The 69,210-nt window shown below is 50.7% G+C and overlaps 3 protein-coding genes, 2 long non-coding RNA genes and 1 other non-coding gene across 10 annotated transcripts in view; 2 read left to right on the top strand and 4 right to left on the bottom strand.

Annotated features, from left to right (window-relative positions):
- RRP7A (ribosomal RNA processing 7 homolog A) overlaps positions 1-3,549 on the bottom strand; it is a 7,704-nt gene extending 4,155 nt beyond the window's left edge. Inside the window, exons 1-3 of the mRNA XM_039863282.1 lie at positions 3,418-3,549; positions 1,732-1,874; positions 422-547 (exon numbers count right to left, since the gene is read on the bottom strand). Coding sequence (XP_039719216.1) covers positions 422-547; positions 1,732-1,874; positions 3,418-3,490 — 342 coding nt within the window. The 5' untranslated portion in view covers positions 3,491-3,549. The remainder of the gene's footprint in view (positions 1-421; positions 548-1,731; positions 1,875-3,417) is intronic.
- An 8,704-nt stretch (positions 3,550-12,253) lies between these two features.
- POLDIP3 (DNA polymerase delta interacting protein 3) lies at positions 12,254-35,272 on the bottom strand. The gene is made up of 9 exons (XM_039863279.1): positions 35,115-35,272; positions 24,621-25,011; positions 23,795-23,881; positions 22,792-22,887; positions 20,776-20,955; positions 20,163-20,240; positions 17,947-18,076; positions 15,518-15,584; positions 12,254-14,519 (listed from the first exon to the last, which is right to left on the bottom strand). Exons 1-9 carry the CDS (start codon positions 35,171-35,173, stop codon positions 14,342-14,344), a joined length of 1,266 nt encoding a protein of 421 aa, XP_039719213.1. The 5' UTR covers positions 35,174-35,272; the 3' UTR covers positions 12,254-14,341.
- On the bottom strand, positions 30,060-33,412 carry LOC120602925 (uncharacterized). Its single transcript, XR_005652911.1, has 2 exons — positions 31,647-33,412; positions 30,060-30,377 (listed from the first exon to the last, which is right to left on the bottom strand). It is a non-coding gene; the product is annotated as an uncharacterized LOC120602925 (long non-coding RNA).
- A 106-nt stretch (positions 35,273-35,378) lies between the features above and the next one.
- Positions 35,379-46,974, top strand: LOC120602926 (uncharacterized). Of its 4 annotated transcripts, none has more exons than XR_005652914.1 (3): positions 35,379-37,054; positions 38,303-46,288; positions 46,565-46,974. It is a non-coding gene; the product is annotated as an uncharacterized LOC120602926 (long non-coding RNA). The 4 variants fall into 4 exon arrangements; XR_005652912.1 differs by having other exon boundaries at positions 38,303-45,283; positions 45,724-46,972; XR_005652915.1 differs by having other exon boundaries at positions 38,303-44,533; positions 45,724-46,969.
- Positions 35,550-35,699, top strand: LOC120603035 (U12 minor spliceosomal RNA). Its single transcript, XR_005652942.1, has one exon. It is a non-coding gene; the product is annotated as a U12 minor spliceosomal RNA (small nuclear RNA).
- Positions 39,118-62,433, bottom strand: CYB5R3 (cytochrome b5 reductase 3). Of its 2 annotated transcripts, none has more exons than XM_039863280.1 (9): positions 62,304-62,433; positions 53,877-54,008; positions 51,170-51,242; positions 50,768-50,874; positions 48,733-48,862; positions 48,145-48,228; positions 47,852-47,937; positions 44,585-44,690; positions 39,118-40,292 (listed from the first exon to the last, which is right to left on the bottom strand). In XM_039863280.1, the coding sequence occupies exons 1-9, from the start codon at positions 62,322-62,324 to the stop codon at positions 40,117-40,119; spliced, it is 915 nt and encodes a 304-aa protein (XP_039719214.1). In that variant the 5' UTR covers positions 62,325-62,433; the 3' UTR covers positions 39,118-40,116. The 2 variants fall into 2 exon arrangements, with proteins under 2 accessions (XP_039719214.1, XP_039719215.1); XM_039863281.1 differs by having other exon boundaries at positions 39,118-40,289; positions 44,591-44,690.
- Between the last annotated feature and the right edge of the window lie 6,777 nt (positions 62,434-69,210).

The following is a 69,210-nucleotide window of genomic DNA, read 5'->3' as shown; positions in this document are numbered from 1 at the left end:
CGGTGACAGCGTACTCACCCTAGGCCAGGAGTGGATGGACACATGGAATGCACACTATTTCAAACTCCACTATACCAGGAGGAGGTGTGGCCACAGGGGACAGGGGGACATGACACTGGGGCCACTGAGGCTGAGGGAAGCAGACTGGGAACTCAGGAGGCCCCCAGGGCAGCAGGCAGAGAGACCTCGCCCAGGATAATGGAAAGAGCCAGCAGGAAGCCAAAGAATGTGGTAAGCCCAGGAGTGGAGGCTCTGATCACCGGACACCCTCCTGGACCCCACACAGCCAGGACTGGCCTAGGGCCCCAGGGAAGGCTCTCCCGCTGCCACCTTACACCACCTTCCCCTCAGACACTGGGGACACGGCCCTAGCCCCACCCCACGCCCCCGTTCCAGCAGACCCCAGTACTGAGAGCCTCACCGGAACGGGCCTGAGGTGAAAAAACTTCGACTTTGGCTCCTTTGGGCTCTCGGTGAGGTCCGGCTTCTCCTGTAACTCCACTGACTGCACAGGGCCGCAGGGGGACAGGAGGCGGGACAGGCACTCCTGAGGAGGCCGAGGAAGCAGTGTGAGAAGCGTTCCCAGAATCTCCCTCCACCCCCGGAGGTCTGGGAGCCCCGGTCTGTGCCCAACCTGGGGCACACAGGGTGTCGCCTGGGAAAGCCACACCCAGCTCAACATCGAGGTCAGAATCCTGCCTTCCCAGGTGAGACAACAGACTTGTTAACTTTCATGTTAAAAACTGTGGGTAAAAAGCCACACCTCTACTGGCCAGGGGACTTGGGAAGGGATGGAGTACGAGGCATAAGCTTTCTGGCTTTGTGGCAGGTCACTGCTGGAAGTGTATGCCCAGGATATGCCTGGTGTTCTCACCAATCTAAAAGGGATTTCTCACTCTGAAAGGCATTTGCTAAAAGACCAGTCTTTTCCTATCTCTGAGTTAAAGATCCCGAAAGTAAGATTAGGCTCTAAACTTCCTTTTTAAATTATTACAAGCATAGCTGGGGATATCTGTGGTGTTATCTGATTTTTAAATCTATGCTGTTAGGATCAGGAGGATGGTTTGCCTTGGTGGGATGAGGGGCACAAGGAGATATCTGGGGGATGCTGCTTCTCGATGTGGGTGGTCACATGGGTATGTTTGGTTTGTGAAACACTACGAACTGAACACGTCTGACCCAGGGCCTTCTGCGTACATACACTATTCTTCAGTAAGGGTTAAAAATGACACCCTCGCTTCTTAATGGTTCCTTCTCTAACTGTAATCTTTTAGAAATTGATATATTTTTGGAAAAAAAATCATCTAAAGTCCAGCAATTTCCTTAGTTTCTCTTCTGTATATTTACATAATACTAAATTTCACAGTTTTTTGAAAAAAAGCTGACATGTCTGGAGTATAGATTTAGAAGTAATTTTAGTTTCTTATACTTTTCCTAATTTTTACTTTGAACATGCATCACTTTTATAATCAGAGAAAGACAACATGCAATTCAAACAATTCTGGGTAATAATAAAAAGCTTTGGGTTCCCGAGAATGACAGTTTTAAAAACATTTCTTTAAAAAGCCAATTTCCTGTCATGAGAGGGAGCCAGCCTTCTGGATATCTACCTTGGGGCTTCAGTTAGCTGCTTCCATCTCACCATTAAGGACTTGGTGGGGGCCAGCGAGAGCCCAGCTCAGCCTAGAGTCCCACCGGAGCCTACAGTATCCCTCTCAGATACCAACTCACCGTTGTGCAGTATGGGGGCACATTGAGGACAAAGAGAGTCCGCTTCTGAGGCCAGGAAGAGTTGGTGCCTTCTCGAACTCTGTGCTCTCTCATATAGAGGTAATGAGAAGCCTGCTGCTTTTCAGAGAACTTGATCGGAACGGCTGGAAGGAAAATGGGGCAGGGAGGGACGACATGGAAGTCAGGTTCAGGCTGCCCCTTTCTAGTCCCATATCCCTCTCCACCCAGCTACCCATCATTCATTGAGCCCTTCCCCTGCCAAGGCCTGTGCAGGGTGCCATGCGGTCTCTGACAGTGAATGAACAAAAACTGTGCCAGGGAGGAGCCTCCACGCTGGTGGGGGAGACAAATCATAACCGGGCAATTATTATGGGTGGGGAGCGAAACAAGAGGAAAGTTCAAACCCTGCTGCTCTGGGCATAAACATCAAGATCCTCACCATGGCTGGAGGCCCTGCCGCCCTGACCACCCCTGTGGCTTCTTCACACACCATCCGCGCCCCCATGATGCAGCACACCACCCACTCTGGCCTTCTCTCTCTTCCTCCAGTCAGCCAGGGCCTCCCACATGCTGTTCCCTTTACCTAAACATCACCCCTCTTCCTTCCACCTGTTCTTTAAGTTTTAGCTTCAGGTTTTAACTTCACTTCCTCAGGAGAGTCATATGCCAGGTTAGATCCACCTGCTCTGTGCCTTCATCATTTCTGTCATGGTCTTAAGTCTATACTTGTGTGATTATCTGGATAATCGCTCATATTCCCATAAATTTTCATCTTCATAAAACCAGGGACTGTTTTGCGTTTTTCTCACCAACTTTTCAGGGCACCGTGGGACTAGAGCTGCAGTTCCCGCATTCAGGAAGCTCACATGGTAATGGAGGAAAACAATGAACAAGCAGGTAGTAACAAGGCTGCATCAAGCAGGAGAGAAACAGACAGGGAGAAGTAGTGGGGGGTGGAGGGCAAAAAGCGAACCAGCCCAATGGCTTCTGAGGAAGTAACGTTAAAGCTAAGACCCAAATGACACAAAGCTGTGCAACCGTCATGGCGCAGCTGTTGCAGGGACTGAGGAAGAGGGCACAGCAAGTGCAAAACCCCTGAAGGTGTGAAAAGCTTGTTGCTTCAGAGGAATAAAAAGACAGACCTTTAAGTCAGCGCCAGCCAGAACGTGTGGGGCCATGCAGAGCAACGGTAGGAAGTTTAGATTTTGTTTTAGGTGCTACCATTAGCCACCGGAGGGAGTTCAGTGGGTACCGGGCTATAGGTGGGCGTGTGAAGCAAGAACTGATTTAAATCTGACTTTAGAAAGAACATCTGGCACCTGGGTGGAGAATAGAAGGCCGGGGTAAGAAGAGAAGCAGAACCAATTAGAAAAGCACGTTAATTGCCCAGGTGAGAACTGCTGCAGGCGGAACTAAGGAACTGCAAAGAAGCGATCAGTAGATGTGCTCACCTAGGGAAAGGCGGTGGGGAGCGGGGGATGGTGAAGACGGACAAGGGGGAGAGTGGGCAGAGGCGGGTTCACCCGAGGGAGACCAAAGTGGGCTCGTCCCGGGAGAGCGCAGCCAAAGGAGAGTGCCGCGTGGGTCTTGGGAGGCCCGGGGCCTCGCGACCTTCCGGGGCCACCACCGACCCCCGAGCCGCCCCGCGGCGAACCCTGGCCGTGCCGGGCCCCGCCAGCCCCTCACCTGAGTAGCCCGGCGGGCTCGGAATGCCCTCCTGAGAGTCCCGCGCCGCACGCTTCCTCCTGCGCGCCACCATCTTGCCGAATGGAAAGCCGCGGGGGCCGCTGGGAGTTGTAGTTGGGAGCCGGGAGTGGCGCGTTTCCATGACGACGGCGCCGCGTGGCGGCCCCGCCCTCTGAGTTACGGGCCCGCCTCTCCGGCCCGAGTAACCCCAGGGCCCAAGCTTCGTTGACCCGTACTAAAGTCTGCGCCTGAACTTGCGAGTTAATGTCGGCGTGGACGGTGCCGTTCACGGGTGTGAACTCTACTCTTCATTCCACAAATAACAGTGAATGCTCCAGGCACTGTCCTAAGCCTAGAGACACAGAGGTGAAATAAAATCGAGCCTGCCTGGAGTTTACATTCTAACGAGGGAAAGAAACAATGAACACGCAAAGAAGCAAAATATAAAACATACGCATTGGTGCTAAAGAGAAAAATTGAGGAGGGAGAGTGTGGTGAGGGGAGGCGTTGCAATATTAAATAGGTGAAGGGTTCATTTAAGTGACATTTGAATAAATACTTGAAGGAGGCGAGGGAGCAAGGCTTTCAGGTGTCTGGGAGAAGAGTATTCCGGGCTGAGGGGAAGGCGGGAGCAAAGGCCTTGAGGCTGGAGCCTCCCTGGTGTGGTAGAGAAATAAGTAGCAATGAGACCAGCGTGGCAGGAACACAGTGACCAGAGGAAAAATCTGAGGGGCCAGAGGCCTGACGGATCCCTTAGGATCCGGTACTACCCGAAGCACTTTGATACTCTGCCTGCGTGTGACGGGGGCCACTGTGGGATTTTGAGCAGAAAGGAGTGATGTGTAAACAGTCACCTTGGCTGTTACATTGCAGTTAGACTGCAGGAGGGCAAGGACAGCTCTAAGATCGTTTAAGACACCACCGCGCTAATCTAAAGGAAAGATGACGACTTAGTCACCAGGGAAATGGCAGTGGAAGTGATGAGAGGCGGTCCGCTGTTTTGAAGAATGCCTGTAGAATTTGCTGACACGTTGGATATGCAGGGTGAGAGAAAAAGAAATCCAGGATTATTGCTTTCTGGTTTCTGAGCAGGTAGAGGGACGGTGTCATTTGCAACGCTCCCCCTTCCCTACTGTGCCCGGTTGTAGTGCAGAAGAGCTGAGTCTTAGAATTGCGATGACACAGCACAGGTGTTACCATCATGCGTTCCGGCCAGCTGTTGCTGTGGAATTGCCCCAGAACTCAACTGCTTAAAACAATCACCATTTTATTATATCTCAGGATTTTGTGTTAGGAGTTTGAGCAGGGCTTGGCTAGGTGATTCCTTTGCTCCGCATGGTATTGCTCAAGATCACTCGGGTGGTATTCGGCTGGGCTGGACTGATGGGTCCAAGTCAATTTCATTCACAAGGCTGGCACCTTAGCGGGATGGCAGGAAGACTAGGCTCATGTTGGACCGTCAGCTAGAGCACCTACCCATGGCTTTCTCACTGTGTATTCTCAGTAGTCAGTCTTCTTACGTGGTGGCTCAAGGCCCCCACAGAGTCTCCAGGGGCAGAAAGTGAGGAAACTACCAATCTTTCAAAGTCTGGGCCCAGAAGCTGGGTGAATCATAGCTGGTCAAAGCAGTAACAGGGGCCACTCAGATTCAGAAGGGACACAGACCCACATCTTGAAGGGAAGAATATCAAATAATTTGTAGCCATCCTTAATTCACCACTCCACCCCCACTTACTATCAGCTCCTGGGTCTCTGTTGCCATCTGGCTGGTGAGTCTTCTGATTCCAGAATCAAATTTTGAGGATGTCTTAAGGCCCTTCTGGTACCAACTGTTTTAGAGTGGGTTCCCCCAGAAACAGACCTTGGGACAAGGATTCAGGCACAAGTAGTTTATTTGGTACGTAATCCCAAGAGACACTAGTAAGGGAATTTGATGCATGGACCTAAGTTCCAATACTCCGCCCCATGTAGGCTGATAGCCATGTCGCTTGTCCTCATTTCAGTCTTTGAAATCCAGTATTTAGGTCCTTGTGATCAACAAATACCTTTAGGGTAGCTATAGCTTCATGGCTAGCTTAACATTCCAGTATCTAGATTCTTCATTTTTGTATCTGGAGACATTCTTAATTTTCGTGGGTGCACAGCTATGAAAGGAAGGTGGTTGGTTATGTGAGAAGTTACTAGGTGTTTTGTAGGGTTAGGGTTTCCCACATTACTTACTAAGTTCTGCTTATTGTTGGAGGCAAAGGTCCTATAATTTCACCTTGAAATGGTCTCTGTAGGAGATTTTTCCCAAAGCTGTCTGCCAACAATTCCTCCCAATCGTGTGCATCCATGCCACTCCTTTCGTCGAGGTGTAATCTATGTGCTCTCTTGACCACGCCAGTCTGGTGACTTGCTGTGACCAACAGAATGTGATACAAATCATATACTGGGGTTTTCTAGCTCAGGACTTAAGCCTACAGCTTACAGCCTCTTGGGATCCAGCCATGTAAAGAAGCTTGACCTAGAGCTGTAAATGAAGCACCACATGGGGCGAGAGAGGCTGCCAGCTGAGGTGGTGGTGACGTGAGTTAAGTCGCAGCAGCTGTTCTAATTCCAGCTGACTCAATGAAATGAAGCTGCACGAGTGACCCCTGCAAACACCACGTGGAGGAGAGATGACCTATCTCTGCTCAGCCCTAACCAAAACAGTGCGGAAATCAATTATTCTTGTTTTAAGCCACTAAATTTTTTATATCAACTTTACTGAGATATAATTCGCATACCATAAAATTCTGTTGTAGCATATTTACTAGGTTTTGCCACAATCACTATTTAATTCTAGAAATTTTTCAGTATCCTAAAAAGAAACCCCATACCAGCAATCTCTCTACATCCCCCTCCTTCCACCCCCGGACCCTGGTAGCCACTACTAGTCCAACTTCCTGTCTCTGTGGATTTGCCTATTCCGGACATTTCACACATATGGAATCATGCAATATGTGGTCTTTTGTGACTGGCTTCCTTCGCTTAGCATCGTTTTTTCAAGGTTCATCCATGTTTTAGCTTGTATCAGTACTTCGTTCCTTTTTTTTATAGTGCAGTAAAAATAGAAATTTACCATTTTAACTATTTTGAAGTGTGCAATTCAGTGGCATTAAGTACATTCACATTTTTGTGAAAATGTCTCCATTGTCCACCTCCAGATTTTCATGTTTCCCCTCCCTCCAGCCCCTCGTAACCACTATCCTACTGTCTCTATGAATTTGATACTAGGTACCTCATATAAATGGAATCATACAGTATTTGTCCTTTTGTGTCTTTTTTCATTTAGTTATGTTTTCAAGGTTAATCTATGTTGTACCGTGTATCAGAATTTCTTTTCTAAGGCTGAATAATGTTCCATTGCATGTGTGAACAAAAATGGGGCTGTGAAGCACACCTGACAAGCTCAGGGACCGAAAGTAACCTCAAAGGGTGACCTGATCATAAATTCTGAATTGGGCAGGTCATGGTGTGTAGTCACGCCCAGGCCTATAACTTCCTTAGTAAAAGGTTTATCTTTATCTTAAGCAAGCCTTGTCCATGTTCTTTTGCTTCTAGGTTAACATCCCTTTGAAATGCCAGAGTGAGCCTCTTTTCCAGGCTCCATGATCTTGTTGCCAGAATACTATCCGCATTTACTGTGAATATTCTATTTTTCATCTAGTCACAGAGACTGCCCTGCCTTGCTTTTTCTCACTCCTTAATCTACGACCAAATGGGTTTCATGTAATTTTCCTTTTGTTCCTTCCTTTGATTTCAAATGCATAAAAAGAACTGCCAACTGCCATTCTCTGGAGCATTTTCTCAATCTGTCGAGAGCTTGCTTCTGGGCATGTCCTGTTTGGCTCAAAGGAACTTCAATGAACATAAAATTTTCTATAGGTTTCAATGCACTTACGTTGACACATGTATAGATCACGTAGTATTTATCCATTCAACTGTCAATGGACATTTGGATTGTTTGTACTGTGGACCGTTATGAGTAAAGTTATGAACACTTGTGTACAAGTTTTATGTGGGCACGTTTTAACTTCTCTTAGGTATACAGGAGTGAAATTTCTTGGTAACCCTGTTTTAACTTTCTTGAGAAACTGCCAAACTGTTTTCGCAAGTGGCTGCACCATTTTACAACCCCACCAGAAAGGTATGAGGGTTCTAACTTCTCCGCGTCCTCACCAATACTTGTTATTGTCTGTCTCTTTGATTATAACCATCCTAGTGGATGTGGTCTTTTGTGATTTCGATTTATATTTCCCTAATGACTAATGATATTGAACATCTTTTTTTTGCTATCATTGGCCATTTATGTATCTATTTTTTTTCTTTTTGAGAGGTATCTTCTCAAATCTTTTGTCCATTTTTAGAATGTCTTTTTATTGTTGAGTTGTAAGAGTTCTTTCTCTCTTCTTGGATACAATTCTCTCATCGGATATATGATTCGCAAATATTTTCTTCCATTCTGTGGATTTTCACCTTGTTAAAGGTGTCCTTTAAAAGCACAGATGCTTTTGATTTTGATGAAGTTCAATGATTTTTTTTCTGGATATCTGGTTGTCTTTGAGTCATTTATTGAAATGACTGTTCTTTTCTCCACTGAGTTATCTTGGCACCCTCGTTAAAAATTTACAAGCTACATGAGGCTTTATTTCTGGATTCTCCATTCTGTTCCATTGATCTATTTTTTTTTATCCTTATGCTAGTAACACATTGTCTTGATTACTGGAGCTTTGTAGTTAAGGTCTGACATTGGGAAATGTGAGTCCTTCAATTCTCTTCAAGACTGTTTCGGCTACTCAAGGTCTCTTTAGTTTTTTTCAATGTTTCGTAGTTTATAGAATATAAGTTTTACACTTGTTAAACTTATGCCTAAGTATTTTCTTTCTGACTATGCTAAGTGGAATTTATTTTGCTCTGATTCTTAGATTGTTCATTGTGAGTGTATCAGTCGATCTTGTACCCTGCAACCTTGCTGTTTATTGGTTCTAGTAGTCTTTTAGAGGATTCCTTAGCATTTTCTACATTTGAGACCATGTCGTCTACAAATGGAGATAATTTACTTCTTTCTTTCCAAGCTGAATTCTTTCCCTTTCACCCAAATTGCCCTGGCTAGAACCTCCAGCACAATGTTTAACAGAAGTGGTGAAAGGGACATCCTCGTCTCTGATCTTAGGGGGAAAGCTTTCAAGCTTCAAGCCAGGCATTACTGATTCTGCTACGACCAAAGAACACACTGCATGATTTCAATTCTTTTACATTTGTTGAGATCTGTTTTATGGCTGGGATATGGTCTATCTTGATGTATGTTCCATGGGCACTGGAAAAGAATGTGTATTCTTTTGTTGGGTGGAATAGTCCGTTGATTTGATCCTGTTGGTTGACGGCGTTAAGTTCTTCTACATCCTTGCTGGTTTTCTGTCTAGTTCTCCAATTGTTAAGAGAGAGGTGCTGGAGTCTCCCAGTGTTAAGTGTAGATTTGCTACTCTTTCCATTTGACTAGCTTTTGTGTCATGTTTTGCAGCTCTGTTGTTTGGTAAATACATACTTAGGATTATGTCTTCTTGGTGGATTGAGCCTTTCTTCATTATGTAATGTCCTTCTCTGCTCTTAAGTCTAATATATCTGATATTAATTATACACACTTTTCAAAAATAAGGTTTGCATATTTACAATTTTCCATACTTATACTTTCAACCTGCTCATACTAATATATTTGAGATGAGTTTCTTATAGATGGCATGTAGTTACATCATATTTCTTCATCCATTTTGCCAATTTGTCTTTCAATTGATATATTTAGACCACTTACATTTAATTAGTGTTACGTTAGGGCTTAAATCTCCCATTATATTTTTTGTTTTCTATTGTTTGCTTTCTTCTTCTGCCTTCTGGTAGGTTATTTGAACTTTTTTTTTTTTAGAATTTCATTTTGATTTATCTATAGTTTTCTTGGGTTCCTTTCTTATCATTTTAGTGGTTGCTCTAAGATTATATTATATATACATAAGTTACCATAATATACCGCTGTCCATATTTTACCAGTTTGAGTGAAATGGAGCAAACTTTCCTCTTTATACCACTTTGCTCTCTCCCATTTATAAAGTAATTGTTTTAAATAGTTCCTTCATATACACTAAGAACCAGATCAATGTTATACCATTTGCTTCAACCATCAACCATAATTTAGAGAACTCAAGGAAAGTATTTTTTTTACCCATAGTTTTACTATTTCCATTGTTCTTCCTTCTTTTCTGGTTTTCGAAGTTCCCTTTTTAATTTTTTCCTTTATGTTTAGAGAATTTCTTTAGCTACTCTTTCAGGGTAGGTCTGCTGGCAACAAATTCTCCAGTTTTCCTTCATCTTAAAAAGCCTAAATTCTCCCTAATTCCCGAAGGATATTTTCTGCTGGATATAGAACTTGTAGTTGACAGTTTTCCTTCGCTACTTAAAAAATGTGCCATTCCTTCTGGCTTCATGGTTTGTGATGAGAAATCTGCTGTCATTCATGTTTTTTCTTATGGATAAGGAATCATTTCTCTTTTACTTTCAAGATTTGTCTTAAGTTTTCAGAAGTCTGGCTATGATGAGTCCTGGTGTGACCTTCTTTAGGTTTAACTGGTTTGGGGTCCACTGAGCTTCTTGAATCTGCAGGTTTTTCTCTCTTGCCATTTCTGGGGAGTTTACAGCCATTATTTCTTCAATTACTTTTTCAGCTCCACCCTTTCTTCTCTCTCTCTGAGGCTCTCATCTGATGTTATGGGTCCCTGAAGTACTTTTATTTTTTTAAATTTATTTCCTCTGTTGTTCAGATTGGTAATTTCTATAGTTTTATCTTCAAGTTCACTGATTCTTTTCTTTCTCCTTCATTTTTTAAATTTTATTTTTCAACTCCAAATGGGTCTTTTTATTTTCCATTTCTTTGCTGGAACTTTGTTTTCACTTGAAGTGTGTTCATAATTGCTTGACATTTTTATAATGGCTGCTTTTAAATCCTCATCAGATAATTCTAACATCTTTGTCATTTCAGTGTTCTTGACAATTGTCTTTTCTCTTTCAAGGTGAGATTCTCCTGAACTTTGGTATGAGTGATTTTCAATTCAAACATGTACATCTCGGGTATTATGTTGTGAAAACTCTGGATCTTATTTAAACATTGTTACATAGCATGTCTCCTGATGGGGACTGAAAGGCGCTGCTTCATTACTGCCAGGTGTGGGTAAAAGTTCAGGTTCCTTATGACGTCTGCTGACACCCAAGGGGTGAGTGTCTCCTAGTTACTGCTGGGTGGGAGTGAGTTCCATCGTCTCGCTTCACGTCTGCTGGCAACACCCTGCTTGGGAGGTACCCGGGTGCCTCATCTCTCCCCCTCAGGTGGCCTCCACTGATATGTACTGAAAATCTCAGCTCCCTACCTGGCATTCTCTGACACCATCCAGCAGGGATTTTGGGGTACCCTCAATATAGCCTAGTAAGGCTGGAAGTCTAGGCTCTCAACTTGGTCTTTGCTGGTAACGTTGGGGCTGTTTTTCAGTCTGCTAAGCTATTCTTTTTCTGGTCCTTGTTTTTTGTTTGTTTGTTTATTTTTGGTCTGCTTCTCCAGCACCCAGTTTGGGATATGTGAAGCCAAAAGAAAACTCAGGGAACTTAGCACCAGTCACTCCTTGGGTCCCGAGGTCCCCAGACAGACTGCCTTCTCTCCACTTTCCAGTCTTGTTTGTTTTATATAAAATATCCAGAGTTGTATTTCATGGAAAGAATAGGGGTACTTCCATTCCCTCTTCCCAGAAGTGGTCCCCTTTTAATATCATAATAAAACTGTATGAGAATGTCAAATGGTGCAGCTGCTGTAGAAATGGAAACAGTGAGTCCTCAAAAATTTCAAAATAAAATTACCATATGATCCAGCAACCCCACTTCTGGGTACATGCCCCAGAGTATTGGATGCAGGGTCTGAAAGGGATAGTTGTACGACTATGTCCACAGCAGCATTATTCACAATAACCAAAACATGGAAGCAACCTGAGTGTCCATCAAAGAACGAACAGATGAGCAAAATGTGGTTCATATACACAATGGAACATTATTCAGCCTTAAAAAGGAAATTCTGACACGTGCTACAACATAGATGACCCTTGAGGATATTATGCTGAGCGAAGTAAGCCAACTGCAAAAAAGACAAGTATTGTGTGATTCCGCTCATGTGAGTAGTCAAAATCATAAGACATAATGGTATAATGGTGGTTGCCAGGGCTAGGAGGAAGGGAAGGGGAGTTATTGTTTAATGGGTATAGTCTCAGTTCTACAAGATGAAAAGAATTATAGGGATGGATGATGCTGATGGCTCCACAATGTCAATGTATTTAATACCACTGAACTATATACTTAGAAATGGTTAAGACAGTAAAATTTAGGTATATTTTACCTAGAAAAAAAAAAAAAAAAATCAACGAATTATTTTCCTAATGTATAGCTGATCTGAGAGGTTAATTTCTGAGTTGAACTTCAAACCAAGACAAAAGCCAGTCAGGCTCCCTCATTCCCTATGAACAGACCTGATTCTGCTGGAGCTGACCATGCTTGGTCCCCAGTGAGGCACTTTAGCTCAGGAGGTACTGAGTTGCTGTCCAGGAGCTCCCACAAACATTAATGCTCACATTCACTCGGCTGTGGAGACTTCGGTTTGGCGAGTCCTATGAGGAACTGTCCTAAGGCCAGAGCTGGTGAGCAGCAAAGCAGAGGCAAATCCCTGTTTCTGGTTCCAAGTCACACAAGGCCACCTAGTAAAATCTTTTAAGAAATGACAGCTCAGAAGTAGGAATAACAAATGTTTATTCAGAAATGGATTAAGTAACAGAGTCTCCTCCATCTCTCAATGCCTCTTCCTCTCCCTTCGAACAAGACACACGGACAGGGAACGTAGGGGAGTGGGAGGTGAAGAGGGAAACGAGGATTGGCCCACCACCTCTTCCCGGTTTCCCAAGAAGACACTCTGCAGAGCAGCGGAGGCAAAAGGGCCGGGCTTACCCCGCAACGTACACACGGCTATCAGGAGAACTGGGGCCACATGGCCAGTCAGTCGGCTGCAACTGGCTCAATGAACTGTGATAACCAGAGCAGCCTGGCAGGGACTCGGGGGAGCGGGGAGGGGAAAGCCATGCGGGCAGGTAGTTACCACCTCTGCTGGAAACAGAGTCCGAGCAGTGACCAGACTGTGCTCGGGACCCAAGAAACCAGGCCCTACTGCCCTGGATGCTCTCCTAGGCCGAGAGGGGACAGTGTAGGAGGAACGTCTTCCAGCTGCTGAGATCTGAGTCTGCACCCGTTCAAGCGGGAGGGAGAGAACAAAAACTGCACTTTTTACAGAACTGGAAAGTGGAGCACCATCAGCATATGTATTCCTTGGACTTCCAAGGCCTGGGCAACCTCAGAGCTGGAGGACTGAGCTGAGTCCAAACCCTGGGTCCTTCCTGCTTGACATATTTAACTCTATGGAAACATGAGTTTCCAGGTTTTTCTTCACTGCCTGGCCCCAAACAGGTCATGAGATGCTCTTAGTGTCTCAGGCCCTCTTGACTTTCTAGGCTTGTGACTTTCACAGCACCTGCTACTGATTCTGTAAAGCTCCCAGAATCCTGCTGCGCCAACGTTCTCTAGCTCTGCGAGGCTGGACTCCCTTTAGAGTCCCGACAAACCAGTAGGAGACTGGGCATGACTGGAGTCACGCTGTCTTGGTGTTCAGGGCCTGCCCCCAGATGTTAGTTTTGCCCCAACTCTCTGGAACCACACTGAGGGAATAACCCAGTGCGTGCCCGGAAGGCTGCTTTGCTCTCTCGATCCTCTCCCCTCCTCTCACTGCCAAGGCAGGAAAATACCCCTCTGGTCAAGGATGGATGGGTCACTTAGAATAGTGAAGTTGTGCCCCTTGGTGGCAGCTGGATATATGCCTCTCAGCTTCCCTGACTATTGTCTTGTAGACACAGCAGACCAGAAAGGAAAAGCCAGGAGCAAGCGAACCTCTCCCTTTTCAATAACCCTCCAAACCCACAATGTCACAGAACTACAGAGAGCTGGCATTGCCATCAGAACCAGGATGTAATATGTGAGCTAGGGAGAATGGGAAGGGCTAACAGTGCAAGCCCTTCCAGCACTGATATCCAGAAGCCAAGGGCTGGAGTGGAGCACTTGGCATATCCAAAGGAAAAGAGAAACATGACCTCTCAAGATTCCCTCTGGATTGCCTGTGACAGCAAAGCACGGCCCTCCAGGCCCAGAGCAGGGGTGCCCTGTTCCTGACAGAGCAGCAGCTTCTCCTTGTCCTGGCCACTGGGCCCTCTCCAGACCGGGCTAGTCTGGAGCCAATTACCGGGAGAGGACAAAAGGCCTGTGACCCGACCCCCACCCAGGCTATCTCCACTGCCCAGGCAGGTGAGTGGCACAGCTCTGGAGCCGACCTGGCTCCCATTAGGATGGCAGGGGCTTCCATTCCCTGTCTGAAAAGTTTAAAAAAGGGGAGGCAACCCCTCACCCCTGGAGGAAGCTGTGTCCTTCAAACAGCCCCTGCCCAGCAGTCCATGGAGCCACAAGAAAGCCACGCAGAGAACCGAGGCCACCACTTCCAGATCAGAAATCAGTCTGGGGCTGAGGTTAGGCGGGGAGGCACTCTGAGCAACACAGACCTACCTGGGTGCTGAGGTGGAGGGCGAAGAGACACACTACAGGAAACAATAACGCACAGAAGAGCACGGGGCAGAACACAACACAGAAGGCGGGTCCGCCAGTGAGGAAGCTCTCTACCCGCCTCAGGGGCCTCCAGTCCAGCGGCCCATTGGTCACAAGCTTTGCTTTGGGAAACAGAGCCACCCTCCTCCGCCCCGCTCTGGCTGCCTCACTCTCCCGCCGCTCAGAGTTTGATTTTGAATTCTGTGGGCTGTGTGGTCACAGAGGCCCCCGAGGACTTGAAGAGCGCCTTCAGGATGGTGTCGGGGTCCACTTCGGCAGGAGGGTTGGATGAGGTGGCAGAATTCACCCTGCGAGGCAGCTCGCTCTCCTTTTTCACTGAGGGGCTGTCACTCAGCCGTCTGTGGAGAGCAGGGAAGTCAAATCCTTGTCAGTTTTCTCTGAGTCGGGGAGGGGACCCCCCCATTTACCAAGCCTCTGTTCTCAGTCAGGCACTGAGTGTAACACTTTCCCTACCCTTTTATCTCACTTCATCTGTAACGCACCTATATTTTTATTTGTTGATGAAAAAATCTGAGATGCAACCTGTTGAGATCTGGGGTTTTAAGTTTAGAAAATAATGCATGTTCCTCTGGGATGGTCACACACACATCGGCATATTATACATTCTGAGAAGTCTTGAAGTAAAGAAATCAATTTAACTCTGTTTAGCCCAATGGTCATAAAACCCACATTTTTCAGAATACAACTTAGTACTGGCATACAGCTTACAAAACTTGTCCGAATCATACAACTCACTATCCAGGGTTCAAATTTGGTCTTTTTAAATTTCAAAGCCTATTTCAGGCCTGCCCTGTACTACCCCACCCACCTTGGCAAGTATAATATCCTCCCTGGGTCTCTGTCTCCTTGTCTATAGAAGGATGTCCTACCAGGCTAGACATTTTATGCATCTTGGACTCCAAAACATCCTCAGTTCTGGGCCAGCCATGTACGCCCAGGTATGTGTAACAAAACGAGGGGTGGCAGCCAGTACTGTCTCTAACACAGTCGATCAGGAAGAGGGGGAGGTTTTCCATTCCCTTGGACGATGCATGCAATTATGCAAAAAGAAACACAACGGCTTGCTCTCTACTTTCTTCTCAAATGTTTCTAAATTCTATGGCTGGGACTAAGTCTTAATGCTAGCCCCTGTGAGGTCACTCTCCTGCGAAAATAATGAGACAAGCCACTTTGTACAAATTTTAAGTATATCGACTGACCGCTCGCCATCAGAACACAGGAACTGGAAAGGAGCTGTGATGCAGGCATTTGCCCCTCAGAATAAAGAGGGGATCATGCAGAGTAGGCAAGCAGAAACACTCCACCCAGTCCCAGCACCACTGCCTCCGGAACTTACAGCAGGATGGGCTGGTCCGAGGTGATGACGTTCCCGTTCATGTGAAGGTTGCACTTCATTGGTTGCCCTGAAAAACCAAAAAAGAAAAGGCTCCGCCATGAGACTACAGCTCCTCACACAAGGAGACATGGGCTGACATCTCCGTCAGCTCTGACTCCACACTGGGGGTAGGGCTGCCAGACTTCGTTAAAACCTAGGGACTTAAGAAATCCCAGTGTGTAGGGTCCATGAAACCTTAGCAATGACAGTGCCAAGAAGCAAAGTGGCAGCAGACTTTACTCTATACAGCAGGAGATAAGTGTGGGAGGGAGAAACTGGACTCAGTGTGAAGCCGTCCAATCTTATTTGTGAAGCAATTAGTAAAGGAAAATGTTTGTGCTATGAAATTAAATGAAAAGATTAAAAAGTACATGTACAGACTTCCACTCTGTCCATGAAAGATTAACTGCTACTGAGTACTGCACTCCCACTGTATATAAAATGTGATAAGGGGAATAATAACAGAAAAATAAGACTAAAAAAATTTTTTAAATGTTTTTTAATTAAAAAAAGAACAGTTCAAAAGAGGGAGTAGAGCCATATTGAAGTAACCTTTCTCTCTCACTGGAATTAAGTTCATATCAATCTGAGATAGATTCTGACATATTCTATCTATATGAGACACACTTCAGATTCAAAAATATAAAAAGGCTGAAAGAAAAAGGAGATATATCTTAGCAACCCTAAGATGTGGCTATAGTAATATAAGACCAAACAGACTTTAAAATTAAACATGTTACTAGAGATAAAAAGGAACATTTAATAAACTGATAAGAGTCGATCTATTAGGAAAAAAACAAGTAGAACAATTATAAACATGCAACTAACAACTAACAACAGAGCCTCAAATATCTGAAGAAAAACTAAAAGAGGTGTCAGACAGAAAAAAATAAATACCACATGATTTCTCTGATATGCGGAATCTAAGGAACAAAGAGAACAAATAGAAAACTGACCCACAAATACAGAGAACAATCTGGTAATGGCCAGAGGGGAGTGAGATGGGGGGACTGGGAGAGAGTGGTGAAGGTTTAAAGAAGTACAAATTAGAAGCTGATAAAGGGTCACGAGGATGGGGAGCATGGCACAGGGAATGTAGACAGCAGTTAGGTAATGGCTACGTGTAGAGCCAGAGGGAAGATAGAGAGTAATAAGGGGGATAGTTTTATCAACTATATAAATGTCTAACCAGTGTACCGTATACTTGAAACTAATAAAAACAATTATAAGAAAATAACAGAAGTGAAAAGAGAACATACATACAATAGTTGAAAATTTCAATACTTCATCTTTAGTAATAAATAGAATCACCAGGCAGAAAATTAACAAAGACACAAAAGACTTGAAAAACATTATAAACCAACTAGACCCAGGAAACACCTACCCAACAGCAGCAAAATACATATTCTCCTTAATCACTCAGGAGGAAACTAGGAAATTCACAAATACATGGAAATGAAACAAAATAATCCTAAATAACCAACGGGTCAAAGAAAAAAAAAACACATAAGAAATTAGAAAATACTTTGAGATAAATGAAAATAAAGACACAACATATCAAAATTTATGATACAGCTTAGTGCTCTAAATGCATATATTAAAAAGGAGTGAAAAGACAAACTACAGAATGGGAGAAAATATTGGCAAACCAGTTATCTAACACACTTAATATATAAAGAACTCTTACAACTCAATAAGAAAAGACAACTCAAAAAGTGAGCAAAGACTCTGAATAGATAATTCTCCAAGAAGATACACAAATGGCCAATAAGCACATGAGAAGATGCTTGACATCATTAACCATCAGGGATACACAAATAAAAAGCCCACTGATTGTGTTTTATTAGTTTCCACATCTGTTTCTAGCACGGGGCCTTGGTTCATAGGAGGTTCTCCACAAACACTGAAAGAACAAATGAGTGGATAGAAGGAGCATGGCAGAGCTCCTCTCTACAGGCTATCCTGAGATGAATCACATAAATCTAAATTCAGTGCAATCAGCTGTTTACTCTCTAGAAGCAGAGCTCACCTAGGTGCCAACATTTAGACGAGGCTCCAGGCCTTTAAGGAACCTGTGTCCTAGCACTGAGCAGACCGACATCTGAAAGGGGGAGGCTACGGCTGTTGGCGTCCCTGCCAAAACTCCTTAAGAGAACCATTCATGGAGAAGGGTGTTTCCCTGCCATCTAGCTTAGTGCTAGGGCTGGGTGAAAACCTAGGGCCTTGTGGAACAGGCAGCTGGCAGCTCTGCACTACCCAGAGACTGCACCTGCCTGGTCTTGATACCTATAAGGTCCCAGCCAGCTCAGAACAAGGCTTGTTCCGAAGGCCTGCTGCCTGACAGGAAGCAGTGAGGAGTGGGAGGGTGAAGTGGCTGCTTCCCGACTTACCGTCCAGACACCGGTTGTTGTATTTCTTATACGCAGTGATGGCGTCGTCCTTCTTTACAAAGACCACCTCTGCTACCCCAGGATGGACCAGCCGAGCTCGCTTCAGGGCCCCACATACACAGAAAAGCTCCTGCCAAGCACAAGAGGGGTCAGCCCTGGGGGAGAATGTCGGGCTATTATCCTGCTTGCCTGCCATGTGCACACTGTGGAGGGCTCTGGGTAGATGGGTGGCTGCACTCTGGCTGAACACGCCAGTGCTCGATTTCAGGAAGGGTCCATTCTAGGTGGTGTTCTTGGAACATCCACAAGCCTCAGCATGGGACCAGAGAAGGGGACAAGCTGTGCTGGCAGTGAGAAATGGCCTGGGTTTATAAGCCTTGGAGTCTCTGTGACCTTCAACAAGTCACCCACTTCATCAACAGGGATAATAGTTATGGAATTTCTCAGAGAACTCTGTCATGAGAATGAGTGTGTAGACTTATCAAGGAAAGGTAGTGGCTAATAAGTCAAGTAGGAATCTGTTAAAAATAAATTCTGGAGTTCTATGTAGAGGGACCAACTGTCCCAGCTGGCCGACGTGAGGGGATTCCCAGGACAGGGGACTTTCAGGGATAACGAGGAAAGTCCCCAGCAAAACTGGGATAGATGGTCACCCTAAGTCAGACAGACCTGGGTTTGACCTCTGGGGCTCTGTCTCTTCTCAGCTGTATGACCTCTAGCTCTAGCAAGTTGTTAACTTCTCTGAGGGTGGGTTTTCTTTTCTGAAAAGAACTGGTCTAGCCTACCTCCCAGGGTTGCTGTAAAGCTCAACTGAGATCATTTTCAAGGTGGTGCTTTGTAAACACGTTATCATCATTTACTCCAATCCCTCCTCAGTTTATAGACCGGGAGACTGAGGCCACAGAGGGAATATAATGTGGAGACGGACCACAGACGCTGACTAGCACCCAAGCCATTTCTTCACCTGCAGCTGCCCTTCACAAGGCTGTTGTAAGGACAAAGAAACTAATAAAAAGGTTGTTGATGTGATTAGTTTTTAAAGATAAAGAGGAATATGTCAAATATCAGAACCAAGATATGGGACTGAATACTAGGTGTGATCCCAATCTGACTGCTGTTATTCTTTCAGTATTACCTACTTGGGTACAAAAGAAGTGAGGGTGACTATTACTGGCAGTATTCTCTGAGTGGTGATCATCAGAGGTGATTAGTTTTTCTGCTATTTCGTTATTTTCAAAGATCCTGCATACAAAGTGCCTGGCATGTAATAAGTGCTCAACAAATGGTAGCTATTATTACTTTTATAATCAGAAGAAAATTGTTCTAATTCTTTATAACTTGTCAAGTATTATTACACAAAGCAGGCTATAATTTTCATTCTGTGTGTACCATTCACTGGAGTGCCTGCTTAGTTCTAAGAGCGATCACACAGCACTTGAGTGTTCTACAAAACTGTCACCAAACACGGTGGCCAGTGGGGGCTGTTCCAGAACCTGGGGCTCAGCTGCAGGGAGGAGCTGAAGTCTCCAGCTGCATTCATTCTGTGATCTGATAGTTCAGAGTTACGGGATGCATGGATTTCTTAATTAACAGCTTTTCTTGGTGTCTCAATAAAATGAGGTGGAAAAGAAGTCCTGGCTGCATCTGGGCCCCCACTCACCAGGCACCAGGATGGCCCAAGAGCTGAATCCAGAGGAGCCAACCACCCAACACACTAGTCCACCTTGCTCCTTTTGCTCTGGAATCCTCACATGAAAACCCTAAAGGAGGCAGAAGTTTTGAAGACTCACAGGAGAATATGAAACACTGGACATTGCAGCCCAGGACTACAGGATCCCAGTCAGGACCCAGACCAGCACAAGTCCAGGCCTTGGTTTAGCAGCTGTGCGGAAAAGAGCTAACATAGCCAGCCTGACTGCTATCCTTTGAAAGGCCTGCTTCCAAGGTTGGCGTCTGGGAACCTGGATTCTGGGAGGGATCCCAACTCGCTGCGAGAATAAAGTGCATCCTGTCTGATTCTACTGGGAGACGGCTCTGGAAGTTTGTGCCTGGTTTCTGCTGGCCTTTGCCCATGAGCTTTTCCCCTTTACTGATTTGACTTTGTATGCTATAATGAAGCTTAGCCCCAACACGACTATGCTGAGTCCTGTGAGACTCAGGGACCCCTGACACAGAAGTGGTTTGAGACTGAACACCCTGGCAATGCAAATACTCACAACAATGTCCTCTTCGGTGACTCGAGGGTGCAGATTATTCACAGTCATCTTGGTACCTTCCAAAGGACTGAGGACAGGCTGCCACACACAAGAGTGTTACCAGAAGGCAGAAAAGAGTTATGTGCTCAACCGCAGAACTCACTCTAGACAAGGGACCAGGAGGGCCCCGAGAAAACCCCATGGAGGGTCCAGGCCTCAGTGCCCATCATGCTTCCCCACCCTATACTAAGGGATGGAGCCTCTTCTTCCCCAAATACGCTGGGCCCTTCCAGGCCTCTGAGCCTCTGCCTGGAATGCCACTCCTGTTTCAAGACCACCCAGCTCAGATGGCACTCTATCCTTAAAGCCTTCCCAGATTTGCCCAGTGGAACTAGCTGCTATATCGCCAGACGCAGTGCTCTGTCTGCAGCTCTGTTTGCCCGACTTGCCTGCGAGCTCTTTGCACTTGGGGGCCACCGGGTCTTGGTTTGTTCCTTTGTAAAATGGGGGTGGCATTGCCTAGCACGCAGAGGTGCTAAGAGGATGTAACAGCGTACGTACAGCACCCTGCCCACCCAGCGCAGGCTGACTCTCAACTGGTATGATCACTCTCTCTCCTTCACCTTCACCTTACCTCAGCAGGCGGCAGCTCTTTGGGGGAATCCTCCTTGTTCACTAGTGTCCGGGACATGCTAGTCAAGGCTTTCGTTCGAACAGAGGAGGGGAGAGCAGGAGCTGCGTAGGCATCATTCTGAACCACTTTGGTGAGAGGGAGGGCCTTGGCCATGGAAAGCTTGGAACCGCTCAGTCCAGCCTAAACAAAGAGGCAGATAAGATAGGAGTCTGAGATGCTAGTGACCTGGATGCCCCACTAGGGGCTGACAACCCCCACTCCTGAGGCCTGCTAGCTCTGATTCCATTAGTGGTCTGAAGCCAAAAAGGCTGCCAGTGATATCCCACAGGGAAGGGGGTGGGAGGGGAGCAAAACACGCAGCCCGCACACGTGTTGACAGAAGCCACTTTCCAGTGTTGGAAGCCCTTGGCAAGAAGCTTCCACGTACCCCTGACCAGGATCCACATGCTCCCCCATACCATTTAGACTTTATAAAAACCCAACAATCTGGGGCTGGTCAGAAGGCAAAAAGCTTGGGGTCAAGTGCATTCCAAGGTATGTTTCTATTGCAATGGACTAATCATGAACTCCAAGCTGGCTGGGCATAAGAACCCACTCTTAGGAAGGCCCAGACTCCCAGCTTTTTGGTCCCTCTTCTGGCCATACAGAGACACCACACATAGGCCTGGCCCTATCAGCCCGCTGGCAGAGTCTGCACACGGAGATCCGCAGACACAGTTCCCTCCCTCCCTGACACCCCTAACTGGGGACGTGGTCCCTTGGAAATATAAAGCAGTGAAGTCCCTGGTATTAATGTGTCTGAGGGAAAAAATGGATGAGGCAGAAGCGGCAGGTGGTCTTGCTGATTTAGGGCAGTGTCCACCAGTCACTGACTCAGAGGAGAGGGACGGGAAACACAGCAGTCAGAAAGAGGATGGGACAGGGCCGATTCACTAGCTTCTCCGAGTTTAGATGCAAAGTCCTCCCCATGCTGGATTCCACATCCTTCAAGTCACTTTGAGTCTTGAGAGCCAGTACAGCATAGTGATTAAACATAAGGCCTGCGAGTAAAACTGTTTAAGCCTGAATCTCAGATCTACCACTTTCGAGTGGGTGGACAGTCAGCAGGTATTGTTTAACCTCTCTGTGCCTGATTCTTCATCAGTAAAATAGGGAATAATAATGGCAGGAAGGAAGAATCTTAAATGAGTTAATATAAATACAGGATTTCAGGGTTCTCAACTAGGATTGGCCACTGAGCCAGCAGACAGCCCCTCTGCAGCAGACCAGAGCACTCTAATTATTGGAAAGACCCAGCCCCTTTATAACGAACTGGCATCATTCAGTTTCACATATAATTTTAAGAGTTTCTCTGGTAACCAGGAGATTGGTCCACACTTTCAGTGCAGTGACTAGAACTGAGTCTGTGGGCCTCTCAAAACAGGCACTTGGCTTGAGTCCCCACTGGCTTTCTAATCTGTAATTTGGCTACATCCACTGAGCTGCGCTATGCAGACCTCCCTGATGTTCCCAGATGGTGCTTTCTTTCTTTCTCTGCAGGGTATCTGACTAGCATTCTAGTCTACCAAGTTTTCTTGAATTCAAGTTTCCTGGCTGTACCTCATGGAGCCCACAGGGTAAGGTTCAGATTATTTTGTTAACACACCAAACAAGGGAATCCAGACTTAAGACTGGGCCAGAGCTGCTGACCATGGAGGAAGGGGGAATGTAGGCTATAGAATGTCCTGCCACAAAGGAAAGAAAATAGGATTCTGTCCTGTGGTGTCACCCACATTTCCCCTGAACTGTCTCAAACACAGCAAATGCGAGCTGCAGCTTTGTACTTCATGATCTGTGAGACCTTGAACTAGTCACTAGACACCTTGGTTTCAAGCATTTATGAAATGAGGGGTTGAACTAGTTCCAGTTCTAAAAATCTTATGACCAAATGAAGAAATATTTCTGAACTGAAAGGCCCTCTCCCATCCACCTGATCAGACACACATAGCAAGTATAGGAAAAACATAAAATGCCCACCACGTGGTGAAGAAAGCTGCCTGAGGCTGTGAATTTCATCTGTTTACTAGGAATGGGAGCTGCAACATCATCATCTTCATCCAGGTCGTATAAATTCTGAAAATAAAGAAATATAAGCTAACATGGCATACAGGCTCTCGACAGACATCTGGAGCAAGAACAGCAGGGAGACAACTGCTGGAGTTAAGTGAGGTGGAGGGAGAAGCGGGGGTGTATGTGGAGGTGCCGAGGGACACTGGCCTCCAAGGCTGGAGCTCAAGTCCTGACAGGCTGGCTTCCTACTCTCCAGGGCCCGAAGAAAGTGCTGCGACTTTCAGATACATCGGAAGTACCTTCTGCAAATGGGCAATGCCTAGGAAGAGTCCTTCAAATATCTCGGAAAACCCATCCCAGGCAATCTGGCATACAGAAATAAACCCGAACCCCAGAAAGAGCTTTATCCACAAAGAAGTTCAGAGAAGAATTTCTAACAGTGAGAAGTACAGTAAAATGGTTTAAAGGAACTGGAACGTACACTCAATGGTTTATGTAGTTATTAAAAATGCTGAGTTATAAAGTGAAAAAAGAATGATACAAAACTGGATTAGGACTGTAACCACAACTATGTGTTTAATAAATAATAATGACATTTAAAAAAACAGGAAGGAAACAGGAGAATGTCAACAATGGTTGGCTTTGGAGAATAGGAGCATGAGGAACTTTATTTTCCTTCCAATATTTCTGTTTTGCAAACTTTCTATATTATGCACATATTAATTTTATAATAAAAATTATAAAGATTTTCAATTTCTCTCTGCCCCTTACGCCTTCCCTTCCCAGTTAAAAAATTTCTTCTGAAAACTCATAAAATACAAAAAATCAAATGTAATCCCTCCCTAGTTCTTCAAATTGGGAACCTTGGGCTAGGCTTCTACCACTAGGCCCCATCAAAACATATACATATGTACACAGACACATCGGTACATACACACACACATATAGAACACACACACTCACTCACTACCTGTTTGGCCTGATGGTTATTGACAACGTTGATCCTCATTCCAGCAGGATGGGCATTAGGTGGTGTCATGGCCTTTTGCTGTGGAACCTAGAAATACCCACTGGTCATATTTCGCCCCACAGGGTCTACATGTGTTCTCTATGATCGCTGAACTTAAAATGTGTAGGCACTCAGTTGTGGTCTTTGGAAAAAGGCCTTACAGAGTGCCTTATACCCAAAGCAGGAGACTGACAGGAAGACTGATCATCCCAGAGACCAAGTGACAATGCATGCGTAAGGCTCAATGAACTTGGCTCAGTAAGTTCACTGCTGCTGCCGTTCCTATTACCAAAGTGTCTGTGAGGACTGAATGATACTGTTTCCACCCTTTTCTGGAGTGGTGGCTGCACCAGGAGCCAGGTCTGACCAGGCCCCTACCCTGGTCCTCCCAATGACTGGCTATGTAACTCCGGGCATAATAATCCACATCTCTGAGACCGAGGTTCTTCTGTGATAAGACTGTGGGAATAACTCAGGGCTGCAGTGAGGAATAAATAGGGTTGTTTATGTTAAGTACCTGCCACAAAGCACATGCTCAACAAATGTTTTGTCCTTTTCTCTCCCTTCCCTCCACCACTATCTCACTTAGGAAAATCACTGGACTTTCTCTGGACACCCCCACCTACTTCTTTTATATAAAACTAGACAACACCTTGCTTTCCTTATGGTTACTATACAATCACCTGGGGAAATAGTCATTTTGCCCAAACACTTCTGATCCCTGCTCCCTTCCAGAATTTACAACTGTTACTGGATTCTTGGAATTTATGACAAGAGCCACACCTACCTGGATAGTTTTAGTGAGCTTCAAAGCCGGGGTCACCGTCCCGATGGGAGGGCTCATGAAGGCAGCAGGGGAATTCCGCTTCAAGCTGAGCTTCTCCCGAGCATCGGTCACCTGGCGGGGTTTCTGGGGCACTGTGCTCTGCTGCTTGCGGGAGTTCAGCATCTCTCTGGCATCCTGCACTTTCCCTTTGATCCGGAAACGAGCATCTTTCTGCAACAGCTTTTCTCGGGCATCCTTTACTCCCAGCTTGAGCCGGGCATCTGAGAGGCCTATCTTCTGCCGGGCGTCAAATCTCTGCTGGAAGGTAGCTGTGCGTGCTGGCTGGCTGAGGAGGCTCTGCTGGATCCCAACACGTGATCGGACACCTCCAGCTCCTGGTCTGACATTGAGCCTGCAAATAAAAATTGCAACATTTACTGGATCTGGATATCAACAGCAGCCCGTGGAAGCAGAGCCCGTGGGAGCAGAGGTGGCTGGAGAAATCAGAAAGCTGCTCCCCATCTGAGGAAACAATTAAGCCTAAATAGAGGCTTCTTTCCTAGTTTGGCACTGAAATAAAATTAGGAAGGCAGGCCCACTGGTTTCTATCACTATGTAAAAGTGTTTTGCTCCCCAGACCAAGTGTTTTGAGACACCATTAGGGACAATAACCTCTAAACGATGCCAGTCAAATAAAATAAGCATATCCCCCCAAAATAACTCCACACATCTGAAAAGCAACTTCAGTTTCTAAAGTTCTTGCACATCCATGCTCTCAGTCAGCCCTCAGAGCACCCTGTGAAGTGGGCATTATAATGCCTATTTCACAGTGGGACAACAGGCTTGGAGAGTTAACTGATTAACAAAGGGTTTCCAGGTGGCCTCTGGCAGCCTCATGCCTCCAATGCCAGCAGATCCCCCTTCCTGGGCTGCGATCAGGAAAGCCAACACATGGGTCTGACTGGGATTAGAACAGCAGTCTCCAACCTTTTTGGCACCAGGGACCAGAGAGAATCTAATAATTCTATGAGAATCTAATGCCTGATGATCTGAGGCGGTGATGCTAGTGCTGGGGACCAGCTGCAAATACAGATGAAGGTTTGTTCGCCTGCTGCTCACCTGCTGTGTGGCCATTTCCCAACAGGCCATGAACTGGTCGTGGTCCACAGCCCGGGGGTTGGGATCCCTGAGCTCGAGGACTAACAGACTGAAGATATAAGGACTTTGTAGAAAAGAGAAATAACCACTGTCTCAACTATTCCTATTCACAACACTTCTGACACCAAATGCGTGGTTTTTTTCCCCTCACATAAACCAATTTTCCAGCTCTCTTAGACACCAACTGAATGCCCTAACCACCTGGAGTTAGTGCAGACACCACAGGGTAAGGGCTCATTTCCACGAAACTGCCTTCACTTCACATGCCATTCCCAAGTCCTGGGCTTCCCATTTCTAATCAACGGGATATAAATCCAGGGGACCCACATCCCCTCCTCAACAATTCGCTAGAACAGCTCACAGAACAGGAAAACTTATTATCGGTTTCTGATAAAGGACATGACTCAGGACTAGCCAAACAGGAGATGCACAAGGCGAGGTTTGGGGGAAAGGGTGAGGACTCTCCACGCCCGTGCTGGGCGCATCCCCACCTTCCCACATGTGGATGTGTTCACCAACCCAGACTGTGTCAGGATCTTTGTGGAGGTTTCATTACGTAAGCATGATTGACTAATCATTGGCCAGCGAAGATTAACTCAATCTCTAGCCACCCCCCGACTCCAACCCTGGAGGTCCCAGGTAAGAACATGGGTGCAGCTGCAAGTTCCAACCGGCTAATCATGCTTAGGCCTTTCTGGTGACCAGCCCCAATACTGAAGCTATCTATCTAGGAGCCCACCAAGAGCCGCCCCATTAGAACAGAAGACGCTCCTATCACCCCTATCACTCAGGGAAGGCCAAGGGTTTTAGGAACTGTGTGCCAGGAGTGCATCCAAAGGTGGATCGGCCTGGTCCCAGTAAAAGAAAATCTGGACCTTCATCTCATTATCACTGGACTAAAAACACCTGCAGCTTCCAGTAGGCCAGAGCCTTACCTAAGTCAGCGACGGACAGTACCATTTTTCTGTGAAAAATGGCAAATTACTGTAGGATTTAAATACTTTCTAGTGGGTTTATATAACTGGGTGAAAGAGAGAGTGCAAGAGTCATTTACCGAATCCATCCAATTAGGTTTGGTGGCGGGTGGGGGTGGGTGGTGGTGCTGCGGCTTCTCTGTTCCTTTATAGTCCCTCCTATAAAGACTGGGAGATGAAGTGTTAGAGAAAGCATGGCTAAAAGGAATGGAGTGTGCAGAGGGCCAGTTAGACAGCTGGGGAGAGGGAAGCAGCTGTGTGGCAGACAGTAGCCATCCTTCCCTGGGCTGGACTACCCTAGGCTTTGTGGCCTGCAAAGCCACAGGCAATAGTGAGGCTATGCTTTGTGGTGACCACAGAGGGGCCCCTGGTATTTATGCAGGGAACAGCAGAACTTCATAACAAAGCCTTACCCCTACAATCAACTGGCAGATGAAGGGGGCCAAAGTTTTGCCACCCTGAAGCTGCCTTTTGGGATATTGATTTTAAGCTGCTGATTAAGAGGCAAAAAATGTAGAAAGACCGCCTAAGAGATTCAGATAGAAAAACCTACTTCAGGAAGGGGAATGTCACAGTCACCTTAGCATTAGACAAGACTCCAAGCGAGAGCCTGTTTAGATTCCCCGCACCGTGTGTCTCGTTATTTCTGGGTTGCCTAGCAAAAATTTACCTGCCATGTATGTTCTGCTCTTCCTCAATTACCTGAAAATCTCCTGTTTTCATTTTTGAAATCTCAGACCCTCTCCCCCACTTTCTCCTTTGTCCAAAATGACATACGTACATACATACATACATACAATTTTACCTGTCTGGAATTTTCATGTGTATGGGAATTCCCCATGCGCAAGTATTACAATTTGGTTCATTAATCTGTCTTTGTTAACCTGATTATTAACCCAACTAGAAGAATTCTGAAGGTGGGAAGAAAACTATTATGTATTTTTTTTAGCCCCGCCTTTTTTTTTTAAAGCCCATCAAAGTGCGGACCAAAAAGGGGCTACATAGCAATCTTGACAAGCTCAGGGGAAGCCTGCACGGTGGCCCTTACAAACTCAGAATGGTCTGAACATAAAAACTCCTAACTAAAAGCAAGTCGTGGCAAGCAGTCATACTCTGGGCCTGTAGCTTCCTTGACAAAGGTCAACCTTAAAGTGAGCCTGTCTATTGTCTTCTTGCATCTAAGATAACATACCCTTGGAATATCAGAGTTATCCCTTTTCTAGACCCCTGGGTATAACTGCACCAGAGCACAAGACTACAGAACCCCTCACTGTTATCTTATTCCCCAAAGACCATTTCTGTGTGCTGTAAATGTTAATTAACTATTCTGTACCAGCCAATGTAAAGAAGTACGTGTCTCTTCCTTTTACTTTCTATCCAATCCCAGAGATTTCCCCATGTTGCTGCCTTCCACCCCCTTAATATACCACCATGGATTTCATGTAACCCTCCTTATACCTTCTCCTTTGATTCTAATACATAAAATAAGTGGCAAAACTGCCATTCTCCAGAGCAATTTCTCAACCTGTTGAGATTTTGCTTCTCGGCAATTGTCGTGAGTTTGGCTCAAACGAACTCATAAAAATTCTCTACAGGTTTAGATGTTTCTTACATAGATAAAAGAAAAGCAACAGGTTACGAGTTCACACCAGGAACTACCACTAAAGGCCTACTCCTAAGTCGGGGAAAGAGTTTTGATCAACACGTAAGACCCAGATCCAGATGAAGCAAGTCAGTGAGAAGCACTCCAGATGGACTCCTTCACTCATCACGCCCTGACCACTCTGAAGCTGCAGGCTTTGTGCTGGACAATCAAGTCACCAAAAAGAGCACGGTGAAGAACAGGCCTCCCACCCAGGGCTCTGAATTGGGGGTGGAAGACATGCAGATATCCAAATAATCCCCAAGCTCCTGCTCTAGGAAAGGCCAAAGTCTGTGAGGATACCACAAGTAACTGGACACCTGCAGGGCTGTGGGAAGGCTGAGAGGCCTAGAGTTTCCGGGAAGAGCAGACTGTGTCAAAGGGTATTCTAGGCAGACTGAACGTGGAAAATGCCCATTACAGCCCACAGTGTGCCGCTTTGTTCTTGCAGCTCTGGCAGTCACTCGAGGAGGCACTCAGCTCCCACCCAAGAGCACCCTTCACTTTTCCCACATCACTTCCACAGCAGGAGGCTCCCTCCTCGGAGCATTCAAGTGCTGGACAAAGCTTCCATTAAGGCACTTACTGTGCAGCATCGCGATGATTTATTTACAAGCCTGCATCTCCCACAGGACTAAAAGCTTCTCAGGGGCACACCCTGAAGCTCCTCACCTATGTCACCTCTCCTCCAGGGTAAAGACAAAGGCTCAAAGAGCTTTCACATCCTGAGTTCCAGCTAAGTGTCAAGAACCCTACAGGGCTCCTATCAATCTTTATCCTTCTGGACTCACAACTGCCTCCATCTTACAGAGGAGGAACCAAATCACTGAGGTAGTGGCATGGCAAGGACCGGATCGCAGGCCTGCCTGACTCCAGAACCCACAATATTTTCATTATAACAGGCTCCAAGTTCTCTCCTTCCTACTCTAAGGCCCAGGGGAGGTAAGAGTGGAGAAGCGATGGCTGCCTCAAAGGGCTTCTCCTAGAGAAAACTGCCTCTGCAAAAGCGACCCTCTATCCAGCCCCCCGCTGACTAGTGCAGCACCCTGCTAGGATCCTGGCCACCAGTTGCTCCTCTCAGCTCCTACTGACGCAGCCCAGCCATTGTGGATCTGACCCTAACAGTGAGGCCCCACAAAGATCTCGCCTGCCCCAAGGAGGGTGAGTTCCTGACGCTCCTGCAGGAACTTCAGGAAAGGCCTCCTGAAAACAGAGATGCTGGTCTCTGACTGAGAGAACATTACAAATTACAAATGGAACAACATTACAAATGGAACAAGGCTGCATAAACATCAACAGTGGAAGACTTCACTGATAAGCCCATCCATTAGACAGTGGGCATCAGACACATCCTATTCCAAACCTGGGCCTGTCCTGAAGATTTCCTCTCTTCATCTGCCTTCTCCAAATGCCACCTCCTCCCATCACTAGAGTACCCTCATTACCAGCCATTTCGGATATTTGTAACTAAAGGAGATGGGATGATGTTACCATCTGATACTCTGGTGATTTTACATTACCATAAAATTGGGCAAAGCTAGACCCCAAGGCATCAATTATACTCTCAAAAAGTCAAGTTTCCCAATTTCACCAATCATTCAAGAAAGAAAACATCATTGCCCACAAAATAGGGCAAAAAAGGGTAACCAACTAAAAGTGATTATTTTGACTAAAGGAACAAGGAGATTCTTTTTTTGAGTAGCTTTTATTAAAAATCACCAAAATCTGAAAACATACCAAATGCCAATCATCAGGTAAATGGATATACATTGTAGTGTACCCATACAATTAAATATTACTCAGCAATAAAAATGAACCACTGATACATCAAACAACACAGACGGAGCTCAAAAACATTATGCTGAGTAAAAGAAGGCAGACATAAGAGTTCATACTGAATGACTCCATTTCTATGAAGTTCTAAAAAAGACAAGCATCTGTAGTGACAGTAATTACATCAGTGGTGGCCCAGAGAACGAGATTCTTGAAACAAATTTCATATCCCTGAACAGAGGACAAAGAAAGGGGCAGATTAATAAACCTTCATAGGAGGGGTAGAGGAGATTAGGCCTCCATAACCTTTATTTACATTCCTCAACAATTTCCCTCTCTGATTATCAGTAATGGCTATTCGAAGTGCTCTGAGAATTCACAGGAATCTATGGTTGACATGCAATGTCTGCCATGGCCACATGAGGGGCAACTGGTTATCAGGGTGTGTGAAAGATTTTATAAAGAAGACCTCAACTAACATTTTTGAACACTTACTGAAAATCTATAAACTTTGACACACCTCTTTTAACTCTCATAACTCTGAAAATTAGGTTATCATCTGCATTTTACAGATAAGGAAACTTGAGATTCAAGGAGAGAATCTCATTATAGTCACAGCTGTAATGGTGAAGGCTGAATTTGAACTTCACTATATCTAGTTAACGCACCAATACATTAAGTGTGGGTCAAAAATAAAGACCAGAACTTGAAAAGTTCTGAGAATGAATACTGGCCTCGGGCTAAGGAAAACCTTAGGACTCCAGTCATGTCCAAGGACACAGGACAGTCCCTAATGACTAGAGGGTGAGCACACACACGCCAAGGATGGCTGACAGTGTGCTTACTTGGGACCCATGCAGCATGCACTTGTCAGGCAAGAAAGACCACTAAAAATCACCAGCTTTGTGCTATAGTATTTTATCTACTGGAACAGCGCAAAGGGTACATTTGGGAGAGCGAGGTCATGCAGTTGTGGACACGGGAACATAAGTAAGCCACTTTCCTTCAATTCTATGTATTCGGTTCCCTGGTTACAACTAGTTCTTTTCAACTCCTTTCATGAACACCTTTAGGGGGTTTCAGTGTTCAGGTTTTTTATAATGGCTGCTTCTCTTCTCGCATGAAAAGACAGCTATTCATCCCAGCAGGCAGCAGTACTGGTTATAGGGCAAGCATTAGTCATCAGGAATTTTTCAAATAAACACTCCTGCTGGGGGTAGGTCTCTAAAACACAGAGTCAACTATGTTACCCTCTTGTTCCAAGAACTGCTGAGGGTTCCCTAACAGAGCCGAACCCCTCAGCAGAGGCTCTGGCCTGGCCCCAACTTGTGCCTGCAGCCTCATCTCCAACTGCAGACTACCTGATGTTCCTGAAACACACTGTGCACTTCTGGCCTCAGTAAATGCATTTGGGAGGAGGGGAAAGGGAAGTTTTGAGCAAGTCTCGTAACACGATCACACCTGAAACAGTGCAACTCTGTACTGCCTCTGGACACTTACCAGGTACTCCACACAGTCCTGGAAAGAACACTGTGGGCCAGAGGGCAAATGGTCCACTGGAGCCTGGCACACATGATGACCAAAAAGGGTCTGTTAGGGACTAGCAGCTGGCTCTGGACAGATGTCCAGTCCAAAGGATTCAGGCCTAGATTATTATAAAATGGGTTTTAATCCACGGAGGTCTCTAGGTTAGAGTATGTGTGTGTTGAGGTCATCTTTATAAGGAGAAAACACAGTTTGGTTCTATCACTGAGGGTCAATTCTGAATTGGGTGCTTTAGAAACACAAAGAAAAATAAGACACTCTCCTCTTACCCTCCAAGGGAGTCTTGTGCAGATGTTTCATTTTATTTTTAAATTATTTTTAAAATTATTTTTCAATTAAGTTTATTGGGGTAACATTGGTTAATACAATCATATAATTTTCGGACGTTTCATTTAAATCATAATTCTCCTCCAAGTTATGTAACAATTTTCTCCTCTTTGTTTTAGGTCTACTTTCCTTTATAGGAGAATAAGCAATGAGGACCAGAGCCCTGGCCTGAACTGAAAAATTCACTAACCCCTACGCACATGGCCTCAAGGACCCCCAGGCAGGGCATGTGACCCAGGGCTGCTCAACTCCCACACACTCAGGGCCTAACTTTCCCACTACAGCTGCCTGCCACCTTCATCTAACTACAAGGAGGCTGTGGACAGATAGCTATCCTCTGAGAATTAAAATAATCAACCCAGAGGTGCCTTGACTTACTTAACAGCTATGCTTTCACATCTAAAGGAAGAAACTGACCAGAGGGCAGGCCTGTACTGCAGCTGGTGTCCTGAAGAGACTCGTCCACACAACTGAAGTCACTAGAGATGTGCTGTGCATGGGGAACAGTGCCTCACCATGGTCCCTCCCTTTCTCTAATTTTGCATTAATCAAGGAACCTTCTGATAATTAATTTGGACCCAGGTAATAATAATGATCCCTTTCTTGACTTACGAGATGAACATGAAACAAAATGACTGCTCTAAAGAACAAGCATGTTTCATGATCTATGGGGAAAGAGGTTATTTACACTTCCACAGACTCAGTCTTTTGCTATTTCCACTAAAAAGAAGAAAGATGTTTTCTGAGATAGTCACAGGTTCTTCCTAAATTATTAAGCTCAAAGTTCTTCCTGGGACATCCATGCAATGTTAAACCAAAATTCCCAGTAAGGAGACTTCTAGTAAGTATGTAGAACAGATTATATTTACTGTAAGAAATGACATTTGTTCAGACCTTTCACAATTCTTGACAGGAATGCCCCAGATTTAGTTTTTCTTTGTTGGCTGTGCAAGTAAAATAAAAATGTAATTTCCAACAGGTTTTACCCAAACACAGCATGTAGTCCAGTTTCTTCCACGTCAGTCTCTTTACCCGTACTTTTCCTCAATCAAAGCTGTACAAAATGGCAAAGCAATATTCTCACACTGAAAACTGAATGTTATTTACTTAAAAGCCTTTAATTAAAAAAAAAACTAACATCTATTGGGCCCTTAGTACTCATCGCTTTTGAAGTACTTTAGATATATTAATTCATTTGGCTCTGACAATAACCTAATGAAGCATTTCCCATGTTTTACAGATAAAGAAAGAGAAGTATGGAAAGGTTAAGTAACTCGCATAAGCTCATATGGAAAGTGGGAGAAGCGGGGAACTGAACTCTGGCCGTCTGACTCTAGAGTCTCAGTGCTCACCTGGCACGTCCGCAGGAAGGAAACGGGTTCTGGCTTCTACAGAAAAGCCCATGATTATTGCCATCATTTGCTGAACACTCACTACCTGGTACAAACTTTAAAATATGCCTTCTTATATTCTTATATTTAATATTCTCAACGACCTATAAGGAACCATGACTACAGTACCACAAACTGCCCAGCCCGGAAGACATCTGGCCAGGGAGGGAAAGAACCAACAATGAGGCCTGCCAGGTGACCTGGACTGCCTGGCTGCATGCACAATCCATATACTTCCAATGGATCCACGCCCCGCACCTTCCCTGCAGCCCCACCCACTGCTCAACACAAGACTTGCAAGACTTGCACACGTGCACACACACAACCACCAGAAAAGTACAGACCCAACAGACAGACCACCTGCAGTCAGGGAGGAGAGACTGCACGGAGAGCGTGTAGTGGGAAACTGTCTCGTTCGGCAACTGTTGAGCAAACCTATAAAACCGGGACAGGTTTAGAAGTGGCCAGAGGATCCGGCACCAATTCCACACCAATTACTGGAAGGAAGACCTAGGAGAGAACTACTCACAGGTAATGGTTGAGAAAATTCAATATCGAGTGCCTGTCATGAACTAGAAGCTGGCATAAGTGTTGCCTGGTGAATTATGGGGTGATGGTGCTGGCAGCTGTAGTGGGGATCGGGGAATACATTTCAGATAACAAGAGAAAAAAATCTATTCTCTAGCCACAGGCGCAAGCGAGGTATTTATAAACATCTGCTGGTTGAACAACTGTCCGAGAAAACAGTATGTAACGTCTTTACAGCCTGTATGCTGGAAAACTACTGGCCAAGCTCCCACTCCTTCAGACAGGTGAACTGGAGCTCATAAAGGCTGCAGATGACTAACAATATCTGAGGGTCCAGAAGAAGTTTGGGGCACAGAACAGCCTTCTCTGAGAGCCGGGGAAACGGCCACCAAGAAACGGCCTGTTCCACCTGTTTTTCTGCCCTGGCCTGAGGGCCAGCTCCGCCAGCAAGTGAAGTGCACTCGGCCCCGATTCTCTGCTCTCCGTGGCCCCGGGCAAGTCACTCTACCTTTCCCAGCCTCAAGCTCAAAGGCAAAATGGAGAAAACACTGCCAGCTGGCCGACATGGCTGCGAAAAGAGCAATGAAACAGGATGTCCACCAAGCCGCTTGCAGAACCTACAACGCCGCACAAAGGCAGGCGAGCGTTAACAGAGGCGGCTCGGATCGGGGGACTGGGCGCAGGACGTGGAGATGAAAGGTCTGGGGCTGGGCCTCAGCTTCGGCAGCAACGCCAGGGCAGAGTCGTAGCGAGTCACTTCCCCGCTCAACTTCAGTCGTCCTAACTCCAAGGCCGCGCTGAGATCCCGGAGAAGCGGGGCCCAAGGGCCAGTCTCCCCAGGGGAGGGGGCTGCGCGGGAGACACCCTCCGGGCCCCGGGGGGCAGACCCTGCCCTCCGCGGCGGCAGCCTCGCCCCCCAACCCCCGGCCGCTCCCACCAGCTGGGCGCCCCGGCCCCGCCAGCCTCCCCGGCCCGCCAGAGCGACGGCGCCTGCAGCCAGTGGGCGGCCGGACGGCCGGGCCCGTCGCGGCGGCGGCGGCTGGGCCAATGAGGAGCGCGACTACGGCAGGGGGCGGGCGCAGACGGCCCTCTGCGTTGCGCCGGGCCGCTCCATTCTCCACCCTGAGCCCCGCTAGGCCGCGGGCCCTGAACTGCGAAGGGAGGAAAGGCTGCTCACCGCCCCTTCGCCGCAGCCCCGCGCTTCCGGATAAGCTCATCCAAGGAGATGTCCGCCATCTTACACCACCGAGCCGCTACGATTGCCTCAGCCCTCGAGCCCGCCCCTTCGGTGGCTACGGAGCGACTAGCTGTTTCCGGTGGTCGGGCGACGAACTCTCGCGACAGCTCGAAACAGGCAAGGAGCGGAAGGGGCGGGAGCTCCCCGTGAGCCTTAGCGACACTGACTGCTTATCTGCATACGGCGGGGCGCGCACTACCATCACCTATTCTCCCCGGACAACAAATAAAACGAAAAGTTAGATGAAAGATTTACTAGTGATTAAGATCAACTTTAAAGGAACGGAGCTCTCTGTTCAGCAGTCAACTTTGATACTCACCGTAGGGCTAATGAGAACGAGATTCATAACCTAGGAAGTAACTCCTCATCTCTCTCATGCCTTAAACTTATGAGTAAGGAAAATAACGATTCGGGGTGACGCCCGAATCCTCACTGCCAATGTGAGACGAATTTTTGAGCGGGTAAAGGTTGCCCCTGAGGTGACCCGCCTACTTTGCGGGATGCCTGGGAGTCGCGATCTGCCCGACCCCGTTACCCTAAAGGAAAGAGCAGGCTAATGACAACTAGGTCCTGCTTCTTTTCAGTCCTCTAAGTTACTAATTCTCTAGTAGGTATTATTACAGTGCGCTTGTTTTACAGGTTCCTCGTGTTCACTTTGGTTTTAATCTGTTATCTTTTCGTCCCTTCGAAAACCGCAGTCTGTTTCTTGCTTGTATAAGTACGACTGGGTTTTTTATTATAAAAATGTCATCACTGTAGGAAGTATTGACTCATATCATGGCCTTTTAAATATTGTAATAAGGGTAAATGGATATTTGGCCGTAGTTTACTGGTTATTAAAAAAGAGAGAGAACAGGTTTGTCTGAAGGTAGAAGCAAAGCTGAGTTGGGGGGTGTTTACTCTAAACGAGAATCGGGGCCGGAGGGTGGTGCATTCCTCACCGCCCGCGAGTCTGAAGCGGCCCGGTTGTTGTCCTAGCCGCCCTCCACGTTGGTCGGGCCTTCCAAAGTTGCTGACAATGTTTATTATTTATGGCCCGTGAAACTGTCCATTTCTATACAGTTCGTGAACCTAAAGGCGACTTTAGCCAGTTCTCTGAAACTTCCCCCCTATAACTACTGTACAATGTCAGCTGCTTATTTGTGATTGAAAAAGAAAGACACATGCGGCTCCCGGCTGCGCACAGTCGGCGCTCATATTGTGGCTTAAAATGCAGTGCTCAAGGGGCTGAGAGCTGGAAGATCGCCTGGGTCACGTGCCAGGGGCACACTTCTTGGCGGCACGACCTTCTCAAGCAAATCGCTTCACCTCTTCGTGCCAGTCTTCTTGATCTGTATAATTGGACAAATAACACAGGTCGTTGCGAATGTCAAATAGACTGATTTCATTAAAGTGTTCCATACATATAATTGCCTCGATGCAACTCCAGCCTCCAGCACCGAGCTTGGCATGAGGCGGGGTGTTGGATACATGTTTGTCAATCAATCAATAAAAGATGCAGCGTATTTAAAACAGCGCCGATCATGGACTAAGTGCTCTATGAGTTATTATTCTCATCATCATTTTCTAAGCCCAACGCTGCCGAGCGGAGTTAGGTACTCTTGACAGAACATCTCGCCACGATTAAAAATCCTTTGTCGGAAACTCCGTGGAGACACTGGGCGAGAGAGCTGGGTCTGCGGTCGGCCACCAGACGGAGGAGATTCCAGGTCCCACCTGGCCGTGATTCGGTGCTGCTTGAACCGCGACCACTATCCCCTCCCTCCCTGGGGTGCGAGAGAAGGGCCAAGGCCACGGAAGAGGACCGCGAAGGCAGGTGCAGAAGAACGAGGAAGTGGCCAGAGGACCTCAGGAGCTAAGGTCCTGTCGCGCCTGCAAAGGTAAAAAAAGTCCCTTAAATTATTTTTTAAAGCCAGCACAATAGGGTCATTAATGGAGATCAACTTTTTTCTGGAATTGTCAGCGGGGTGGCCCGCCCCCAGGGGGCATTTCAGAGCTTTGCAGGGTTGTGTTTGGTTGTCCCGGCGACAGGGATCCGGTCACGTGGGGGTGGACTAGGGTGGGGCGGCCTGCCTGCCCTCCCAACGCTGGCGACATTCCTGGAGCCTAGAGATCCGTTACGATTCTCTGAGACAGGCTTCACTCCATTTCTTGTATTAAATACGCAAGACTTTTTGCCTGGTATGAAAAATGGAGTTGCCAGCAATGCTGCTGCGCAGTAGCCAAGGAATTAGGTCCCTCTTTGTTTGGAAATTGATCGCCCCACCCCGCTTCTGAGGGACTGGGGCATTTACAGGCTGAAATGTGCATCATTTTAAACATTCTTTTCCTTTCTTGCTTTTATAGTATAGTTATAGGTTTGTGTGTTTTTAAAAGAAATTATTCTGTGTGTAGGTTGGTGATATTACTTGTGAATCACTTCAGGAGGGTAAAGGTGCTGCTGTAAATATTCTTTTAAAATGGTGTCAGGTCTGAGAGGATGGAGAATCACTGACCAAGTTCACACACCCATTTTAAAGATGGGAAGACTGAGCCTGAGGGAGAGGCCAGGCCCAGTTCATGTCCTTCCCAGCTCCAGAAGACGGCCTTTCATGGGCTCAGGCAGGTGTGTGGTCAGACCAGACACTCAGGCCTGTCTTCTCGTCCAGACTGGGAGAAGAACGAGAAGGCCTACTGTGTGCAGTGCTCAGCAGGGTCTCCAGCACACAGTGGGTGTGGGGAAGGGCCACTGAGGCCTGGGCTTCCTAGGCTGAGTCCCAGCCCTGCCTGCCCCAGTACATGTGAGGGCCAGGATGTGGGCACTGGGGACAGAATGGAAGGTGAGTTGTTGAGAGAAAGGGGCTCCCCTGGTACCCAAGGTGTGGCCTTGGGTGAGCTCCCCCATCCTGTCCTCTCCAGCCTCATCATCACAGTCCTCTCAGCCACCTGCATCCTCTGATCTGCCTGGAAGTTTATTCCACAACCTCTGCACTTGCTGCTTCCACCACCTTGCACACCTACCCCAGCACGGCCAGCTCCTTCCCGTCACATCTCAGCATAAATGCCATCTCTGAGAGGGCTTTCCTGCCACCCTCACTCCCACACAGTCTCATTACCATCATTTGTTCCTTGTCTGATGCCTTTCTCAGTAGCACCCCAGAAGCAGTGAAGGGCGTGTTGGGGTAGCCACAGCTGAGTCCCCAGCACCCGGAACAGTGCACGAATGGACGCGGGAACTAGCGGACGCCCTTCCATCTTGGAGCCTTCCACAGGGCAGAACAACACCCACCTCACCTCCAGCCCCACCTCCAACCCGAAAGCCATTCATTGCCAAGCCTGTCTTTCCAGCAGAAAATGGGGCTAGTGACGTCCCCCTACTTCTCTTAGGGCTGTCAGGAGGAGACAGCGAAAAGGAAGACACTGGGGACATCCAGAGTTGTCCAAAGACAGGGCTGGAGATGCCTTTAACTCGGTGAGATGATCTGAAGAAGGGTGGGCATGAGGGGAGGGTTTACACGTTGGACTCCCGTGTCCGGAGCCCCTGGCCCAGCCTTCTGCCTCCTGGAATCTAACCGAAAATAAATCATCTGGAAAGAGGGTGAAGATGGCCATTGTTACTTACAAGATTCACAAAGTGGGAACAGCCTAACTGTCTAACCATAGGGCACTCGCTACACACTGAATCACGACCCACCTGGGTTTACAGAGAGGCTGTGATGGCTCTGGGGAAAAGCAGTGGCTGCACGGTAGATCCTGTGGTTTCATTACAGTGATCAGTGTTTGCCTCTGGATGCCCAGTATTTTTTTTTTCCTGTGTATACTTTTCTGTACTATCCAAATTTCCCACAACAAACACACACATACACATCAGAATAAATGCCAGGCTTTGCACAACCCCGTCCTGTGCCCCCTCCCTGCCGCCCCCACAGTGACACGGGTCACAGCCTCAGGAGCTGTGGAAGGGTTAATATTAGCAAAGTTTTATTTCAACTTTTCTTCTGCTCATAAATGACTGAAAAAGCCGACAGGCAAGAGACTAACCCGCTGTTGTATGACAGCGACGTGGTGGCCACAGAGAACGCAGCAGACAAGGGCTCTGCTCAGAATCTCCCCCACGTCGGAGGCAGGCAGCGGGAGGGGTGGGTTTGGGACAAGGAATAAATAGCATCATCTTAGCTCTGCCATCAGGGCTGGTGGCCCAAGACCCTGAGGTGATAGATCTGACTGCCGATGCCGAGTTGACAGCTTGGAAGCCCCAAAGCTGCCCGAATGTTTGGGTGTGTTGGGGAAAATGGAGAGGGTTCGGGAGGGCCCGTGTGCCAACTGGCAGGGCCCTTGGCCACCCCTCCTCCCAACCAGCTGGTGGAGAGCCAAGCTCCCTGCTGGCCAGGCCTGCCTGGGCCCTGGCAGGGGCAGCCCATCGTTGCCAGGACTTTTTGGTGGTACCTGTCATGTAGTGTTAGGTGCTGAGGCCTGGCCTGGCCCTGAGGCAGGTAGTGATGGGCGGCAGGTGAGGATCCCAAGGTGGTGGCAGGGGAGACCCTGGCACCTGCAGCTCTGGGCTGCCTGGACATGTACATTTATTTCCACACTGCGGTCCGCTCTGGGACTTGGGGGTGGACCACGGTGCTGACGGCCTCAGCCCAGCAGTGTGGGGAGTGTGGGGGTGAGGGACGGACAGGGCCTGGGACCCAGCATCAATGGTGAGAACCGGTGAGGGCTAGTCAGGAACCCGCCCTGAAGGTGGCCGGTGGCGGCCCACCTGCGATAGAACCCTGCTCCCGAAGCGGCCCCCTGAGGGCCAGCCCAGCGGGGTGACCACCCAGGTGTGGTGGGCAGGCTAGGCTGAGCCCCAGGCCAAAGTGTGAGATGTGGCGGAGAGTGACGTTGGGGCATGAGGGCTGGGTGTGGACAGGGCACGTGAGGACGCGAGGCGGGTGCGCGGGGGGCCAGTGCCCGGCCGTCAGAAGGTGAAGCAGCGCTCCTTGGGGTGGCCCACACGATCCAGGTTGGGCAGGCAGGCATACTGGATCATGGGCGGGGGGCCGCACATCAGCACCAGCGGCTCCTCCTCCGGGGGCGGCAGGTGGTCCCGGATCATCTCCTCGTTCACGAAGCCCTGGCTGTAGTCCCAGGCTGCGGGCGGGAGACTGGGTGAGTCCAAGCGAGGCCCTGGGAGCACTGACGTCCGCCCACCTGCCCGACGCCCCTCCACCCCCCTACCCCCCGATGAAGCCCCTGTGCCGCGAACCCCTTCCTTCTTTCAACAAGCACTGAAGAGTGAAGAGGTGGATCCGAGTGAACCTCTCCTGGAGGCCCAGGCCCAGCCTGGCTCACCCATCGCACAAGCGCGAGCCCTTCTCACGTCCCAGTTTGCAAAGCCTTCTGCTTCCACGCGGCCTCTCGGGCGGCCCTCAGAACCACCTCGTGGGTGAACAGGAAGGGGGTCACTGAACCCACCTTACAGATGTGGTCACTGAGGCCCAGAGGACCCAGAATTGAGTTGTCCAAGGTCACACAATGAGGCATGCACAAGGCTGCAATGTGAACTCCAGATCCAAGAGGCCCCCAAGCCGGTGTCCAGCCTCGGGCTCAAGGTCAAAGTAACATCCTCCACCGCCATCATTTCGGCAGGCCCACTGTCTGACTCCTGTCCCTACCAGGGCGCAGGCCCGTGAGGAGCCCCGTCGGGCCCACAGCTGTGTTCCCAGTGATTAGACAGCCCGGCGCCTAGTAGTTGCTTATTAATAATGAACGAAGGACTGCGTCTCAAATAAGCAATTGATGAGCCTGAAAATAGCAAGGCCCGGACACAAACGGAAGTTCCAGATGCGCTGGCAGTGGCTCCCTCTCGGTCTTGCCTGTCTCCCTATCTTGCACACTCACATGCACAGCTTGTCCCCAGGTTCCACCTGAGATCCGGAACCTTCTCCTATTCCTCCAAATGACTGACAGTACCCGTAGTGAGAACCTGGCACCCCGAGGCTGCAAGGGCTCTACTCCAACATGGACCTCAAGGACTGACCCTCCGCAAGGGCTGCTCACAGACAGAGACTCCCCAGCCCGGGCACACAGTGGCTTAACGGGGACCAAGGGCTGGCAGGAGTCTGACAGGGGAATGGGGCTCTGACATTTGGGGGCTGTGTGGGGGCAGAAGAGATGAAGACAGACACCCACCGTGGTTCCAGGTTTGGCTTCCAATCTGCTGGGCAAGCGACCCCTCTGTGCCTCAGTTTCCACATGTGTACTCAGTGCCGTCCACCCACCTCGTGGGGTTATGAGGTCTGGGTGAGAGGTCTCCCCACCTTCTTCCAAAGAGGTTGCCCTAACGAGTTGCCTTTTCTTTTGAATGATCACCAGAGGACCCCGGGTGAAACGCCCCTTCCTTTGTGGTTCTTCAAACACTACTTGGGGACCGAGAGCACATGCTGGCCATGCAGCTACGGTCCTCTCAAACGACCGCTGCGCCAAGCAGCTCAGCCCCAGAGGGACAGACAAACAGAGGGACCTGCGGATGCCCACCACCTGCCACATGCTCCCTCCCCTCTGACCACCTCCTGATCTCACTGTGGGTGCCTGACCCCAGGCCAGCCTCTGAGCTCTGGCCAATGGGTGGGGTGACCACCCAGGCAGATCCTCTAGCTAGGCTCCAGAGGGGTCGGTCACAAAGAGGTGGCAGGCGGATAAATGGAGGGTAGGAGGCAGGGCTGAGCAGGAACGTGAATAGCAGATGGGCGAGGTGGGGAAGAGACAGAGAGACACTGCCTCCGTCAGAGGTGCTCAGTCTCCCATCAGGACTGGCTGAGGCTGAGGGATGCTTTCCTACCCTGAGTCCCTCCAGCCATCAGTACCCGATTATCTGGCTTATCTGTTTTTCACAATCTGGAAGAGCCTCGCTAACACCCTTGACGCCAACAGAATTGCAGCTGTGGAAGCCAAGGTCAGGAGGAGGTGACTGAGGGACCTTGCCTAGATGGATAACACGTACTGCATCGCTCTGTGTCTACTCGGTGGGAGGGGCCGAGACAGTCTCAGCTGGTCTGGGGACCAGGAAAAGTCTGTTCTGCTGAGCAATGGAGTATTCTTTCTTTCATGGATAGTGCTCCAAGTAACTGACCCCATTTCTCTTTTTACTCTGGCTGCTGGGAAGCTCAGAATGACATGCATGGCCCACCTGGGGCGAGTGTGCATTCCAGTCCATGTTTTCGTACAAACGTCATTCCTGATTCCATTTTACGGCCCTGCCTTTGTTCTTCTCAGTCCACTTTCCATTTGTACCACTTGGACTCGCTCCATGAGCCTTTGGAAGCTGCCTAAACTCTCTTCTGGAAGGGGGCAGAGCACGGACAATATTTTTATAGCCGGGCAATAGATCTGAAAAGACTTTGTAAAAAAAATGCATGGAACTGTATTTGCTAGTGTATAAAATGTGCCGATCTATAAGAGACATCTCAGTTTTACAAGGATTTTTAAAGATAGTGGATTTTCTTTTATACATGTACTGAAGGTGGCTTTGTTGGCGAAACATAAGTCAGCTGCATTTGCCACCTGAGCTGGCCCCTCTCCCTGCTCCTCTGCTTAGCGCCACAATAGCCATGCTGGCCAGTTACCATTTTCTTTCTCAAAATCTAAAATTTCACCTTATACCAAACATCATAGAAATACCCCAACTATTCTTGAATCGTGGGTCAGGATAATAGGAGACCACTCAACTGTACCTCCCCTGGCGGGTAACTGGGTGCTGTTAAAACAGTTCCCAGGAGGCAGCACTTTGCCCTTGGCGTTGCCATGTGTCGCCACCAGGGGTCAGCGCTGGTGCCCTCCCAGGACCAGGGCCTAGGCCAGGACACGCCCATACCGGCTCAGGAACCAACCCTATCACACCATCAGGACCTGGGGCCGGAACAGGGCTAACCCACCCTCATTTTCCTCCTTTCCACTGAGACCTGGTATGAGATAAATGTACATATCTTTACCAGAACAAGAGCAGCCCTGCCTCCCAGAACCAGCGCCCCTGCCCCGCCTCTACTCCTGACCCCCTTCCCGACTCCGCTGTGTTTTTCCCGGGTCTCACTACAACCGCCTGCTATGCTAATTGCTGATAAGCCCGTTTCCTGTTCATCCCACTAGAACATCATCGGCCCATGGGGCCACGCTGGCTTCGTGAACACACGGAGCAGAGGGTCAAACCAGGAAGGGACCTGCCTAGCTCAGATGAGCTGGCCTAGGACGGCTGGTCCAGCCAAAGGCCTTGGGACATGGGTGACAGGTCCACCAACCCACCCAGGTCCGGCTCTCAGCGGGAAGGCCCAGGACCTGATTTGGTCAACCCGAGAGAGCGGCTCCTCTCTCAGGGATGGACCCAAATGACCCAGCTTGTGAGACGGGTGCCAGCCCCCAGCCCACCTGCTCATTTCTGGGTAAAGAACAGCGCTGTGTGTTCCCCACACCGTGGATGAGTCCCAGGGAACCGTGGAGCTGGGTGAGGAGCGGGAGGCCCAGCAAGGGCAGGGCGGCAGGACGTGAACGAGATTACAAGCTGGCGCCCACACGGGTGCTTCGAAAATGCCCAGTTTCTAACATTGAGAAATTTCTCATGAAAATGCAGATCCGGCTTCCCTTAAAAAGTGGAAAAGTCTGGCCTATAAGGTGTGTTCCTGCATAACAGGACTGCCTGCAACTGAGAGGCAGCCGCCCCCTCTGCACAGGACAGATGTGCTCCAATTGGCCACAGTCCCCACCACTCCCTATAGCCTCCCAACACCAAAGCAAGCATCACCAGTATTATCTACTAAGAAGCCGGAGCCGCTGCTTTTTTCACAGCAACGAAGATATTTTCTGAATCTACATCTACCTAAGACAGTAGTTTAGCTGCCAGAGGGCAACCTTGTTTCAGGTTTTGGGGCAGCCCTCATTCACTGCCTCCCACGAGGTGTTGGTCCCGCCACAATCAACAGCTTAAACACCAAAGCAGATAGACGGTGGGTAAGCGTGCATCAGCCCAGCTCGCCCCTCAGGGCTGATGGCCAGAGAGAAAACGGGTGTAAACTGCAAGCTGGGAACGATCACCCCCACTCCAACTCGAGACCTGGAGACCCAGCCCAGAGGGAGCCCCCAGCCAAGGGGAGAAGGCAGGCCTTCTCTGTCTGGCAGGGGGCAAGGCCTGGCTGGCACCGGAGGAGCATGTGAGTTCAAGCCCCTGCTCTGGTGACTTGCTCTAGCTGTGTGACGTGGGGCACTGACTTTCCCTCTCCGATCCTTCCTCCTTCCTCATCTGCAGGTGGGTCGCACCACCTCCCTCTCACGGGGCCATGGCGAGAGCATGCACCAGAGGAGACCATGTGAGCAGAAGCCTCAGCACCGCAGTGGGCTCAGCACAGGTGAGCCATGGGCCAGCGCCCCACCCCACCTGCCTGCCTCAGGCTTCCCCGGCTCACCTTCAGGGGCTTTGTCCACCGTGTACCAGAGCTTGAAGCGTGCAGAGTGTTCGTTCCTCAGCTCTTCCAGCTCAGGCCGCAGCAGGATGTCCTTCTCAGTCTGTGGGGGGACAGGGCCCAGGAGTCAGAAGGGATGGTGACAGAGATTGCCCTTGGTGACACTCCTCGCCCAACAGCTCGTCATCCTGTCACCCACGGGCCACCCGCTTGGCGAAGCTTCCAGGAACGCAGACCGGCGTAGCTCACCAACTCCAGGAACACTCACCCCACCCTCTCCTCATCTTGCCTCAGGAGCGGATAAAAGCTACAGGTGAAGACGTTCCCGATATAATGGGGAGTGGAGAGAGCAGAAAACAAAACTTCAGATGGGAAAGCTCAAGTATGGGACAAAGGCGAGAGACTAGAAGGAAATATGCCGAAATATGAATCGTGATTATCCCTAGGGGTCGGTTTAACACCTAAATAACGACTGGTTTAGTTGAAGGAATGAGGGTTCACCACCCTCGTCCCTGGGGCAAGCCTTTATGTTCCGGCTTTCCAGTGTGCACAGCTATAAGTTAGGACATAGATACCTGGTAGCCCCGCAGGGCTGGACAGAGTTCAGCCTACTGCCATCTCCTCCAGGAAGCCTTCCCAGACCCCCCAGGGCTGTGCCAGAGAGTGTCCGTCTTCCTACACCTCTGCCAGCACTGGGTAATAACTGTTTACTCTTTGCCAGTCGGACTGATGGAAAGTAAATCTCGCGTTTAATAAATAAGTTTGCCATTGGTCTAGTCATATCTTTTTTATGACTTTGTACTCTTTACATTAAGGGTATTAATTTTTATTGGTGATGCATTATCTATTTATATGTCCCCCCACCCCGGGAGCTTTAATTTTTTTTTTTTTCAGTAGGGGACTCTAAGGGCTCACCTTTGGGGTCTTGCTTAGACTGATCATCCTCATTCATTCATTCATTCATTCAACAATACTTGTAAAAATCTCAACTACTACTTTTAAAGCTTCGTTTTGTTTTCATATGTACACACTTTTAACCTAAACTTCATTTTGTTATAAGGTGACGTAGGGACATACTTAGTGTTCCCTAAACGTATAACAATTAACCCAATACTCCTTTTCCTCTCTCCACTCAGGTTTCAGACGTCACCCGCATCAGAGACACAGTCTCATGTGTACTTGGGTCTGTTTCTAGGTCAGACTTGTTCGACAGGACTTTCTGCAATGATCGGAATGTTCTACATCTGTGTTGTTCAATGTGGTAACCACTGGCCACAGGTAGCTATGGGACCCATGCAATGTGGCCGGCGAGACTGGGAAAGTAAGCTTTTAATTTTATTTAACCTTGATTCATTTAAATGTAAATAGCAACATATTCTAGCATATTCCAGCACAGTCTAGACTTTCATTGTGTTACCCGGAAAGGCATTAAGTCCGGGAACCCAGGTGTCATGTGTGGCTCTAGAACCATGTTTTCATCACGGATGCTGTTTAGTATGTTTTAACATCTAGTGCTCCTCGTTATTCTTTTTCAAAACTGACTTGGCTGTGCATATATGCTTCGCCTGTGGGACCATTTTATTATTTTGTCATACGACAGGGAAGAAAATACCCCCCTGGGAATGAGTATTAGTTTATAAAGAACCAACGACACCTTGAGAGCATCAGTCTCTCTGGCCAAGAAGAAGGCATGCCCCACTGGTATGAACCGTCCCGTAACGTCCCTCTGAAAAGCCGTGTTTCCTTATGGCCAAGGCTGGTGCAGAGCCCCGAGCTTTCCCGACTCAGGACACGGGAAGGAGGGAGGGGCAACAGCCTGGCTGCAGCAAAGCAGTGGTTCTCAGGGTGTCGCCTGTGACCTCCTGGGGTGTCGGAGACCCTTCGGAGAGCCCCTGAGGTCAAAACGATTTTCAAATAACACTAAGACTCTTCATTTCTCACTCTCGCGCCCTCATAAATGCACGGCGGGACTTCCAGAGGCTTTATGACTTGAGATACCGCACCGACCAAACGCAGAAACACGTGGCATCCAGCCGCTTCTCTTAAGCCAGATGTTACGAAAGGTTTGCAAAAATGTAAAGCAAAACAATGGCCTCTAAAATATAGTTATTTTCCATAAAATATGCTCTGATTCGAGTCCTGGTTCCACCGCTTCCTGGGTCCACCGCTTCCCCTCTCTGGCCCTCTGTGTCCAGAGCTTACAAAGGTGGGGCAGTCCCAGCGCCCCGGTTAACGGGCAGCAGGCTCGAAGATGCCCTGCGTAGGTGAGAGATGGCGGACGGCCTCCACAGGGACTAACCCAGCACCGCCAAGTCGAACCGCTGCTCCCCCTCCCTCCCCACCAGCAGCTTGGAATTTCTGGCTCTTTCCACCTACCCCTGGGACTAGTCAAGGCCACCTTGGCTGGCCACAGGGCAAGGTTTTGCAGCTGTGCAGGAGTCCAAAGACCTCGGGCAAGCCCCTCTCCCTCTGGGCTTGGTTTCCTCACAGATGGACAGTGCAGAGCCCGGGCCAGAGGGACGCTGGGGCGAGCTGACCTGAACCGTATCTGCGAGGGAGGTACAGGGGGCCTGGGCATGGCTCCCACACTGCAGGGAGGAGGTGTCTCAGCTTCCCCTAAAGGGGCGTCGCTTTACAAAATCCACGTCATCAACCCTGAAACGCTGAACGAGGAAAGAGCCTTGCGACGACCTTGCTTCATCAGCTCATTCCAGCTGAGGGAGCAAAGCCCAGAGGGAAAATGTCTTGTCTAAGGGCACACAGCAGGCGAGGGCAGACAGGGAGTGTGGGGAGGGGGCCATGCACTTAGGAGGGACCAGGTCCAAACCCTGCCCAGCACGCCTAGCTCGGGGGGGACCTGGCACGGGTGTGCTCTCGGTACCTCGTCTGTGAAACGGCCCCTCTGTCCCCAGGCTGGCCCCAGCCCAGGCCGGCATTTGCCTACTTCACTGGTGGGTTCTGAGCTCTGTTCGTGGAGGGAGCTCTGAGGTTCGGAGGAAGAAGCTGGGGGGAGCACAGCTCAGGTGGGGGGTGCTCTAGGTGCCTCACCCCTTTCCACCCCCAAGCATCAGGTCACTGGGCTCCGGGCTGAAAAGCCTGGCCCTCACCTGCTGCTGCGAAGCTGCCTGTGCACAGAATGTTCGGAGCACCCCTCACATTTCAGCAGTCCTGAGCATCCACGCGGACCCCTAATCATGCCTTGCCAGGCCCAGTGTCCCCCCTCAGCAGGAGCTGGGTCTGCACATCTCCAGAACGTCCACTGACCTGGTTGGCAAACAGCAGATGGCACACAGTGGGGTCATCTGGGTCCTTCATGATGGCACGAATCACCTGCAGCATTGGGGTGATGCCTGCAAAATGGTAACCCCCACACGCTGAGTGAGCACCTGCTGCATACTTACAGGCAGTTGCCCAGGGGACGGTGCAGGACAACTGGCCTGGGTCCCTGACCTCGGGCAGCTCACAATCGCTCATCCCTATGCCCCGTCCCACGCCCTGACCCCCACCCACGACATCCACCCACTGGGGACTCCGTGAGGGGCTCCGCGTCCACGTACCCGTTCCTCCCGCGATCATGCCGACAGACTTCGCTGTCTTGATGACGGGGTTGGATTTCTTGTCTGGACGGATGGCAAACTTTCCTGGGGGAGAGGAGAAGGGGTGAGGCCCAGCTCTCAAACACAGGTGTTTGGGAGTCATTTAGGCTGGAGAACCTGGCCCCGCTTAGGGGCCCGAGGTACGGGCAGCCACCATACAAACGCAGCCAGGAATGGTGAGGGAGAGAATGGGCAGGCGGGGTACCAGGGCCACTCGAATGCCCAGAGGGACACAGGGATCAGCCCTTCATGCGGATGGCATGGGGTGCAGCGCAGAGGCTGGCAGACGGGAGGCACTCCAGCACAACCCTTTGGCTTGTGTTCAGCCAAATGAGGCTGGTCTGTGGGCCGGATGTGGCCCCCGAGGGCAGCCAGTCTGCAACCCCTGTGCTCGCCAACTTATTCCCTTTACAGCTGGGGAAACTGAGGCCCCAGAGACGAGGCATCTTGCCCAACAAGAATCACCCATCCGGACAGCAGGAGAGTCAGGACCTGCACCCAGCATTCACAGCACCAGCTGGGTCCTCGGGGAATTCCAACCCGAGTCACCTTTGCCCTGGTAGACCAGCAGCCCGTTCGGGCCCCGGAAGTCGATGGTGTCTCCGATCTTCAGGCTTTCCACGTACTGGGACATCTTCCCTCCAGCAGGAAACTTGGGATGGGTGTCTTTGAAGTAAACCTGCAAGACACACCCACAGTCCTCGGTCCCCAGTTTGCAGGGTTGCAGGGTAAGCTTTGGGCCACCGTGGGAAGTGCCTCTTAGGGGCTCTTCTGCAGCCCTGTGTGGCCTTCTCACGCAGTGCCCCATCTACCCATGAAACTTACCTGCCTGTGTCCTGTACCCCCAGCAGTCTGCCCTCCCCCTAACGTGTCCTTGGAACGAATAGCCTCAGCCTGGTGTACACAGGGCAACCAATCTAGGCCTTGATTTGATGCATAAACATTCCACCGAGAACTCTGTGTCCCCTCCCTGAAGCAAGATTCTGACGGCCATCAGCACAGTGAAGGCGAAGGCTCCGGGAAGTCGGCTCAGCCACGCCCTCCTGGGGGACATTCAGTTCCTTCCATTTTGTGCTGTCATAAAAACATCAAACTTCCTGCCCTGTGCCCTTTGGGATTTCGGCTTTGTGTGTGTGCGGCGGGGAGTGCGGGGAGATGGAGGAGGCAGTCCGAGCACCGCGTACGCCAGGCCAGGCCTCTGACCCTGATCCGAGGCCAAGGGCCAGCGAGGTCTCTAAGCCAGGAGGGTCACTGTGAGTTTTTCATCCTCTCCTTGAATCCCCCCATGTTCTCCACATCTGGCCTGAGTGATTTCGACAAGAAAAGCTGCTCGGACCCTCGCCACCGTCTCTCAGCTTCTGGACAAAGCCCCAAGCTTCCGGGGGCCTCCAAGGCCCTGCCTGGCCCCGCCGGCCTCTCCCACCTCTCTCCTCTCGAGCCGCCGCCCTCCCGCGGGTCTCCTACTGACCTCAGGTCCTTTGCACCTGGAAGGTCCTTCTCCTCCCTCTTCTCACTGCAAGATCTCACCTCGCTATTGCCTGCTCAGGGGGTGGCTCTCATCACCCTACTCCGGCCTGTTCCAAGCACTCAGTCCTGTGTCCTCGCCCCCTGGAATAAGCACTGACCTCTGTGTGACCATGGGTTCACTGTCTGCTCTCCAGCCAATGACAGGCTCCTGAGGCCAGGCCTGTGTACCCAGCTTAGGGTCTAAATGACACCAAGGTAAGAAGTGACACAGACCAGAACCAGGACAACTCCCTTCCTGCCCTCACAGACCCAGCACCTGCCTCAGGACTCAGCAAGGGGCTCTGCCTCTGTCCCTCTAGAGGCAGAGCCCCTTGCTGAGTCCTGGGGCAGGTGCTGGGTCTGTGCTGGGTCTCTAGAGCAGGTGCTCTGGGGATTAGGCCTGGACTGGTCTGGATCTGTTGGATGTGTAATCGGAGAATGTGGGTCGCTGCTGTAAAGCTTGTTTCTAGTTTTCATAAAAATGTCCCCTGCTGCAGTTGTCACTTCTCTTTCCACTGAGCACAATGTTTTTATGATCCTGGCTGGTCATTCTGTGTCTCTCTGGTCTGTCGCCGCTAACGGCTGCATCTTCTCCCTGGCCCGTGACAGGCTCCAGAAGGCTTGTCACCCCAGCTCCCAAGATGACGCACCGTGAGCTCCTCACACCGCACCCCTAGCGAGTTTGCGGATGCTTCTCAGGGAATCATGCTCAGGAGAGGACCTGCTGGTCACAGAGCCTGTGCATCGAGTGTGGCGGAGCGGGTGCCTCGGCCACCATCAGGTGCTCAGCTCCGAGAGCAGGAAAGTGAGCCCCGCGCCTGCCGATCGACCTTCCCGGTTCCTCTTCCAGACGAGCAGCCCCATGTGAAGACACTTAGCCCGAGCCCAGGCCCTGCCCTCTGCCGAGACCCCCACATGTGGCTTTTGCTGGCAACTACAATTTGCTTTTCACTCAGAAATCGGGCACAGGGAGCCCTGGGCCTTCAGACCCCAGGCTGTGGGGAACGCGGGTCCCCCGGAGGCCTTGGCTGTGATGTAGGCATCCCCGCCCTGCACGGCCACAGCAGCGAAACCTCACCTTGATGACCAGGTCCACGAAGCCCTTGTCGTCATCACTGGAGACAGGCGTGTAGGGCCGAATGACCAGGTTTCCGTCGATTCGCGCCGAGAGGTAGATGTGCTGGCCTGCAGGATGGACAGGGGTGGCCCTGGGTCAGGGACCGCCCCCACCGGGTCCGCCGGGCCTTGGTGACCGACTGCCCTGCGCCCGCCCTGCTCGGCTCCCACAGCCCGGCCCCTCACCACCACACCTCTGCTCACGCTGGTGCCACGGCCGGGACCCCAGGGCGCGTCCCCTCATTCTGATATTTACCCTCGAGGGCAGAGGGAGACTGTCACCTTCTCTTTGAAGCCTTCCCTGCTTTCCCTAGTTGAAGTACAAAGTCCCCACCTCTCTGACCTAGCGCACGGCTCCACTCACCAACAGGGAGGCCCAGGATGTGCTGCGGTGACGGCAGGGCGAAGCGGAACCGCCGGGTGTCATGGCTGATGACCTACAAAGAGGCCCAAGCTGTTGGGACGGCACCCAGGGCAGAGGGGCCAACCGGCCCCTGGGTCGCTGACAGAAGCCGCACTGGTGCTCACCATATGTGGACACACGACCTGCACGCGTGTGTGTGAGTGCAGAGGTCAGGCACACACTGGCTCAGAGAAGGGCAGTGACCTGCCCAGGGCCACACAGCAAGGTGGTCAGAATGGCAAGCGAACTCAGGATCCCAAAAGGAGGCTGCCAAACAGCCCAGAAAATTCCAGGGACAGAAGGGAGAGAGTCACCTCTGCCATCGGCTTGAGCAGTGTCCTGAGGTGGCAGGAAGAACTTGGGGACTGGGCTGGCAAACTAGGGGTAGAGCTGAGACAAGGCCTTATGTGCCCAGGCCTAGACTCAAGAGAGGGGCTCTAGAAACCACCCTACTCAAAGCCACCTGAGAACCAGGGCAGCCACGACCCTGTGGCTGGAAGCACAGGGCAGAAGGCGCACGGTCCCCGGGTGGGGCAGAGGCTGCCTGAGGTGAAGGAGCCGAGACAAACGCCCCAGAATCCTTGGTCTTAAACCAAGGCCAGCGAAGCTGTGGTTAGAGCTGGGGTCTGAACCTAGCACCCTGACTCCTGACCTGGGCCCCACCAGGCCCCTATGGGGTTTCCCCTTCACCCGGTGCAGCCAGGAGCATGGGTGTGGAGGGGCAGAGCGTGTTCACGTGAGGCTAGGTGAAGTGGCAAGGCCTCCTGATGGACATTGTTCTTACTCAGAAAGAGGGACATGGACTTCTCCAAAGAAACAGTGTCGCCCTGAGCATCACTGAAGTGTGCAAGCAGAGGAAGGTGGCCTGGATCTCAGGAAGGACGGCACCCAGCCGCCATTTAAGACACAGGGCTTGTTGGTGGACCTCTCTGCCCTGGAAGCCTCTGCCCTCCGGCCACATAGGGTCTCAAGGCCCCCTGGGAACAGGTTCCAGGATTACTGACTGGTCCTGGGGCTCAAGGTCGGAAACCCACACGCCAGACAATCTTTGGAGGAAGAAGAGAAATGAGGGAAAGATACTGATTATTATTGTGCTGGGCAACCTCTAGCGGGGCACAGCACAGCAGTGGCATCCAGGAGGCTGCTGGCCATGATGACCTCAGCGGCAGACTCTCAGAGCTTCGGGGGACCTTGCAGCCGCCTGGTCCAGTTTAGTTCAGAGACAAAGGGCAGGCAGCAGGGGCCCTTCCCCGTGCCAGTGGTGGAACACAGCAAAAGCATCAAAAAGCAGACCCGTCTGCTGACCCTGCAAAGCCCCCATTAGGCTACAATTGTGGGGGGAGGGGAAGATTTAACATACTCAAAGGGGACTGGAGGTCCACATGCGACATCCCTATGACGCAATGCTAGACAGTCGTCAACAATAAGGAATCAGCCTTGGGTTAGACGTGAAAAGATGTCCATGTTACATGGCTGCGTAAAAAAAATCAGGTTATTAAAAAAGAGAAACTCAGTACATACACACTTGAACCTCCACACGTCATATCTACACAAACATGACACCCAGAAAAGGCTCGTGTTGACGCGTGAATGAGATCTCTGTGGGTGAAGGAGGGGGCATGGGGGATGGGGGAGGGGATCATTCACACTTCAAAAGCAGAATTTTTATAAAAAAGGAAATAAGGAAAACATTTTTAAAAAGGTTAAGATTTCAAAATATTAAGATTTCGTTTTAGTAAGAAAAAAATGTCTATAAAACATATTGAAAGGATAAGTGTGGTCTCACAGAGGAAGGGGTAACTTTTTTTTTCTTTAGCCTCTCTCTGGTTTTTAACTCTTCTGTGAACTCCTGGTACAATCATAGATACACATCCCACCAGCCACGAGAAGCCCCAGCTCTGCACCAAGGAGACTTGAGGCTCCTACGGAACCCGGGGCCTCTCAGGCAGGTGAATCTCTGCTCCATGACTCAAGTTTTTCCGGTCACACCCTTCTTGAGGCAGCTGCAGGTGGCCAGAAATAGCATGAGGGACGGGCTCGGATAGGGGAAGAGTAAGGAGGAAGGGGATGGTTTTCAATCACAATCAGAAGTTTGCAAAGGGAAATGTCCCACGAGGTGGCAGGAGGGAGCCTGGCAGAGGGGCAGATGGAGTCACAGTGGCATCAGGCGATCAGGCAGGGCATCTGGCAGATGTAACAAGCCAGGCCCTGAGCAGATGGCCCTGAGGGGCGGGGAAGAAGGGCGGGCAGTGCGAGGAGGAGCACCCGGGACCACCGGGAAGCCTGAGTCCTGGTTCTACCTGTGACTTACAGTGTGACCTCTTTCATTCTGCTTTCCCACCTGTTAAATGAGTGCATGAACCCAAAAGTCCTGAGGGTCCCTCCCACCTGGACGGTCTGTAGGACAGTGCGTGTGGTTCGGAGAATGCGCTCTGTGGTCAGAGCCCTGGTTTCGAATCACTCTGCCACTCAGCGGTAGCTACAGAAATGGACCTCACCTGCTTTATCCATCTCTAAAATGGGCAGGTGACAGGACCTACTTCAAAGGAGCCACATCCTGAGCACATAGTAGGTGTTTGGGAAATGCCGTGATGCTGACAAGGAGAGAGGTGCTTCTGGGGGCCCACGCCCTGTGACCCCTCCCCGCCATGTGGGGTCTGACGGTCACCTCCTTGTCGATGAGCCGCAGCGGGTACTTGATGTCCGGGCTCTCGAGAGTGATGGCCGGGGCGGAGCGCTGGAACAGCTTCATGAGCAGGCTGTAGAGGAACCAGACTGGGGAGAGGACCACGTGGCCCAACTGAAACGACAGGACAGACCCACGAGGTCAGCGCGGGCATGGGGACGGGCCTGCTACCTGCCTTTTCCTCAAACACGCCCATTGGTTCACACCTCCAGGCTTTTGCTCACGCTATCCCCACTGTTGGGAGCACCTCGCCATCCTCATTCAGGGAACCTCCCATCATGCATTTTGGCACTGGCTGGGAGGAGTTACAGAAAGCAGACTCATGAAACCCATCACTGCATTACTAAGTCCGTTTCCCCCAAGGTACAGGGACAAAGAAAGCTACGTAACTGAGCATGCATCCCTTTTCACCTTGGCTGCCAGGAAGCTCAGCATAATAGTACACAAAAAACAGTGCTTGACCACTGTGTATCTGTACTCTCTCCCTCTCTTTCTTCCTTTAGTCAATTTCCTTGGTCTTATTAAGCTCTTTTTAGGCAAAGAGACAAACCCCTGAGCCCTGGGGTTCCACTTTCAGGTGTGAGGGGCAGCTGAGGCACTGGGCTGGGCACTGGGAAGCTCTTCTCCTTGCTGGCTGTGTGACCCTGGGCAAGTCCCTTCCCCTCTCTGAACTGAGCTGGACCAGGTGATCTATGAGGTCCCCCAAAGCTCTGAGAAGCTACTGTTCAGAACCACACAGAGCCCGGTACAGGCGTTAACCTCATGACAACTCTATAAGGTCGGTACCAACATCACAACCACTTTACAGATGAGGAAACAGCTCAGAGAGGTGAAGCAACTTGCCCAAGTCACACAGCTGGCAGGTGGGGAGCTTCAAACCTGGGTCCAGCAGCCTCCCTAATCACTTTCTTAAACATCAGGCCAATGCTCACCTTCTTGCATGGCCCTGAGAGGCTCCTCCTTGCCAGCCCCCTGCCCCGCTACATCTCAGTCTCACAAAAGAGTGGTTTGGATTTTTTAACAGAGACAACCCCAAACCTGTGGCAGGATAGCTCGCTGCTCAGGTTTACCCAGAGAAGATACCGTTGCAAAGAAAGACACCGGCCTCCTGCCCTTTCTAGCTGTCTTTTTGTCCCTGGAGAGATCACTTCGCCTCTCTGAGCACAGTTTCTCCAGCTGTGAAATGGGGATCCCAAGCCACACTCCCTGGGCTGTGAAGGTGGAAATAAGCCATGGAAAGTGCCTAACCCAGGCCAGGCTCCCAGCAGGCCCTTGGCCATCTGGAAGTCGGGTCCTGAGCATCCTCCGCTATCTGGACCACAAGCGAGACTCAGGAAGAAAACCATTCAGAGCAACTCTACAGGGGAGAACACAGCAGACACCCCCTAACCAGAGAGTGCCACAGGAAAGGCGCCGGCCAACATCCTGCACATCCAGACATGAAGGACCCACCACTGCCCTACGGGCTTCCTTCAGAAACACACAACCCGCCTCTAACCACAAGGAAACACTGAGGGTCATTTTCCAGAATCACTGGCCGTGACTCTTCAAAATGTCAACGCCACGAATAAGAAAGGCCGAGAAACTGGTCCAAATTAAAGGAGGCTCTGGTAGGTTGAATGGTGGCCCCTGGAAGACACGTCCACCCAGATCCTGGGGATCTGACCTAATTTGGAAAAGGGGTTTCTGCAGATGTAATCGAACCACGGATCTTGAGATGAGATCATCTTGGATTATCCCAGTGGGTGCTGAATCTCATGACAAGTGTCCTTACGAGAGAGAGAGGCGGAGGGGACTCAGAGAAGGCCACGGAAGACAGGGCGGACTGTGGTGACGCGGCTGCAAGCCAAGGGTTGCCGACGGCCACCAGAAGCGGGAAGGGAGAGGAAGGACCCTCCCCTCAACCTCCAGAGATCACGGCCCTGCTCGCACCTTGACTTCAGACTTCTGACCTCCAGAACTGTGAGAGAATCAATTCCTTTGCTTTATGCCATCTAGTCTGTGGTAAACCAATACAGTGACCAAAGAGAGGGCCGAATGCAATGTGTGATTTCGGATTAGATGCTGGGCTGGGAAAAAAAAACCAGTTATGAAGGGCAATGCTGGGGCAATGGTGAAATATGAACTCAGGCCCATGGATGAGTCAGCGGCGTTATATCAATGTTACCTTCACGATTTCCTCATTAGCCTGTGTCAGACAAAAGAATGTCCTTGTTCTCAGGAGAAAGTAAAGTATTTAGGGGCAAAAGGGCATCAGAGCTATCACACTCTCAAATAGTTAAAAAAATACACACACAATAAAGCAAATGTTGACATCTGGGACATGTGCGTGAGGAATGGACGAGAGCTCTTTCTACTTTCTTGCAACTTTACTGTGAGTCCAAAATTATCTCAAAATCAAAGTGGGGTGTGGTGTAGGAGGAGCCCACTCTGGTGGCTCAAATGGCGAGGTGAGACCCCAAAATTCACGCAAGATACTGGTTCTCAAGAAAGTTGTTTCACAGCTTGTTCACTCGCCCTCCCTACGACACATGCCCCCGACTTTGTCTCTCAGCAAAGGGCTGTGTGCATTCTTCTTATCATAATCCTACGAGTTCCCTTTTTCGCCTTGGCTGCCAGGAAGCTAAGCCAAGTTCCTTGCTTCCTCGGAGGCCTCTCTGCTTCCTTCGTGGGGCTCCTGAGGTAGCTTATTCTGCACAGCACAGACCTAGAAGTGGTCCCTGCCCTACTGAGGGCGAGAAAGGTGATCTTCACCTCTCAAGGCCCAGACCCACTGCTCCCCACTTCCTGGAAGCCCGGCCAAGAGTCCTCCCTGTCTATCAGTCGGGGGAGGGCGCCCTCTGGCTGAGCACCTGAGGCCTCTCTGAGCCTCTGTGTTCCCTTCTGCAGAAGGTCAGAGCCACTGCCCTGCCCACCTCCTAGTGGGGCTAGGTTAAAAGATGAGATGTGGCCAGCCCCGTGCACCAAGGGGTCTATGGCTGGGGATGTGGCTGCACACACAGGAACTGCCCGCCACCCTCATGGGGCCAATACCACCGGAAGCTGGAATACCCAAATGAAGGAAGGGCAGAGGCGCCAAGATCCCACGCCAGGTCTGGTCCTGTTCCCCGAACCGGCCCAGCGGCTTCAAGTTGCCCGGCCTGGCTGCAGTTACAGGCCCTTTGTTGGGCTCAGAACAATATGCTTCTCTCCCAGGCAGGGCCTCCAGGCTGGGTGCAACTGAAGCCTTGCCCCCTGGGGGCCCTGGTCTGCAGTGGGTCTGCAGGGAAAGCCTAGGGGAGCCAGCCCAGACTCTACCCTGCCCAGGGCCACCTGTCCATTTATTTAACTGGCATCTACCATGTTCCAGGCAGCAGGTGGCGTTTCAACCCATCCTGGGTCTCATTTGAAAGGCTCTGGTTTATAACCCTGGACTCTGGGGTCCAGAGACCTGGGTTCAAGTCCCAGCTCAGGAATTCTGGGGAGAATCTTGGCCTCTCCACCCCCACCTTCCAGTGCCTGAGGATGGCCCCATCTAGGGCTGGGGAGAAAACGAGGCAGGAAAAGGCTGTGCGCACAGCAAATGTGGTCAGCACCCCTGAGCTGGTGCTGCTCCAGGTGTGCACCTGAGTTCCCTGGGATGACCCTCACATCAACCCCAGGCCACCAGTGCTGTAATTATCACCCGGTTACAGATAAGGAAACTGAAGCCCAGAGAGTCTCAGTAACTTGCTCGAGTCACACCAAAGCCAATCCTTAGAGGACCACACTCATGACAAGTGATACTGTTGTCCCCGTTTCTCAGAGATTAAGTGGCTTGCCCATGGTCATGCAATGACTCAGGAGTGGAGCCAAGATTCAACCCCAGGCCTGTCTCGCCCAAAGTGCGGCTCTCCCAGAGCTCCCTCCCAGGACAGGTGCCCTCTCTGTGCTCCAGACACAGAGCCCACAGCCCAAATCCCCCCTGCCCCACCAGGATCCCACATCCTGCCTCCCGCCGTAAGGCCCCAGCTGTTCAAACCAACAAGACGCTCCATCTCCTCCTCAAACACCCGCCATGGCTCCCCACTGCCCACACTCAAGGCCCCTACTGCATGGCCACAACTCTAGCCACAAGCCCTTCTTGCCTCAGGCCTTTGAACACTCTCCCTTCTGCCCTTCCTCTTCCCTCAGCCAACCAGCAAACTCCTATTCATCCCTCAGAGCCCAACTCAAATGTCAGATCTCCCGACTGGCACCTCCCTAGCTAAGCAGGCCCTCAGCTGCCTTCCACAGCTTCTGCCCCACGCTGTGAACTCCTTGGGGGTGAGGACTACTCTGAGGATTCCCCTGCCATATCAATCGGAGAAGCCACATCCGTGTTTAGAGAACACTGTTTAGGGAAAAGCTGTGTGAAGCTACATTTGCAGGAAACCGCCATTGTTGGGAGCTCTGGAAATAAACTTAAATGATGCCGAGAGTCAACTGGAGTCGTGTCTGGTGCTCTCAGGAGTTTTATCTCCCCCGGCACAGCTGTTTAAGTGCACAGCCAAGTTCAATAACATAAGACCCCCTCAGCCTACAGCTCGCTTCAGTCTGCAAAACTCCCTCCCTTGCATTTCCTCAGACCCAGAAGCCAACTGCATTCTCCATCTGACAAATGGGGAAACTGAGACTCAGACAGTGGGGTCTGGGCTTCGGTTTCTGATTTTCTGTCGCTCACCCTGAATCACTCAGCTGCCCCCAGCCCGTGATTGCTGGCCTGTGCTAAGTGCTGGGCCCTGAGAAAGACCTGTATGTCAACACATCTGAAGGCAAGTCCTGACACTGGCTTTGACCCTCACACAGACCTTCCAGATCCCAGGCGCCAGCTTCGTGTGCCCTAGACGCCAGGCCTGGGCTCAGACGGTGGGGCCAGCTCCCCGCTTGCGGTCACAGTCTACACAAAACAGTGGATCCTGGAGCAAAAGCCCCAGAAGGCCAGAGGGACCTGTGTGTTTCATCGCCACTGCATCCCCAGAGCTCCTAGCAGGGGTACTCAATAAGTATTTGTGGATAAATTTGTTAAGGGACAACAAGCCCCACCCCAGTCTCTCTCGGACTCTTTATTTTGTCTGGAAGTTTCAGGACCTAGGGCAGGAGGCCAGATCCTTCCGCGAGGGTGGGGCATGCACGGCTCGTCCTGTCTCAAAACCAGGGCCCTCTGCAGAGCACAGGCCCAGGCGGGCCAGGGTCCTGGCTTCCCGGCTGTTCCTCACCTGAGCCTCCCAGAGGGGTGGTGGGATTAGAGCCAGTCCTGGAAGAATGCTCACATGGCAGCTGACAAATGTCAGTGGCCTTCCTTCCAGGCCCCAGTCCCAACGACAGGGGCCCCTCAGAGCCATGTATGATCTCGTGTCACCCTCAAGCCTGGGAGGTGGGAGCTATTACCACCCTTATTTCAGGAAACTGAGGCTTGGGTGACAATTCCAAAGGCCACGATTTGAATCCAGGTGTCCGTGCACTGAGCCACGATGCCACACGGCCTCTCTGCGCCCACAGACACCATCTGGCCATTGAGAGAGCAGACGAGGACGTCACGTATGTGCAAATCTCTATCTGGGGAGGCAGCTGTCGGCAGACCCTCACTGTTAGTCTGTCCATTGGGCCACAGATGCCAGTGAGCACACCTGCCAGGGCCCGTGACAGAGGCAGGGGACACAGGCCAGGGGACCCCAGCCCCAAGGAGCTCAGCCAGTGGGGGAGACAGACATGAGCAGAGAAAAGGGTGCAGTGGGGGGCAAAGGCTTCATTTCCAGAAAGTTGGAGGCTTGACCAGACACATAAGGGGTGGGGACGCCCTGTTCCCACGACTTGGGGATAGCCCATGCTCTGCACCCCCAATCCTGTCTATGGCACCACTCCCACCCCTGCAAGCAGCAGGCAGAGTAAACAGGAGGCAGATGGCTGAGGCCAAGGCCTCCTCCAGATCCTCGGCTGTGCTGTGCACGCGCACACACACGCACGCACATGCGCACACACACACACCCTCTCCCAGGCCTTAACCTAATGCTCTGCAGGCTGCACTCTGACCCCCAAGGAACACACTACCTGCCTTTCCTCACCTCTGCTAACACGGGGTGCAGAGGAGGAAACAGGGTGCCCAGAGTCCCAGGATGTCTGCAGGGAGCCCCCAGCTCACCTACCAGAGCCGAGGGGCTGATTAGCCTTGCTCCCCACCGCGGGGTGCCCTCGCCAGCTGCTCACCCCCTGGAATGCCCTCATTAGAACCTTGGCATCCGCTCTGCCCAGGTCAGGTCTTGCTGGGCAGAGGGATGTGCCAGAACCCCCACCTGGCAGTCCTGGCCCTCCCCAGGTGCCAGGTCCCTGTGCTGAGGCTCACCTGCTTGCTGCCTGCCTGCCAGCTGTCCCACTGGGATCTCAGTGGCCACTGCCCTCAGGAAGTGGGAGGAAGTGGGAGGGACTGGAGGAAGTTCCACAAGGCGGGGGCCTGGACTGCAACTGTGGGAGAAGGAAAGCCAGGAGGAGGGGCAGGTGGACAGCAGAGCTGCCCTCCACAGAGGAGATGCGCCCTGCCTACCGAGGGTCACAGACGAGGCTCAGAGCTGCCAGGGGCAGTGGGAAAGCCTCGGACTCTACCTGTGGCAGAGGCCTGTCAGGGCCCACTGAGCACTCACGGCTACGCTGGGGGCAGAAGAGCCACGGACCACGACGGAAGGCCGAGTCCCCAACATTCCCCTTAGGTGGCTGGTAGACTCGAGTGCTAACCCCTCAGGCGGGCCCCCCAAAGTATGGGAGGAGGCCTCCCTTGCAGCCTGCATGTCTCAGATAAGACACCTAGTGTGTCAGCCCGAGCTGGCCTCCCGCAGACTGCGTGGAGCCCCTGCATCAGGCGGCCTGGCCGGGGTCTGCTGCGGGTATTCTGGGCCATGCGGGGATCCCAGCAGGACCCACTCCTTGGATAGATGTGGTCTCCTGACTCCCAAACAGGGCTCTGCCCCTCACGGGGGTGGGGGTGAGGGGCTGAGCAATGAAAGAGGAAGGTGACTTCTGGGGACCGGGTCAGGGCGCTACACTGAGGCGGGGGCCATCACCTGGGCAAGGCTGCCCTTTGCTCCAAGCATCCTCCAGAGTCCTGAGCTGGGCCACATGTTTGTGAGCAAAGGCCAAGGCCAAGAGGCCTTTTGCCTCGCCCTGGACATGTATCAGAGAGTCAGAGGGAGGAGGCAGGTGCCTTCCAAGTCCAAGGTGCCTGGGGTGGCAGTGGAGGCCCTGGGCTTAATCCTGCCAATGCCAGCCTCCTCACGTGCAGCCAGCACGTGGGACCAGAGTGTGTGTGGGTGGGTGGGGTGCTGACCTCTGGCTACACCCTCCATGGAGCACAAGCCCCCAGCGCTGCCACTGTGGCTTTAGAGAAATCCCAGAAGGAGGGGGGCCAGGGGGGAAAAAGGGGAACCCCGAGCCAACTGAAAAGTGATGGCGTGACAGTGGAGTTTGGGCTCTGCCACCAGTGGCTTGGCCAAGTCTGAGTCCAATGTCTCCAGATGTAAAACGGCCAGCAGCAAAGCCTTCTCAAGCCGGTTAGATTAAGAGCACAGCGGTGTTGGGGTAAGGAGGAGGGCCCAGGGGTTGCCATGGTTGCTAAAAGATGCCTAAAAACCCTGCAATCCAGTGACATCACAATATTCACACACACAAACTCTTTCCCTCTCAGAGTCACAGATACACAAACTCTAACACAACTCACACTTTCATGCACTCGCACCTATCCACACTCACTCCCACGACGTGCTCAGTCACACATTAAATCTCACTCAGTCTCACCTTTACACACACACACACACACGCTCACGCACTCACACTTTACACCCCCATGCCGCCCTTCACAGTCAGTCGCACATCTGCCTTCTCACAAACCCGCATGCACTCACATTCACACACATATACACACTCGCGTTCACGTTTCGGTCACGCTTGCTCAGCCACACTCACTCTCACGAATCGCATTTGCTCAGTCACATGTCACTCACAGTCACACTCCGTCGCACAAACTTTCCCAGACACTCTCACACTCACTCGTACGGACACACTCACTCGTGCACACACACTCAGCTCCATTCCCGAACCGGCAGGGATGAGGGCGGCGGGCGGGGCCGCTCCTGGGTGCCCCCCCCTTCTTTTCATACGCCTCTGGGGCAGAAGGGCCGCGCCCCGCGACAGAGGCCAGGGCATGAGTCACCGCGCCCACGGGCACGCCCGGGCCAGGGTGGGGTGGGGGGCGGGGTGCGACGGGCCGGGGTGCGGCGGGGTGACGTCCTGCACCCCCGCGCCCCGGCCTCCCCGCCCCGCCCCTCGCGCAAGGGTCGCAGTGGGCGCCGCCCGAGCCGAGGCCCCCGTGCGGGCGGGTCCGCAGCGACCTGCGCCCCATGCCCGGCGCGCCCCGCCGCCTACCGTGCTCAGCTGGGCCCCCATGGTGGCGACGCGCTGCGCTCGCTCCGCTGCTGCCGCCGAGATAGTGGCGCCGCCACGCCCAGGGCCCGCCCCGCCGCCGCGTCACCCCCGGAGGAGGGCGGGACCTAGAGGGGTCCAGTCGGGGCGCGGGGGCGGGAGGCCGAGCTCCGGACGTCGCCCCGCCCCGCCCGCGTGTGTGCGCCGGGGAGCGGTGGGCGGCGGGGTCCGCACCCCGCACGTGGCCCGCGGCCCGCGGCGGCCGGGCACGGACGGCCCGCTGTGTGGTCTCGGGTGCGATGCTGGCCTTCTCTGGGCCTCGTTTGCCAGCGCTGGTGGAGGAAGATGGCGCCCCCTTGATGGTCTCGAAAATAAAATCTGGAAACTTCACCGCAGCCTCCGAGGCCTGCAGGAGCCGGCCCTGCCTGGCCTGGCCTCGGGTGGCGCCGCGGAGCGCGTTGCTGGGCCTCGGGGGCATTGTTCCTGACACTGCTTAGCTGGCCTTACGTCTGGGCCTGCGAACGTGCGGTTCCCGCTATCCCCGGCTGCCTCTGGCCACCCTTGCTTATTATACGGGTATCACATCACATGTTCCTTGCTCAGCAAGGTCTGCCCTGACCCCCTGTGCCGGCAGCCCCTGTGGTCTAGCCCTTAAAATTGAGCTGAAGTCTTCCTGTGTGTCCCCCGGAGGATGGTTTGCCGCCAGCCAGCCACCCCATTCCAGTGGACTGTGGGCTTCCTAAGGGGACGCCTCCGCTTTGAAGTCGCCTGCATACCTGGCGCCTAGCCCAGTGCTTAGCATATAGTAAAGTACTCAATACGTGTTGAGTGAGTGAATCTAGCAGACAGTGGACACCTCCTCTGTGTAGGCCCATGCTGCCCCCAGGGGCACTCTCTGGCTTTGCCCTCCTGGAATGATTGCCTTGGCCCCAGATATGAGTTCCCAGTACTCTGACCAGCCGGCCTGCGGTGGGCGATGTGTTCCTGCAACGTGATGCTGGCCAGGCAGGGGCCTTCCAGGCAGAAGGAACTGGGCAGAGCCTGGAGGTGGGAACGAGGTGGACAGATGCAGGGTCAACAAGGTGGGAGGGGCTGATAGGGCTGATAAGCCAGAGCTGGGAGCACAGCGCTGTGATTCAGGTCAGAGTGAGGCCATGTGGGGCCCCAGGCGCAGGGGACTGGGATGTAGGAGAATATGCAAAGCCCTGGAAGGTTTTAAGCATGTGGGAGAGTGACTGCTGGCTTTAAAAGGGAACTGGGGACAGCATGCAGGCAGGGACACAGAGATCTACTACCATAGAATACAAGGGTTAAGTATGACAGCCGATCCGTTAGGTATGATTTCAGTTTTAATGATCACAATTCTAATATGATAAAGGAAGTAATCAAATCAGAAAACTTGACTTCAGCATGAGTGACCAGTTACTTCCCGCTGCCAGGCGCTTTCTAGGCTGGTTGCGGCACAGGTGGCCTTCACCATCGACACCTGCCCCGGGGGCCTGGGGAGCAGGCCATCCCGAACCTCTCCATTTCCCCCAGTTGCTTTTGACTTTCCTCGTGACGATTCTCAAGGACGCGGACGTGTGATGTTGGAGTTTCTTCTTGTGAAATTTGGAGGTGACTAAAGTGGCTTTCTCTTTTTAATCACCCTCACCAGCCATGAAGAATTCCTGCACAGGGCTTTTCCTGGAAAGACTCATCCGCTAAATGTTGGTTAGATTAAGGCTATAAATGCTAGTCCAACAAACAATCCTACAAAATCAGAATTAGGATGGAATCTATTTTCTGGCCTTATACTGTCGTTTATTTTATTATATGTATCTGTAGACTCAAAAAAAGGAGACAGCTTTCCTCCTAAAGTTATCATACTATTAACTGCCTCTCTTAAGATCATATTAACTGTCCATTTCTTTCCTTATTTATTTATCTGTTTGAACTTCTTCATAATTGTTTCTGTACATAAAATTTAACATTCACAACATAAGTTACTAAGCATTTTATTCTTACTGTAATAAATCCTGTTTACATTGATACCTCAACGCACTGACATACTTCACTGAGTAAAGCTCAAAAGGAGAATTCACTCCTGCATACATCCGGAAGCTTCTCTAGAAAGTGTCCTGCCTGCCAGGCTTGGCCTCACACTAGCATTGGCTCCTGCTCGCCTGTGTGACCCAGTCCTTGGCCACATGTGAAGTTGGGGAGGTCATACCTGGTGCAGAAGTCGACGAAAGCTGGTGAAGCCAAAACTGGAGGCAGATTGTGTCTGCTGGGAATGCCTACGTGGCCAGCACAATCGCTTATGAGCTCTGGACTGTCCTGACTCCAGTGTCACCAGAGACCCCTTGCAGCTACACTGTCCAGTCACCTTGGTCCTAGGCCCAGCAATGCCGTCTTCTGGCTGCGCTAGCCCCGACGAGGGACTGGCCCAAGGGCATTTATTTTGCCTAATTATTGATTTAAGTCTCAACTCCCAACAGAGCTCCTCCCTGGGGTTTGGACCTGCTTGCAATGGCCGAGTGAGACCCCAGGCCTTATTGCTTCCCAGAAGACACTGTCACAAGTCCCGTTCCCTTTCCTCCGAGCCTCCCTCTTTTCCCCTCCTGCACCTTGTATGGCAGGATATCTCTCGGGAGGCAGGCAGTGCAGATTGAGGGAGTCGTGGCCCGGTTTCTTAGGGGGCTCCTCACCTGCAGGATTGTAGGCAGCCTCGGGGGTATAGTGTGTGTCGGGGGTGGTAGTGAGCAGGGAGAAAGTCTGGAACAACATTGAGGAAGCGGCCCCCTCCTGCTCTTGGGACTCAAGCCAAGTAGGGTGGGTTCGGCTGCCATTCACTGTGTGACACAAGCCAAGGCCTTCTGTTCTCAGGCTCCTTCGCCAAGAAGAGGTGGTAGGCTGCAGAATCTTTAAGACACTTCTGATATATTACTCTGGGTGTGTGTTCCCTCGGGCTTTTTATTTGGAAAAGTGTCGAACGTACAAAGTAGTTGCGAGACGAGTGCAGTGAACTCTCACAGTCACCGTTTGTTATCATTCGGCCTCTCTCTCCTTTGCTCTCTATCCATCTGTTTGTTTTTGCTGAACTATGGAGAGTTAAGTTGCAGATGCATCACCCTTCACCTCTAAACACTTTACCATGCGTTTCCTGAGATCAAGGCCTTTCTCCTACATACCGCTGCGCAATGATCAAATTTAGGAAGTTTCACATTGATACGATATTGACGCACTAGTCCCCAGCCCCCATTCCTCTTGGCCCAGATGCACCATAATGTCCTTTCTAGCTATTATTTTTTCTGGTCTAGGCTCTAAGCCCAGGTCGAGGTCCACGTTTACTTGGCAGGTCCCTTTTGTCTTCTTTAATCTGGAGATGAGAGCAGAGGGCAGGTGATGAGTTGCCCCACCCCCCGCCGGCGATCGCCAGGTCTTCCCACTGTCAAGGGAACTTTGATACGGTGTGAAACTTTCATCAGATGGTTTTAGCATCTGGCATGATCCTTGTCTGAATCAGTTATCATTAAGGTGGTTTAACCCTTTACAAGGTACTATGGGGCGAAGGGGGAGACTTTGTCCTCATCGTTCCTCAAGATCCTACAGTGAGCCAAAGAACAGAACCACCCCACATGCCTATTTGCCTTCTAGACGTGTCCTCTCCACTCAAAAGTTCCTACTCAGGGGTTTGATCCTTGGGCGAAGCTGGGAGGCGGGGCAGAAAAAACGTCCGTTTCATGATACAGAAGGGGAAATTGGGACCCAGAGGCGGGAGAAGTGGACGGTGGCGGAGCAGCTCCTCTCCAGGAGTCTCTGGGTCCCATGCTCTGGAACAGGAGTTTGGAAAGGGGACTTTTAGGCTGACTAGAGGGCAAAGTTTTGGGGTACAGGTGAGGGCTGTCTGATCCCTGGCAGTCCCCCTGGTCCCCGTTACCTGTGGAGGACCTCGGTTGCTGGATTTAGCAAAGAAAAATATAAGCTGTCCAATTAAATTTGAATTTCAGATAAACAATGAATAATTTCGTGGTATAAGTAAGTCCTAAATATTGCACGTAAATATACTTATACTGAAAATTATACTAAAACCTCATGATGTCTGGGGTCTTTGGACTGATACAAGGGTTGCCAGGTAAAATACAGGAAAGCTAATTCAATTTTAATTTCAGGGAAATGACGAGTAATTGTTTCACCCAGATGTGGGAAACAAACTCACACGTGGCAGGTGTAATCAATTGTAAGAAAAGAGGCAGGTGAAATTGGTGGGGCCTTGAATACTGGAATGAGCAGCTGATGGCCCTGAAAGGCCATTGCCAGACAGTTCTAGAAATTTCCCTCTGGCTATGTGATGGTGGGGAGCATGGGCCCAGGGAAGCACAAGACCAGAAGGACTAAAGGCCAGAGACCAATCACGGGTGGCTGCAGTGGCCAGTGACATGCCATGAGGATCAAGCCCATGGTCAGGGGATGAACAGGGCATTCAGGAGACAGAACAGCTGGGGAGGGTAGGTAGGAGGCTTCTGGCCTGGTGTGTGTGTGGGGGCAGGTTTTGGGGATGTGTGAGAGTGGGCTGGGAAAGCCTGGGAGGCAATGTAGTCCAGCATGTGGAGTTCTGAAGGGGCTGGCCCCAAGGGGGAGAGTGGCCCTCGTGGGGAGAGGAAGAGATGCAGAGGCAGGATGGGGTGGTGGGCTGGTGGGCTGGGCAGTGACCTCTTAGCAGGCATTTCTGTCCAAATTACTGCCCCCACCTCATTTTTGCTATATGGGTTGCTGGCTGAATCCCACAGCCCTGGGAGCAGAGGAGAGGGCAGGGTCTCCCCCACTTCTGGAGGGGAGAAACCAGAACCAGCCAGACCACACACCCACCCCTAGCTAAGTGTCCAGAGAGGTCCGTGAGATGATTTGTTGGAAGCAAATATAATAATTCACTCGGGCGTTCGCAATTTAAAGAGGGCGCTTATTTTAAAAAGAAGATGCCGCTTCTTAGCCAGAGACCGTGGTAGTATCAATGGCAGAATCGCGGGCCCCTGCTCAGTCTGTGAAGGTGCAGGGGGGAGGCGCTGGGAGAGGAGGTCGGCTCCAGTGTCACCAAGCCTGTCCTGCTGAGGCCTCTTTAAGTCATACAGTCTGCTCTGGTGCAATCTCCAGGCATTGGCACCGTGCACACTCGATGTGACAACCACAGCGGGAGTTTCCCTCGGAAGCATTGGAAGCAGGCCCAGACTGGAGGGTCCAAAACTGGTAGAGCCGGCAGAATCTGCCAGGACCCCTGCGGTGGGTGAAGGAGCTCTGCACCAGCAGAGAGGCTTGCCCAAGATCACACAGCTGGCCAGGGCTGGGGCTGGAGTTTGAACTCAGGACTATGTGCCCCCGAAACCCAGCTCTCCCCACAGCCGCCTCTGCCCTAGGATTGGATTAGCATCTGTTTTTCTTTTCACTGCTGGCAGGAACTGCCTTACGGTGGATGACAGGGACTGACTTGGGGGGTAGAGGGGCTCTGCGTCACGTCCCCAAATCCTACTTTCTCCAGACAGAGTTTTTTAGATCTTGGCTCTTGCTGTGTGACTTTGGGCAAATCACTCCCTTCCCTCTCTGGACCTCATTTTCCTTGGCTATAAAATGGAGAATTATCTAAAATCCAGGTAGAATCTAGATAAAGCAGAGGTCGCAGACTGCTGGCCAAAGGAGGCATCCAGCCCATGGAAGTCTGTTCTGGGTTTGGTTTCGTTTGACTCAATTGCCAGGTTAGGATCCCTGGCTTCTTGTGTCACATCTGAGACTCTTGCTGTACCAGCTCCCAGCCCGCAGCCCTGCAGGTACTGGATTTGCAACCTCTGCTGGAGCTGATTCTCAGATCCTCCCCGGTGCCCCCATAAGCTGTAATTCTCATGCGCTTTGCTCCCAGGAAGCAGGAGACTGGTGTTCTAGGCTTGGCTTTGCCCCACCCAGCCATCTGATCTTGACTAGCCACCATTCATTCCTCTCTGGGCCAAATCTGTAAACGAGGTGATCACACCCATAGCAGAAGGCTGTGAGGAGAATTAACTGAGTTGCAGATACAAAGCTGCTTTCCAAAGCCTGATTGGTGGACAGGTGGAAATTAGACCTAGAGCCACCGGAGTGTCTATGGGGTGCCGAGGGCGAGGCTCGAGAATGAGAGATACATGTGGCTCGGTGCCCAGAAACACACAGGTACCAAGCTGAAAACCATAGGAGAACCCCGGGTCCAGGTCCTTCCCTCGTCAGTGAAATCGAGGAGAACTCACGAAGGAGATGGCATTCGAGCAGATGCCTCATATCTTTACTGAGCACTTACTATGTTCCAGGCGCCATTCTAGGTTCTGAGGGTACAACACTGAGCAAGACAGACACAAATGTCTTTGAAAAGCTGACATTTTAGTGAGAGAAAACAGGATAAACCAGAAGTAATGATAATAATTTTTAAAAAGACACGCAATGTCAGGCAGAGAAGGAAAGGCAGAGCAGGGCCGGAGGGGTACAGGTGGTCGTGGGAGGGGCAATTTTATGTGGGGGCCAGGGAGGCCCTGAGGTGTCATCCTGAGGTGCCGACAACATGGAAGCAGAGACCTGAAGGTAGTCAGTGAGCAAGCCCCGTGGGTAACTGGGCAAAAAGTGTTCCAGGCAGTGAGAACAGCAAGTGCAAAGGCCCCGAGGTTTGCCTTCTTTAAGAAGGAGCCATGATGTCTGTCTATTCCATTACCATGATGCTAGCTTTGATCAGGAGGCTCAGCCAGGCCTGCCAGGCTTCTCCCTGGAAAGGTCCTTGCCTTCTTTGTTTTTCATAAATCTTGTTAATAAAATCATGGGATGATCCTTTAAGACTGGTTACAGATTTGATTTAATCTTCACAGCCACCTATGGCAGTTTTAAAATACGTCTTTGACACTCCACTCATCAAGAGATG

This window comes from Pteropus medius, unplaced genomic scaffold (genome assembly GCF_902729225.1).
Source record: "Pteropus medius unplaced genomic scaffold, Ma_sr-lr_union100, whole genome shotgun sequence".
Lineage (NCBI taxonomy): Eukaryota > Metazoa > Chordata > Mammalia > Chiroptera > Pteropodidae > Pteropus > Pteropus medius.
Note: the sequence above shows the minus strand (reverse complement) of the source record. Positions and strands in the feature narration are given on the sequence as shown.

Bases quoted from the DNA above. Each gene is read 5' to 3' on its own strand.
- POLDIP3 (XM_039863279.1), bottom strand. From the start codon at position 35,173: ATGGCGGACATCTCCTTGGATGAGCTTATCCGGAAGCGCGGGGCTGCG. The intron at 15,585-17,946 runs GTAAGTCGGGAA...TTGGTTTTTCAG, and splicing joins CAACAACCGGTGTCTGGACG to GGCAACCAATGAAGTGCAAC. The intron at 14,520-15,517 runs GTAAGTTCCGGA...TGCTCTCCACAG, and splicing joins TCGGACCAGCCCATCCTGCT to ACGGCTGAGTGACAGCCCCT.
- CYB5R3 (XM_039863280.1), bottom strand. From the start codon at position 62,324: ATGGGGGCCCAGCTGAGCACG. The intron at 51,243-53,876 runs GTGACCGTCAGA...GCCTCTTTGTAG, and splicing joins TGCGGCTCATCGACAAGGAG to GTCATCAGCCATGACACCCG. The intron at 48,863-50,767 runs GTGAGGTTTCGC...TGTGTCTTGCAG, and splicing joins TCGTGGACCTGGTCATCAAG to GTTTACTTCAAAGACACCCA.